The sequence below is a fragment of the Rhamphochromis sp. 'chilingali' genome, assembly GCF_963969265.1.
Source record: "Rhamphochromis sp. 'chilingali' genome assembly, chromosome: 1".
In the NCBI taxonomy this organism is placed as follows: Eukaryota; Metazoa; Chordata; class Actinopteri; order Cichliformes; family Cichlidae; genus Rhamphochromis; species Rhamphochromis sp. 'chilingali'.
This window is the reverse complement of record NC_137929.1, coordinates 42,247,085-42,319,173: the sequence shown is the minus strand read 5'-3', so window position 1 is coordinate 42,319,173 and position 72,089 is coordinate 42,247,085. Positions and strand designations below refer to the sequence as shown.

Sequence of the window (72,089 nt, the reverse complement as noted above, 5' to 3'; positions counted from 1 at the left end):
GTACCAATACACAGATTGATAAAACATAAAAACACAAATTTCCACTGTGTGACAAGTACACTATTAGTGTCATGGTTGCAGTGTTGGGAAGGTTACTTTTAAAATGTATTCCATTACAGAATACAGAATACATGCCCCAAAATGTATTCTGTAACGTATTCCGTTACGTTACTCAATGACAGTAACGTATTCTGAATACTTTGGAATACTTAATATATTGTGGCGAGTTCAGACAAGGAGGAGACGGAGGTATCGTTTGGTCTTGCTTCCCGTGAGCTAGCCAGGGAGCACAGCCGTTTATTACATTTGCAGAAGAACACACTGCCGCTAGCTAACTGCTCAGCGCGGCAACCACAACACACATAGGGCGCCCTCTGACCCCGGAAGGACACACCGTCGCAGCGAGAGGGCGTCACCCGTCACCATGGTAACATACACAAAACATAACTGTACAAACAGAACCCCGAACAGCCCTGACCCGCTACAATATTATCATGCTTTTTATAACAACGTGAATGTACTATTGCTGTGTGATTTATTACTATTACTGAAGGTCCGCGACTCCGAACTGTAGTAAAGGGACCTCTGACTAATACGGCGGGGTCCCTGTCGGCTCGTAGCCGAAAAATAGCTTTACTTTGTTGTGTGGGTCAACTTTTCTTGCGAGAGACAGAGAGAGGCGTTGAAAGACTGCTCCAACGGAACTTAATGTTTTCGGAGGAAAACACGAACACAGCGTACAGTCGAGTCTTAATAGCGTACTTACAACTGGGCTCATCAGGCTCTCTTCTTGGCTGCAGTGGTTATTATTATATTTAGATGCTTCCAGCTCCCGTTTTTGCTCGATGACTGCTCCTACCTTTCCACTCCCCTTTTTCTCCCTCCTCGCGCTCACAGACACATAATGTGTATGGCAGTCCATTCTCCCTGCAACACGGACTACACTGCCCATGAGGCTACATTCTTTAGAGCTATGCTTGTAGCATTCTGCCTGTTAGCTTAGCACAACAACAACAACAACGAAAAGGCGCTCTCTCACCCAGGAAACACACAGTCGCAGAGAGAGAGAGAGAGCGTCGCCCTGTAACCATGGCAACCGTAACGCTGCCGCCTGGAACAAAAGAACGTAGCTGTCAAACAAAACCCAAACAGTCCTGACCCGCGACAATATGAAACAGGAAAGTACCCCAGTGTAATCCATTTATTTCAACAAAGTAACTGTATTCTGAATACCACCTTTTTAAACGGTAACTGTAACGGAATACAGTTACTCATATTTTGTATTTTAAATACGTAACGGCGGTACATGTATTCCGTTACTCCCCAACACTGCATGGTTGGCTGTGTGGCAGGCAAGCAGAAGTGGTGGACCCAAAATTGCAGGACTCTTGGAGATGGGAATAAACTGAAAACGCAGCTTTATTGCTGGAAGAATGATTCACGAAATACAACTTACAAAAACAAAACTCTAAACCGAGGTGCTGGAGGACAGGACATTACAAACACACAGCAAGTTGAGGGTACGAAGCGACACTGACACAGAGAAACACAGGGCTTAAATACACAGATGGCAGTAATCAAGGGATGAGAGACAGGAGGGGAACACACCTGGCAGAAATCACAGCTGACGAGACAGGGGAAACGTAAACTGAGCACACTCACATACGACACAGACCTTCACAATAAAACAGGAAACTCAGACACATGGAACCAGACAAGACATTGAACTAAACAGACAGATTCACAAACAGACGGGGTGACACCATAGACAGACAGATACAGACGCAGACTCTGAGGCAGACCGAATATAACACGTAGAACTCAAACAATAATAATAATCATGATAATAAATTGGAAAATGATAATAATAAACTTAAAGCGCTGGGTCACCGACCCAGGACCATGACAGTACCCCCCCCTCAAGGGCTGGCCCCCGACAGCCCCAAAAGACAAACAGACCACCAAGCCAGGGTGGGCGGCGGGAGGCACAGGACGGAAGGCCCAGAACAGAACAAAAGAAGAGCCCCCCCAGAAAACCAAAAAAAATGTCCAAAGACCACACAGGGGATCAGAGTCCAAAACGTAGGTCAGGAGGTCGGCCTGGGGACTGATAGGTCAGAAGGCCAGCACAGTTCATTTCGGGAGGCCGACCGTGCGAAAGGCAGCAGCAGCGGGGCAGGTTCGGAGGCCGGCCGTGCGGACAGCAACGGCGGTGACGGGCAAACAGTTCTGGGGGCCGACCGTGCGGACGGCAACGGCGGAGGCGTAGAAACAGTTCTCGGGGCCGACCGTGCGCATGGCAGCGGTGGCAACAGAGCAAGTCTGGGGGCCGACCGTGCGCATGGCAGCGGTGGCAACAGAGCAAGTCCGGGGGCCGACCGTGCGCATGGCAACGGTGGCGAAAGAGCAAGTCCGGGGGCCGACCGTGCGCATGGCAGCGGTGGCAACAGAGCAAATCCGGGGGCCGGCCACGCGGAGGGCAGTGGCGGCGTTCAGGAGGTCGTCCACAGCGGCGACAATGCCCAACTAGAGGCCAGGAAAGCGGCCGGCAGAGACGAGGTGGAACAGGACGAGCTGGAACTGATGATGGTGTGACAACCGCAGGACCAGACGAGGCAGGACCAGACGAGGCAGGACCAGACGCTGAAGCCGGACCTGGCGTGGAAGAAGCCACTGCGGCTGGACCAGGCGAGGCTGAAACCGGAGCTGGACCAGGCGAGGGTGAAACCGGAGCTGGACCAGGTGAGGGTGAAGCAGAAGCTGGACCAGGCGAGGGTGAAGCAGAAGCTGGACCAGGCGACAGCGTGGGTGAAGCAGAAGCTGGACCAAGCGACGGCGTGGGTGGTGAAGCTGAAGCTGGACCAGGTGACGGCGTGGGTGAAGCTGAAGCTGGACCAGGCGACGGCGTGGGTGAAGACACAGAGGCTGCAGCTGGCGAGGATGAAGACACAGAGGCTTCAGCTGGTGAGGATGTAGACACAGAGGCTGCAGCTGGCGGCGGCGTGGAAGCCGGAGACGGAGGCGCTGCAGCAGGCGGCAGCGTGGACGAAACTGTGGATCCAGCTGCTGCTGCAAGTGTGGATGAGGCTGCTGGTGGAGCAGCTGGTGGCTGGACGGGCTCCTCAGGCCCCCCAGCTGACGAGGAAGGTTGCTGGACGGGCTCCTCGGGCCCCCAGCTGGCGAAGCAGGAGGCTGGACGGGCTCCTCGGGCCCTCCAGCTGGCGAAGCAGGAGGCTGGACGGGCTCCTCGGGCCCTCCAGCGAAAACAGTCTCAGGACCAGTGGGCACAGGGGCCTCTGGAACACACAGGACAAAACCAGCAGGCGCAGGGACCTCTGGCAGGGACAGAACAGAACCAGCAGGCACACGGGCCTCTGGCAGGGACAGATCGGAACCAGCAGGTACACGGGCCTCTGGCAGGCACAGAACGGAACCAGCAGGCACACGGGCCTCTGGCAGGCACAGAACGGAACCAGCAGGCGCACGGGCCTCTGGCAAGCACAGAGCGGAACCAGCAGGCACACGGGCCTCTGGCAGGCACAGAACGGAACCAGCAGGCGCACGGGCCTCTGGCAAGCACAGAGCGGAACCAGCAGGCGCACGGGCCTCTGGCAGGCACAGAACGGAACCAGCAGGCGCACGGGCCTCTGGCAGGCACAGAACACGGGCCTCTGGCAGGCACAGAACGGAACCAGCAGGCGCACGGGCCTCTGGCAGGCACAGAACACGGGCCTCTGGCAGGCACAGAACGGAACCAGCAGGCGCACGGGCCTCTGGCAAGCACAGAGCGGAACCAGCAGGCACACGGGCCTCTGGCAGGCACAGAACGGAACCAGCAGGCGCACGGGCCTCTGGCAAGCACAGAGCGGAACCAGCAGGCGCACGGGCCTCTGGCAGGCACAGAACGGAACCAGCAGGCGCACGGGCCTCTGGCAGGCACAGAACACGGGCCTCTGGCAGGCACAGAACGGAACCAGCAGGCGCACGGGCCTCTGGCAGGCACAGAACACGGGCCTCTGGCAGGCACAGAACGGAACCAGCAGGCGCACGGGCCTCTGGCAGGGACAGATCGGAACCAGCAGGCGCACAGGCCTCTGGCAGAGACAGATCAGAACCAGTAGGCGCACGGGCCTCTGGCAGTAACAGAACAGGACCAGCAGGCCCACGGGCCTCTGGCAGGAGCAAAACAGAACCAGCAGGCACGCGGGCCTCTGGCAGGGACGAAACAGGTTGCGCTGGCTTCTTTATGTCCAGGGGTCCAGAGTTAACTGAATGCTGATATTTAACCTCTGGGGAGGCCCCGGAGAGAGTAAAAGTCTCAAATTTAGCCAGGTCTTGAGGAGCAACGAAAGTCTGTGTGGGGGCATCCTCCTCCTGAAAACGAGTGGGTGGAGATGGTGGCTGAATAGACGGTGGAGCTGGCGGCTGAGGTGCAGGCCGTGCTAAAGGCTGAGGCGCTGGAAATACAAGAGAGTGCACTGAGGTTGACTGAGCTGCGAGTGACTGGAGAACAGGAGGAGACTGAGCTGCAGAGGACTGAACTGGGGACCGCTGGGCAGCTAAGTGAGCTTCTGGCTGGGCAGCTAAGCAAACTGAGGGCTGCTGGACTGCGAATTGTGATGACTGCTGGGCAGCTGACTGCACTACCTCAGTGGAGTTTTTAAAAGACTCGGGAAATGCTGGCTCTTCAGCCTCTAGCGGTCCAGAGTCTGCTGAGGGAGGACACGCAGACTCTGGGGAGGCCCTGGAGATTGTGTCAATATCTACAACATTACCACTTGAAGTCTTTAAATGAGTGTCAGTAGCCCAAGAAACGAAACATTCGGGCGCACACTGAACAGTCTCTTGAGGTGGCAGTTCAGAGAATAAAACAGTCTTAATGTTCTCAGAGCTGAGGTTAATTGTCTCCGGGGTGGAAGCCGCAGCTTTAGCTGATACGGGGTTAACAGGGTCAGATGGAGCAGAAGAAACATAATCCTTTTTATTGACATTCCCAGAAGGAGTGCGGGAAAAACTGTCGTGGTTACTCACAGCTGCTGATTGCTCTGGGAAGGGGCTGGAGTGCGGCTGTAGCGAGGACTGGTAATGGCGCCGGTGCCGTTTCCTCCTGGAAGTGGGAGTGGAAACTGCAGAGGAGAATGGCGATGGCGGAGAGGCCGACTCCTCATCCTGCGCCCACATGGCCGCAAGGAAAGAGGCTGGCGAGCGACAGTCGGAGCAGACCGGAGTCGGTAGTTCGCTCGGTGGCAGCGGCAAGGGGTTGATATCCTGCCGCGGCGATCGCTGTGGTGTCGCAGAAGGCTCCGTGTTCGGCCGCTGCTGTGTTGCAGGGAGCTTACGCTGCTTCGCAGCGCGCTCTGTCAGTTCCTGCTGTTGCTGCGGAGGCCTCGGAGTGGAGTACTGCGAACGAGCAAAGGCCGCTAGCTCCTGAGCCTGAAGAACCTCCTGGGCTTCGTGCATCTCGTCAATTAAGCTCATGAATCCCTTGAGTTGGCAGAGATGTGGATTCCCCTCGAGGATTGTTCCAATAGCGTTTAATCCGATCGCCATCGCCTTAGTATCCTTTGTGTGGGAAATCCGCTCCATTAGGGCCATGACGTGGGCGAGATCGCGCTCCCGGGATGAGTCCGCTGGGTCCATGTACTGGTCGCGTCGTTCTGTCATGGTTGGCTGTGTGGACAGACCACTGTACAGTATGCATATAGTATGTTGTGATAGAAGTAGCTATACCTAGTGATACCAGGAAAAAGGATCATGGGAAGCTTGAGAAGTACCAAGGACTGAGAGTGAAGCTAGAGAAGATTTGAAGGGTAAAGACAACAGTGGTCCTCATGGTAACTCAGTTCTTGATGGACCAGCATTGGGGTCGTAGTGAATAGTGATGATGCTGAACTGGGTAAGAGGAAGAAAATGAATGAAGGCTTGGAGTGATTTGGGGTTTTTGTTTATCCCATCATAAAGACCACATAGCTTGAAAATGTGAAAAAGCAGTTAAAATCCATAGGCTACATAAATGGCAGTATTTTGATTCACTATGTCCAACAGATCCTTGAATAGAGATGACTGGTTCTGGATGTCCGGACACTCCATGAATTTCTTCAACTGGCCACAAGATTTTGTCCCTTACTATTACTCCAGCATGTGTGGAGCCATGAGCAATGGAGAGCACTTCATGTGGCAGGACCTGCACTGTGGGGAACACGTCAACTTCATCTGCCAATCAGGTCGGGCTGAGATGACGCTAATGCATGTGTGCACTGTTGTTCCTCAGAAAGTTTTGTGCTTCTGAGGACTGATTACTCTACCTTCTGTTCATTTAGGTGCTGGGGACAATGTGCAAAGAGTGGATTTCTACAGCACCAAGAATGTCACAACTGTAAAGTAAAGTTCCCTGGGTGGGACGCCAGGTGGGCATATATATATATATAAGGGGTGCAACGATACTCGTATCAATATCGAACCGTTCGATACAGTGCTTTTGGTTCAGTACTCATATGTATCGAACAATACAAAATGTTTTATTTATTTTATCAACTTTTCTTCTGACGATGCTGTCTGTGTTGAGCGCTCAGTGGATCTGTGTTCAACTACTCCACTGAGCGCAGCGCAAGCTAGCAAGACAGAAGCTAAGCTCGTTGCAACATGGCAACTGCCTCAACGCTCCCCGAAATTGAACCTCCCCCACCCTCATTCAGATCTGGCGTTTGGAAATATCTTGGTTTTCATGTGACGTATGACCCTGATGGTAAGCGCGTCATGGACAAAAGTAAAACAGTATGTCGGATGTGCCACGCAATGCTCAATTACATTGGTGGGAACTAGTGCGTTAGCGCAGTTAGCTTGTTAACGTGTTGACGCCTCCAGGCCCACACATGGGGAGATCCGCGGTAACGGAGATTTGCTGCATTATGGCGTTAATGTCATTTTAACGAGATTAACACTGACAGCAGTAGTGGCAACACAACGAATATGACTGCACATTTACTCCGACATCATCCTAGTGCAAAGACAAGTGGAAACAGACAAAAACAACAAGCACGCATGCTACAAACTTTACCCGAGTCATTTAGACAGCCGTTAGCACATGATTCTCCTTATGGGGACCTGACATGTTTAATATGCTGCTGAGAATATAGCCCAGAAGAAGCGGATAGTATAGCTTTTATTTTGGAAAGAGACATTTCTCTGTAATAAACTCTCTTTTCCAAAGATGAGTGATTTCTCGATCAGATAGATTTATTTTCTTATTACTTTGTTGTTTCAGCAACATTAAATTTAAAAACTGTACTTTTGAGTTAAAATATATATTTATAATTTTAATAAATGCCAAATTACAAAGGCATGACACCAAAGTATCGAACTGAATCGTTGCACCCCTAATGTGTGTGTGTGTATGTATGTATGTATATATGTATGTGTGTGTATATATATATATATATATATATATATATATATATATATATATATATATATAGCATCAAATGGAGCGTCATAGTCTACAACTAAATTGCAATATCTGAATTGCTTGTCACTATATATTGTTTTGCAGCATCCTATATAGTATATACTATACCATACTATAATGATCATAGCATATGTACCCATGTTTCCTGTTTGCTAGCTTAATAGAAACAGTAATTAATATTCATGAACCTCATTCAATTAAAAGATGTAACTCTGAAGATGGTTCTGGATTATATGAAAAACGTTAGCAATTAAATGTAGATTACAATAAAAAAAACAAACACAGAACTAAACTCAAAATTCACCAAGTGAATTGAATTTGCATTAAAAAAAAACTATACAAGTAGGGCCCTGTGGTGCTTTTAGGCTCCTACATTCACTTGTAGGTTTGTGTGGCTTGTAGTGAAGCAGCTTATTTAGAGTAATAGTTGCATCTTGGTTAATATATGCTACCAGTCTATGCCTCTCTCTTTCTTTTGCTCTCTTTCAAGTCATTTGGGTTTATTTGTTGTTTGCTTGCTTTATCTGTTGATTTACTTACAATTTATGACACGTTCAACTTTTGGGTTTTAATAAATTTGCCTCTCATACAAGTTATGTCATTTTACCAAATGAACAAACACAAACACTACAGGGAGTGCAGAATTATTAGGCAAATGAGTATTTTGTCCACTTCATCGTCTTCATGCATGTTGTCTTACTCCAAGCTGTATAGGCTCGAAAGCCTACTACCAATTAAGCATATTAGGTGATGTGCATCTCTGTAATGAGAAGGGGTGTGGTCTAATGACATCAACACCCTATATCAGGTGTGCATAATTATTAGGCAACGTCCTTTCCTTTGGCAAAATGGGTCAAAAGAAGGACTTGACAGGCTCAGAAAAGTCAAAAATAGTGAGATATCTTGCAGAGGGATGCAGCAGTCTCAAAATTGCAAAGCTTCTGAAGCGTGATCATCGAACAATCAAGCGTTTCATTCAAAATAGTCAACAGGGTCGCAAGTAGCGTGTGGAAAAACCAAGGCGTAAAATAACTGCCCATGACCTGAGAAAAGTCAAGCGTGCAGCTGCCAAGATGCCACTTGCCACCAGTTTGGCCATATTTCAGAGCTGCAACTTCACTGGAGTGCCCAAAAGCACAAGGTGTGCAATACTCAGAGACATGGCCAAGGTAAGAAAGGCTGAAAGACGACCACCACTGAACAAGACACACAAGCTGAAACGTCAAGACTGGGCCAAGAAATATCTCAAGACTGGTTTTTCCAAGGTTTTATGGACTGATGAAATGAGAGTGAGTCTTGATGGGCCAGATGGATGGGCCCGTGGCTGGATTGGTAATGGGCAGAGAGCTCCAGTCCGACTCAGACGCCAGCAAGGTGGAGGTGGAGTACTGGTTTGGGCTGGTATCATCAAAGATGAGCTTGTGGGGCCTTTTCGGGTTGAGGATGGAGTCAAGCTCAACTCCCAGTCCTACTGCCAGTTCCTGGAAGACACCTTCTTCAAGCAGTGGTACAGGAAGAAGTCTGCATCCTTCAAGAAAAACATGATTTTCATGCAGGACAATGCTCCATCACACGCGTCCAAGTACTCCACAGCGTGGCTGGCAAGAAAGGGTATAAAAGAAGAAAAACTAATGACATGGCCTCCTTGTTCACCTGATCTGAACCCCATTGAGAACCTGTGGTCCATCATCAAATGTGAGATTTACAAGGAGGGAAAACAGTACACCTCTCTGAACAGTGTCTGGGAGGCTGTGGTTGCTGCTGCACGCAATGTTGATGGTGAACAGATCAAAACACTGACAGAATCCATGGATGGCAGGCTTTTGAGTGTCCTTGCAAAGAAAGGTGGCTATATTGGTCGCTGATTTGTTTTTGTTTTGTTTGTGAATGTCAGAAATGTATATTTGTGAATGTGGAGATGTTATATTGGTTTCACTGGTAAAAATAAATAATTGAAATGGGTATATATTTGTTTTTTGTTAAGTTGCCTAATAATTATGCACAGTAATAGTCACCTGCACACACAGATATCCCCCTAAAATAGCTAAAACTAAAAACTACTTCCAAAAACATTCAGCTTTGATATTAATGAGTTTTTTGGGTTCATTGAGCACATGGTTGTTGTTCAATAATAAAATTATTCCTCAAAAATACAACTTGCCTAATAATTCTGCACTCCCTGTACATTTCTTTCCTCTATAATGCCACTTTTGATTTAGCTACATGACAAAACTCTTTCAGTATGTAAAAGTTTCATCTTATTTGTTATTTTTAGTTAATTATAATGATCCTGATAGTGACAAGTCTAAACTTTGTTCTTTTTCACTCATTTTTTAGTTTCTAACATTGCAATACAGCAGCTACCCATATTAAATTTTCAGGGTCGAAAAAGACTCATACACCCAAGTTTTGTCTTTATTTAAATTTTGATCTAGAATAATAAGAATAATGTCTGAAAATGTATAATAATAAATAACAATCAAACATAATCTGTGAGATTAAAATGTGTTTTATGGCTGGCTTTAAAGATTAAAGGGACAGAACCAATATTGTGAATTTCAATTTAGTTTTATTTATAGTGTCAAATCACAACAACGGTCAGCTCAAGGTGCTTTATATTGTAAGGCAGACCCTACAATAATACATACAGAGAAAAACCCAACAATCATATGACCCCTATGAGCAAACACTTTGGCGACAGTGGGAAGGTAAAACAGGAAGAAACCTTCGGCAGAACCAGGTTAAGAGCGGGATGGAAGATGTGGAAGAGAGACAGAGATAAATAACAGGTATGATTCAATGCAGAGAGGTTTATTAACACATAGTGAGTGAGAAAGGTGACTGGAAAGGAAAAACTCAATGCATCATGGGAATCCCCCATTGCAGCATAAGTAAGGGAGGATTCAGGGTCACCTGATCCAGCCCTAACTATATGCTTTAGCAGAAAGGAAATGTGGTGTGGGAAAGAGTAAAATAGGAGGATGATCTCAGAGTACAGAAAGGAGTGGAGATGTGCAGAATATTAGAGAGATTATGGAGACTTGAAAATACGAAGCAGAATCTTAAAATCATTGCCGTATTTTAGCTGCTGAAGGAAGGGGGTCCTATGAAAGCTGTTCTAATAAAAACACAACAGCTGCATTTTGAATCTGCTGAAATCTGTGTGGTAAGGCAGGAAGATTAGAATTACTTGATTGATATGAGATCAAACCAGAGCCTGTACTAGTATAGCATTACTGTTAGCTGTGAGGGAAGGGCATAGCCTATAGCCAGCTTTGTGCTTCAGTGTCACTGGCCATATAGTTTCAGCAGTAAACATGCAGCACTGTTATGTCTGTGCGGACATGTAGAGTAACAGGAACTCTGATGGTTTCTATGTAATTTCACAAGTATTCGTCTGGAAAGACATAAAAGTAAAGAATGGAAAAGAAATAAAAGTAAAAACTGCAAAAATGTTCAAGCTGTTCTATTTTTAACTGACACAATTATTATTTACAAGATTATATCAAGGAGAAAAAAGCAGCTGATGCTGATTAAATGGTACACTGTACCATGTACACAGTGCTCCTTGTTATTGTTTCCTGCTCCATAATTGTAACATCACAAGTTAAACACCAGGGGGCGCCATTGGGGGTGTTTAAGGCTAGACTATCATAGGTAGCGCTCACTTTAGTTAAGTGGGCTGAAACAGTAAAACTTGCCTCTCTGCCAGCGTCAAGAAGTTTAACTGCACGTTTGAACTCTGAGATATCTTAATATGAGAAAAAGAAGCACAATTTCAACAGTGCGCCTCGTTTTTTCTACATGGTAAAGAAATGCTGCCGTAGTAAAAGAGAAATCTGTCAGCATGACTCTAACTTTAAGAAATTAATGTGTAAAATTACAGAAAACGTTCTGGTCATTACTGATAATGTCCTTAAATTATAAAACAGAAACTTCCCATTTTATTTTATTACTATTGTATTTTCTTTTTTAAAAAATGATTATGTTACACGTTGTAAAAAAACCTCAAACTTTAACCATAAAAACAATAGAAGAAATTGCAGTTAGAAGTCCAAAATGTTTGCCCTCATTCACATTGTCCAAAGCTGTCCAGTGGGCCAGATTGGAGTCATTGTGGGTCTGACTCTGGCCCCTGTGCCTTATATTTGACACCCTTGGTTTAAGACCAATAGTGAGGCCACTCCTTAATGCAACCCCTGACGGTTAAATTTAACATCAATAAATGAACCATAGTGTAAATCAAATTTGCTTATAATGGCTCTAGAATTGAGTAAAGAGTGGTTGTGATTCATGTAACATCAAGCACCGACTCAAAACCATCTTCAATCTGACTTTAATTTAGCTGCTCCGTGATTTAAATTTTACATCAATAATTCAGTTATCATTGAAAATTCACCAGGATCAGGATGTGAGAGATATATCTGGCCTTTCAGCTGATCACTGAAGCCTCATCAATGGTCAGTGAAAGGGTGGCTGTCAAGAAATTATTTTAAAGGTACCCATATGGAAAAGATATATATAAATCTTATAAAGTTTGTATCTGTCTTATGTGAAACTTGTATGAAAAGCATATAAGAGTGAAAACAGATATAAGATCCCTTGAGAAATTATATAATGAAACTTGTATGTTTTGGATACTTACTAAAACAATGTATGAAAGTAATGAGAAAGTGGCCACTTTCATGAGTAATCACATATAAGTTTTTACTATTTCTTTTCCGTATGGGTAGAGATAAGGCTGAGGTATGGAAATTACTGGGGAAAAAAACCCTGTTGTCTGATGAGCTGATTAATAAAAATTTGACATTTTTGTCAAAGTCTGGAGGAGGCCAGGAGAGAAGTACGATTATACAAACTCTGGTTTGCGCTTTATATACTACACTTTTCCAACTAAATATACAGAAATGAGTTGTGGCCAAAGATATTTAGACAGTACCAGGATCTATTGCACATTGCCCATTTTGTGCACATTAATAGCGGTGCAATTGTTTTAAATAAACTATAATTCCCAACAAACAGGAACAGTTCCTGCTGAAGATTAAAGCGTATACCTGTATACACTGGTTGCTTTGTGCACCACCTGCCATGTCCATTTTTGCTTGTTGTTACAGTGCTGGTAATTGCTGCAGTTTTCTCCTGAACGAGTAATAAAAACAAAAACAAATGCACGGTTATTACGTGTACCATAAAAGCACTATTCAGTTAATTATCTTAAAACAATACAAATCTTTACATCATCAAGGCTGGAGATCAAACATTAAGCGATCTCCTGCTGTGGTGCTGAGAAGAGCGCCAATAAACAGTCAGACTGTGTGCACACATTAATATGACAGGCTGGTTGCAGAAAGAAACGTTTTCTTCGCAGACTCATATATAATCTGACACAATCACCACTGTTCAAAGCATGCACATTGAAAAAGCATGACTATTGTGCTTCTACTGAAGCACTGTAGTGTGATGAGATTGCTTAAAGTTTTAAGTTTTGACATGTGTTAAATAACACAAATGTAAAAAAACGTTTATTGTTAGTAAAGAAGAAACAGAAGAAGAAACAGGGACAGTTGACAGCAACGGCGGTGGTTCTCCTTTGTTTACATACCAATGCTCACTATCCGTTTACAGTGTCATGTAGCACAATTACATTTTAATTCGGTGGAAAATTAAAAACGGCTCATCAAATATGAACATTTGGTTGGATTGCCTTTGGTTTATAGTATTTTAGGGAAAATGGTGAGACCCCAGAGACAATGGAGATTAAATAGGGTGACCAACCGTCCTCTTTTTTTTGTGCACTTGTTGACTTGTAAAACCTATATGACAGTTTTTATTTTACCGTTCATTAACCACACAGAGAAGGCATAGTTTAAATATGTTAAAGTTTTCTTTAAGTAAACAGTATTATTAAAGTTCTTTATGACTGGCACAAGTGTCCTCTTTTTTTGGAAATCAAAATATGGCCACCCTAGGTTAAATAACCCAACTTTGCTTAAATTAAACCAAAGAAAATAAATAAAAATGTGGCGACCATGGCAGTGATGCAGTAGTTTGTGGTGACTTTAGCAGACAGACGAGCAGAGACGCCGACACCTGAAGAAATCACTTGGATGAGCGACGTTTCTCACACTGAAAATGCTACGAATCAACTTTGTGGACTTTCCTTAATTGGATAATTGAGCGCTCACAAGACCTGCTGCAAGAGCCGATGTCTCCCCTGCACCAGCAAAGCTTTCTTTGCTTATGTACTAAAGGAGATATTGAAAATGTTTCCACACTGCATGATGTTTAGCAAGAGGAAACTTATCTGTTACGAGGATGAATCCCAGAGGGCTTGATTACTCGCCAGTGCTCTGTCTCCACACAAAGCGCAGATGGTAACTGATCTCAGAGCAGTGGAACCTGAGCCAGCCAGCAGCAGCTTGTCTGATTTATCAACAATACACAACCACAAACATTTGTCGGTCTCTCAGCTTGCCAACCCACATCCCCATGAAATTAACGGGTGCTACATATTTCAGTGGGGTTCAAGTCAAGCAGAGTCCAGCGTGCTTCTGCAGAGAACAGCCACTGAAGCCACAAGATAGCAGTAATTTAAAGGATGGATGCAAACAAGGGAAAATCTTTAGAATGGAACAGTGTTAGGGATTAAAACCTTGGTAAGACTTGTACCTTTTGCCTTAGACAAACACAACCGTGTTGCAGGGACACGATACTTTCTTGTGTATGATGTATAAAACAGTGCAGTTTATTTCTCATCAAACAAATTCAAACCTGCATAGATCATTAGTATTAAAGTGAAGTGGACACCAAACTCAAAAACTGCCAGTCTATTTCAGTTTTTGGGCTCCAGGTTTGCATTCATGTTGCACATATATAAACATTATGCTTCCTTGCTGGTCTCAGACGAGCTGGGGAGGTCTGACAACTCAAAGATTCAAAATTCACACCATCAATAATAATTATCAACAGTCTGGTGTTTGACATGGAAAATGCTATTTTGTTGCAGTATTGTGGACGATCATGGCAGAAAAATTGTCAGTACAGATGAACCCTATTCCACTCTTAATATGTCTGTGGCTCCTTAAGCTCCATAAAAAGTCACAGTTTGGTATATTTCTTGGCTAATAATATGCTATACATTACAGCTTACATGAAAAGCACACTTCAAATAACCCTCCTCAATCTCAGACAGACAGGATCTTGAGATATAAAAAGAAAGAAAACCACTGATCTATAGCACCACTAGTGGTCAAAAGCATATACAACGGCCTTTAAACTCCTCTCCTTTAGCTGAACACAACTTCCCCCTATAAACATTAAGAAATACTCCATCTTATACATAAAGTTGTTTTTTTAACAAATAAAGATCAAATACAGAACAACAAATCTTTTTAATTAAATATTAAAAATGAACAATAAGGAGCTACTTGGCACTGCTCTAAGGCAGCGGTCCCCAACCTTTTTTGCACCACGGACCGGTTTATGCCCGACAATATTTTCACGGACCGGCCTTTAAGGTGTCGCGGATAAATACAACAAAATAAAACTAGTACCGGTACCGAAAAAAAGAAGATTTATTCATAACACACCTGAAAAGACCCAGGAAAACTGAGTTAACGATAAAAATGATAACAAAATAACGCTGAAAACCGATAAAAACCCTGAAAACCATACATTTCACACCTGAGCCTCAACTCTCGCAGCCCGGTACCAAACGACTCACGTGTCCGAGGCCCGGGGGTTGGGGACCGCTGCTCTAAGGCAAACAGTAGTAACTTACAAAGCAGTCATAACTCAAAGCAATTTAAAGACTAAAAACTAAAAAACACTTGTTGGACAAAGTTGCAAATTTCACACACCTACTGTCTCTGCTACAATAGAAGCATCAATGCAAAAAAACCCCCAAACAAACAAACAAACAAAAAAAACAAACCTTAAAAATAGCAGATAAGATAAATACAAATTTTGGGAAAACATTATTTTGACAAATTTCCTTTAAAAGCCATAAAAAGTGCTATTGGTCACATTCTCCAAATAAGAGATTGCTGCAATGACTGAACTCATTTTGAATCAGAGTCCGATATAAAAACACAACAACTTAATTATTTGGTTAAAAATATTAGATGGATTTTTTTTCCTGAAAAATCTAAAAAAAAAACCCAAAAACCAAGAAACATCAATTCTATTAAAAATTCTCTCAGGAAAGGTCAGTGAGGAGAAAGTGATGGAGAGTAGAGTCATCCACACCATCCTCTGCATGTTCCTGCAGTCTTTTGTTTCAGACAGTCCTTCAGTCCTGGTCTTGTTTTGGTTTAATTGACAGGCACCCCGAACATCCACCGAGTCCCTTCTCCTTTGTGTTGTAGTCAAAGCGAGGCAGAACAAGAACGCTGCCATCTGGATCGCCCTTACAGGCGCCACTGGTGGCTTCAGCCAGCGCTCTCTCCTCTTCCACAGACATGATGCTTTTCACCAAGCATGTGATGGCAGCGTCGATGTTGGTGTTGTCCTGGGGAGAGAAAGAGAGAGAGATAGGATGAAGCTGAAGGGTTGAAGAAGGTCGATGGAGGTAGAAATAGAGAAATGTCTTAACAGTAAAATCCACCATATTGTCCATTTAAGTATTTAAGGGTTGTCTTTAGGTGCTTAATCACTCAGGAAAAACTTGGACGAATGACTAAAACTCGTCTTGTTTGGATTTAAAAGAGCTCTGGGTAATGACCCAAAGAAAGAGATAATGGACACAAGCAGCAGGAACAAGCTTTCTCTGAAGGGTGGCTGGGCTCAGCTTATTGATAGAGTTAGGAACTTGGTCATTTCATTTTGGTCAAAGGGAGCCAGCTAAGTGAGCCACTTCCTGTATGTCCCGGGGTAGACTTAGGACACACTGGTGTCCTAGGTCTACCCCAGGACCGGCTTGGGAATGTCTCAGTGCTTTGTCTCTAAGAGCTGGAGGAGGTGGCTGAGGACAGGGAGGTTTGGGCATCTCTGCGCACATGTCTGCAGAGTCCAGAACAGCTGGAAAAGGGTGCATTTTCAATAGAATGGTGACCTACTGGGAACCACAGCTTCAACTTCATTTTGTCCTAAATTTGCTTTGCATGATTTACAGTTGCCTTGGTGCAGCAAAGATTATCTAACAAGGAAGAGACACATTAGCAGTCACAAAGAAAACACAGATATACTTCCTGCAGACCCGAACAACAACAACAACAAACAATGCAAAGATGTGCAATAGAGAACGTGTTCATTTAAGCCATCACCACGTGGCTTCTTTTTTTAAAACGCAGCTTTCTTGAGTTCGAGAGATACCGCTTACCCAGTACGTTCTCTGTTCACAACTTTCCCTCTAACAGTACAAAATCCTACAACTACCATAACAAACACTATTGTGGGTTAAATCAGTCTACACAAAATCATGTGATTGCTTTAACAAGTTGCCACACTGTTCCTCTTATGCCAACTCATTTTGTTATTATTTATTACCAATTTGCTTTTTTTGAGTTTGTATTGCAGCCCTTTAGCAGCAATTCCTATTTTCTTGTGCGTGTTGTGAACTGTAGGGGGATGAAATATTTCTGTATGCTCGTTCATTTAATGGCAATAAAGATCTTCTCGTTCTAATCATTTAACTCCTTTCTTTTTCAGACCACCGTCTCTTTAAGGCAACTTTTTTCTGATTGGGTGCCCACTGGAAACAAAGGGTTTGAACAGCAGGGGGTGGAGCTTATGTGTGCCTGTGATGACCGTATTAGGGATTTCAGCTATTGCTGATGTTGAGTAAAAGAGTAAACAAACATTAAAATGGAGCATTCACGGTTGTCTGAATCCTGAGCTTTTGGCACGTACACTGAAACTTCATTACCTGAAACTCTGATAATCTTTAATGGGAGCAGCTACAGCTGAACATCTATATTAATCATTTTTCCATCGTAAAGGTGAAATATTTCAAATATTAACGTCTTTAAATAACTGATCAAATATTCTTTTTGTCTACAACATCTACTAAAAAAGGAAACTCACTAAAGTCTACTAGAGCACTCCTCATTTCCTGAGGTGGTGTGTGTGTGTGTGTGTGTCTCAACTTGTTTCTGTTATGTAACGGGTAAAAAGAGGACATGAGGCTTTGAAGGTTCTGTAAGGTGAAGAATGAAAAGCTGTGCTTCCAGCCTTCCAACTTTAATTTAAATAAATTGGATCAACAGATGAGCCACAGTAAGCGCCGTGTTCTCACTATTTTTTCCTTTTAAGATTTAACTGAATTCCAAGTTTTTCTGTTGGTACTTTTAGCCGATACGAACTAATTGAATTCTGCAAGTTGGCAGCTACGAGAGCCAGCTGTGACTGAATCATGAAAACTTATATAACTGGATATTATGTGAACATGGCATTCACTATAACCTGATGTACCTAACTTCTTTTCTTCTAACAGCCTAGAAGAAGACATGCTTTATTTTTGTAAAGGGCCAGTATGTAAATGAGACGGTGCTGACAACACTGTTTTCAACCCTGTACCCTCTGGGTGTCATCACCCCAGGTCAGACTGTGGGCTTTTGAAGCTTTGGGGTTGAATTGTTTCTTTGGTTGATAGATAATTTTTTAATCCCAATTGTTCAATTGTTACAGCAGCACATGCGTATTAAGCTTAATAGTTTCTAGAGTATTTTAGTATTTTGTTTTTTCTTAATTAATTAAATATATTCCTCAGTTTTATTCATTCTGAATGTTTCCTGGATAACACAGCGAAGTTCTTCTAATTGTCGGTGGTTCTCCGTTTAGTTACAGTTCTCACTTCTTGTTTTATATTAATAGTTGTCTTGTCTCTAGAGTGTGTTTAGTTTTACTTCCCCTTCTGTCTCATTGTCTTAGATTACTGTCACCTGCCTCTTGTCACCCTTGCGAATACATAACAGTCTTCCTCTTAGTCTTTGTTTCAGCGTTTGTTAGCTTCCTCTATGCGCATTTTCCACTAAGTTTTGGATCGTGTTTTTTCTGGTGGAAATTCAACAATGCAAAATAAAGCTTTACCTAAAACCAACCTCCATTTGGGTTCCAAACACTCATTTGATTCATGACACCAGGGCTAAGAAAAAATGAAGCCATCGCAGGCGTGCTACATGCTGCAGTTCCTCTAGTGGCCACTTGAGGCTGACTCTAAAAGCGAGTCGGTCCCCATTGACTCCCATGGTAAAATGCACATGCGTGCAGCAGAAATAAACATTTTTACAGCCTTACATTACTAGCTGCCTACAACATTTTTTAAATTTCTCATTCAGTATTTATTGGTCAAAAAACAAAATTTTCCCCTGGATACAAACTTTGGTGACCGTTAAGTTACAAATGGGGACATACGCTGATCGTGACATGTGAAACAAATGCAAACAGAGAACGTGACATCAGATTTGCAGGCGAGTGATGAATATGGAAATCTGAAGAATTGGGATATAAGAAAACATTTTTTTCCTTTCTTTTTAAAAAAAACTTGATCATAATCATCAGAATGATAATGAGAATAATAACTGTATATGTGATGATAATCATACAAAGTTTTGTTAAGATTGGCACACCAGTTGTGGAAGCGATACACACAGACATATATACACATGCTAAACTATAAGCATTACAGTAAGACAGGGGGTGTGGCTTGTTTATTGTGACCAAATCTAACACCCATTATATGCTGACAGGAAGACAGAAACAGAAAATAATCTCATCTTGCCTTGGCAGAGGTTTCATACCAGTCGACAAATCCGTACTCTTTGGAGAAGTTCTCCAGTTTGGGCAGCTTGGGGCACAAACCATGACGCCGCTGGTCACATTTGTTGGCCAACAGAACAGCTGGAACTGGCCTCCCATTGCTGAGGGCAACCTAATGAATCCCAGAGGAAGATGGAAAAAGAAATGCAATGAAAATTTACGAAAATAATTCATGATGAAGCAACAAAGACCTGTCGAAGCTTCCAGTAGATGAGCCTCAATTTGAAGTGCTTCACTGTAATCTGCAGTTTGTGAAGGGATACAGCAGCATCAAGTGATGGCATCTGTCTGTTATGTTATGCCTATTTATTTATCTATATTGATATCAGAGAGGCATCAGGCTTGTAATACAGTGATAAAAAAAATAAATACTGATTTGGCTATCTATTACATAGTTGATAGGCAGAGGGCACTGAGAGTAAGATGACAATATAAAACGGATTGCTTGCAGGGATGGGCCTCTGTCTGCAGCCCCTGCTGAGCATTACAGTTTCAGCTCAATGTTTCAATGTTAAGCTGTAATGTATGCAAATGTGCTTTTCGTCAATCTTACAGCCCTCAAAGCATAATTTGTATTTGTTAAGAAGAAGCTCTAAGCCTCACCGAAGATCTTTGAACATAGTTAGCATCAAGCTGGAAAAACACTGTCGGTAATAAAGGAGACATTTCTCACAAGGAAACACACATATGCACACACTATATATAGCCTTGACTTGTGGTCTTTGTTTTATACTTGTTTTTCTTCTCCTTAATGTCTTTATTGAGGTCTCTTCTTTTTCAGTGAAAAAAAAAGAAATACACCTCCAAATATAACTCTTTAACTGCTGGATGTGTAAAAGAAAACAAAACAACTTCACTTTTGTGTAAAGTACTTCTACTGCTTTGAAGTGGCAAATGAAATCAGTCAGTCAGTCAGCTGTCTGTCATTTGATACTAAGCTGACAGTAAGCTGGTCATTTGAGGACTGCTTCCTCATGACCAAACTGGAAAATAGCCCAGATTAGCAAACGGGGATTCTGGGGATTAGAGGAAATCAAGAAAAAACTAAATAAAAAATGAACACACAAAAATGTACAAAAGTTTATTTCCCATTATTTTTAGATCTTGAATACATATATTATCAAAACATATATATCGTAACAAAATGATATGTGTAGAATACAACTGTCTTTATCCCACCTGCTGCGTTCTCCCTGACATTGCTGAGTCACAAACTAGGCTAGCTATCCTGAATACAGTACTTCCAAAATGAATTAAACAAGGAAAAGTGAGGTAAAAAAACAAAAACAAAAACAAAAAAACAAAACCTCCACCACCAACAACAGGAAAACAGAAAAGGGGATGCACAACTATTGAGAAACCACTTTTTTTTTTTTTTTTTGGCTAAATCAGGATGAAAACACAACATTTAACTTTAAGCAGTGGCTTTCCACCAACGCAAACAAGGCAGGCAATTGTTCAGTAAAATATAAAAATAGACATCAATTAAAGCCAAAGTAAAGTGACCACTCTTCTATCTCAGACAGTGCTCTGTCATAAAGCTTCTCCTGTCGCTTGTTTGCATCTATCGTTTAAATTGTTGACATCTTGTTGGCACAGTTGACCACAGTCTCTGGAAGCAGGCTCAACTCTGCTTGGCTTAGGTTCCACTGAAATATGAAATATGCAGTGCATCAGTTTTACAGGCATAGGTATCCTGCCAACAATGGCTAGAGGTTTTCAAGCTGCGAGACAAAGCACATGCATACTGTGGAGAAATGTTGGTCTTTCACTTTGACCTGATATGCTGCCTCTAACTCTGCTTTCACTGATCTGAGATCAGTTACAATCTGCAAAGTGAAATAGAACCAAGACTAGCAAGTAAACAAGCTTCTGTGATTTATCATCTTAAGTTAAAAGAAAAACATGAAAAAAAATTTTTTCTTATTTATTTTTCATATAATATAAGCTTCTAGTGAAAGCTATAAGGTGCCTTTTTTTAAGTAAGGTCTCTCCAGTGTGCACGATTGTGCGCATTCCAGTATCACATGTTTAATTATTAGAGAAAGAGGAAACAAAGCCTAGTGACTTGATCTGGGCTTGTCCGTTTAACCTGTTGAGCATGAGCCCCCAAACAAACCATTAGTTATGCTAGACTCTGGTTAATAAACTACATTAAGATTATGTACAACCTAAATTCCAAAAAGTAGGGATGCTGTGTAAAAAGATTTGCTTATTGTGAATCCGGTGGCAGCAACATGTCTCGAAAAAGTTGGGATGTGTGCAGCAAAAGACTAGAAAGGAAGAGCTGAAGGAATATTTTGCAGCTAATTAGGTTTGCTGCCAACAGGTTGGTCACATGATTGAGTAGAAAAAAGAGGCAGAGTTTTTCAGAAGTAAATATGAGCAGAGGTTCATGGGTTTTTCTTTGTTTTGCTGTTGTTTTTTATTAACATTTTAAAATGTTCCAACTTTTTCAGAAAGTCTGATTTACTTCAATCCTACAACAATATTAGATTTTTCACCCTGATTCATGCAAATTTATTTGCCTCAGCCCCAAGTTTGTAGATTTTTATTCAGAGCAAAGAAATACATTTCTTAAAACTTTTTAAACTGCACTCATTTCCTCCTTCACAAAATCCTTGTGGTGGGGCGTGGCTTGCTGTGCCATGCAGGGAGGGCGGACGCACCTGCGTGGCATCCGCAAACATGCCCGCTGACTACAACAAGTGCGAGTGGTGGTGTATTGTGGTGTGATGCATCTGCGGCTGCAGCCGCGGTCAATAAAGATGGCTCAAAACTATGACCTGTGGACTCAACGTGCCTTATTCCCACTAGGGCTGCCACGATTAGTCGATTAGTCACGATTACGACTAATTTAATAGTCGACACGTCGTTTGAAGCTTTGTAAGATCCCAAAAGATGCAGGGATAAGTAGTAGGATTTAAGAGTGTAATAACAGACTGAAACAGAAGATGGCAGCACTGCATGTCCAGGGATGCCCGCTGCCATTAAACCCCAAAGAAGAAGAAGCAGTGTCCGGTTTCATAGCTGTGTCCAAATTTAGCGGCCGCATCCTTCGGAGGCCGCATTTGTAGGCCAATTACGTTACAGCAACACGGCGAAGCATGCCCAAATTCGAAGACTCCCCCAAACACGGCCCAAAAATGCGTCCTTCATTTCTCCAGTTATGAAGGATGGGTCGGGTGTATGCTTCGTGGCCCAAACAATCCCAGAATTCATAGCGCGGCCCAGCCAATTCCAGTTTTCAACAATGGCGGCAGCTAGTTAGTTTTAATATATTTTTTTTTCTCTTTTTTTTTTTTTAAATGTTAAACTTTATTAAGAAACCGTATACAGAACATGTATACAATCAGAACAAAATTAACATATGCCAGGGGGTGTAATACAAAGAATTACATACATTCAAATAATTTGTAATTACTACAAATAGTAATAGTTTTCATAGCCTTTTTGTTAAGTGATCCACTAATCAATTTTATGTAACATAAAACATCATTATAGTAATGTTTAAAATTAGGTTTTTTGTTACTGTATTTGCATTTGTGAAAATAAAATTTAGCTAAGATAACTAACAAGTTTAGTTAGTTTTAATATTACTCTTATAGGGCTTTGGAGCGTGATGTCACGGGGGTGGGCGTGGAAAGGATTTTGGCCTGATGCGCCATTTTCCCGGTCCAAACAAAGCGCAAGCGACAAAGGAGCGAAAGCACACACAACAGCCATGGTTCGTACTTGCTGCGTGGTCAGCTGCAATGTTCGATCGCACAACCGGCAAGAGAATAAGCTTAAAAAGGGTTTGTCTTTTTATTCTTTCCCAACCTGGAAGCAACATGAGGCAGCTCATATAGCGGACCTTACCAAACGAAGGCATCTAGCCTGGATAGCAGCCGTGAGACGAGCTGGTATCCAGTTCGCTTCCATGTCCAGATATCACTTAACTTACCGGACAATTTCATTCCGGTAAGTTCTATATATGTTCATATCACTCTTTATAGCTTAATAATATGATCGTTGGTGGTCTCGGAGGTTATAGAAATTGCGAACAAACATCGAATGGAGTGACTTTGCAGACATACGTGCTATGTAACGATTTGCTAATTCTTTCTCACAACTTTTGGGAAGCCTGCCTATGAAATGGCTGTAATATCTTGCCCGATTATCAATGTGGTAGTTTGCATCAACTTTACAATTGTGGGCACATAATATGACAACGAGATTTTAGCAGTTCATTGATAAATGTATAACATCAACTGTGGTAGGGGGTGAACCATGGCCATTACACTCGATGCACTCCAGCGATTTGTAATTACAAAACTGGTTCGCAGTGTAAGCGCTTACTCCACAAACAAGATATGTGAAGATATCGGGGTAGGACAGTGGCGGTAAGTCGTCTGGGTCTTTATTCCACTGCCATATTTCATATGGGTCCACATTTGCGATGCACTCTGGACGTAATAGGTCTCTATACCATCCGTTTTCTTTTGAGCTGCTTTTAAGCATGTTTCTTGTCGTCGTTGTTCCAACACACTGTGTTTGTTTTGATTTATGGACCCGGAAAATGGCACCGCGCTCCCACAATACATTGCGACGTGACGTCAACTCCTAAGCCCTATTATTCTTTCTGCTTCACAAAATAAACTTTTAACATATTTTCAGGCGAGAATGTAGCTGTGCAAACTTCAAATATCTGCTCGGTTTATCAAGACACCACATATCTGCAAAAGCGCTCCGACGTTTTCAGAGACATCTGTTACCCACCAGCTCGACAGCTAGAGGGTTCAAGGGTCACTAGAGCCGGTGAGAACACCGGACTCCCAGCACATCATTTTCAACCCCCCCGCGGTGTTTCGCTACTCAGGTTGAACATGATATGCACTCAGATAATTTAAAAATGTTATTGTTTGGCTTTTTTCAGTGTTTTATTTGTTCCTCAGTAAATCGGTTTGGCTGAGATTAAAGTTATAGTTTTACACAGCTGAATAAACGTCAAACAGAGAACTGATTAAACAGAAGTGTGAGATGGGAGAGAATTTACTCCAGTGTCCTGTTATACTTTACATGGAAAGAACAGACGGCCGAGTTTATTAAACTCCACCGAGACAATCTGCAAATTTCGTTAAACTTTAATAAACTATCATCTTGTCTTTATTTTTAGTTAGCACATACTGTACCTTAAACACTTAAAGCTGTAAGCTAATGATAGTTATCTAAGAGCAGATGCTGCTGGTGCAATAAGCTGTAGTTTTACGTCCAATGGATGATGATCTGATTAGTCGACTAATCGCAAAAATAATCGGTGACTAGTCGACTATCAAAATAATCGTTTGTGGCAGCCCTAATTCCCACCACACTCCTCTTCTCAATTCTCCACCTCCTTCATCTCTGATTTTTTACCTTTGAGTCCAGGTCTCCTTTCCATTTAAGGATGGCCTGAAACGTGGACAGCCGGGTCATGTCGAAGACGACGAGCGCACCCACGGCCTCTCTGTAGTACACACGGGTCATGTTGCCATATCGTTCCTGCCCTTTTTAAAGAAAACAGAAGACAAACCCAGGCCAATGTTAATTTACAGAAGAGACTTTTTAAAAAAAAAATTTAAAGCAGAAAAATAGAAAAAAAAGGAGAGAAGAACGGGAGCAACGGTGAACAGACAACGCTGCTTCTGTAAGAAAGCACACAGCGCCAAAAAAGACAAAGCAGAGGGAGGTACATAAACAAATATACAATTTTGCTATGTGTTCGCAGCATATGATAGGATATGAGTGACTGTGTGTTTGACACAGACCATACTTGAAAAATGAGTTTGAGAGATCGCAATGTTACAGACCCGCACCTAGCAGAGAGGTAGAAAGTGAGTAAAACTAGAGGGGAGAATGTGACATGAGCCAGAGACCCTGCTTATCAATGCTTATCCCTAAAAGCCTTGGTCTCTAAGTTTTACGTAAAATTGAAAGGCAGTCTGCGCTGCCACGCAGCCCCGCCTACCTACCTCTGGGTAGTGCTCCTGCCTCCAAAGATCCTACATGTACGGTGATGTGTGATGAGATGTGACTATGGTGTCATTAAAAAGGGAGAAACAGATGACCGCACACCACACCCAGCAAAGCCACTTGAATGGTCCAACCCGTCCTATTTGTGTGAGTGATGTGTTGTCAGAGGAAGCGGGGGAAGGAGAGGACTAGGCCTGGAGGAGAGAGCCAGCAAAGCACCCCCCATTTCGAGGAGGCGAGGAACAGCAGATCCGGGACTCATGTTGACTGGAACCCCACACAGCAGCCCCCACTGCAAAGAGTAGTCCAGCTGGATTTCTCAAAGCCCAGCACGAGCACCTCACTCAACCAACAATGAAGACAAAAAAGCACAACAGACCAGCCAGAGTCTGACATACGCCACAGCACCAAGCCATCTAAAGTGATGATAGCTTGGGTGATCACATCAGTTTCTGAGGGTCACACCATTAATACCAAAACTGGTCACTTTTCATAATAATAACTAACATCTTTGTCAGTATCAAACATTTAGCCCTAGTTTCCCAGCACAATAAGACACTTTTTTTTTTGTATACAGGAACTGCATATGTTCTTCTCACTGCTGACAGACACACACACTTGTTAAAAAAATGTTGCAAATGAGAGAAGCATGTGTGTGAACATTTAAGTCTCTATCCTGGAAACTAACTTGCTCCACATGATCCCAATATACCGGTGAATCAGCAGTGGAGCATCTGACACACACAGACACACAACCCTGCGCATGCGCCCAAACACCGAGCACACAAACTGTCTCCTAAAAGCAGATGGTACCTTTCCCTTTTTTTCTGCACACCATCTGATCAGTACTAATAGTATGAGGTCAAAGGTCAACACCACCAATGACCAATGTTTTCAGAATTTAAAATAAGCAAGTCCGGCAATCTAAAAACCAGGAGACCGTGTTCACTCAAAGGTAAATGTACACATGATCATTATTTTTTGTATATAACAGTTTATGTAAATAGACCAGAACATGTGTAATATCCTTTTATTTTTTGTTGTTGTGCTCCTACGAGACTGACATCGCTCTTGCATCCTATGTGTATAATGCGACAGGCAGAGTCAACACCACGTGAGAGCTCCACCCAACAGGCAGCTCATACACCCCTCTGCATTTAATCAGCGTTATCATTAATATCTAAATCTCTTCCACAGCGTGTCTTTTCCCCGCCTTCCCCCTCACCCCCAGCAGATGGCCGCCGGTCCCTGAGTCTGGTTCTGCTGGACATTTCTTCTTGTTAAAAGGGAGTTTTTCTTTCCTTCTGTTGCCAAAATGCTAGATCATGGGGGTGTCATCTGATTGTTGGCTCCTATGGATTGGAACCAGCATGGAAAGCAAACATGACAACTAAAAACAAAACAAAGACAACAACAATAATAACATCTGTCTATCACACACAACGCCTACTATGTTAAAGTAATAAACACCAATGTTTTTTTGTGGGTGAGGAAAGTCGTGATGTCACCATATCAGAAACGAAAACACAAAAAGAAGACATTATAACTTATAAAAAAAATGACTATACAGAGAGAACATCTATGTAAAAGCACTCTGTGAAGGCTGACCTAAAAAGAACGTACACCAACTCACATTTTTTTATCTTGACATTTGTAACTATAAAACATTCAAATGGGAAAATGCAAAAACTTTGTGACTTGAAAACGCTCCTCGTGACCCTGAACAACCGGCTTCCCTATATTAAGAAAAGCCAGCACAGAACAGCTGTACGGTCACCACATCCACACCGTGAGGACAACATGCCGGCTGTTTGTGTGACCGCAGCAGCTTCATTGTCGTTTAGCAGCAAGTCGTGACCTGCCTCGCTGCTAAAGTCCGCCTAGAAAACAGCCTCAGCCGGACCTTTTCATTTAAATGATAACTCTTATCAGCTGGCACGTCACTCAGCACACACAGCGTGTGTGTCTTTGTGTGTCTGTGTGTGTGAGAGGGAGACAGCAGTGAGACCGGAAAGAAAGGAGTTCCCAAAAAATCTAATTACATGCAATTAAAGAGACACATGGGAGGGTTTTATAAGCTGAATACAGAGAGCTTGTTATGTGCCTCTGCAGGAATGATGGCTGACCACATTTTTTTTTCAAGGCCACTTCTCAAATTGTGCAACATAATTGTTAGATGCATCAGCAAAAAGCAGCTGAAGAGTGTGAAAATGCAGATTACTGCACGTTTGTTCTGGGGTTTACTGCTTACTTGCATTGAGCACAGTACAGATGCATTTGCTTAACTTTGAGCGAGTTTGTTTATATCTATAGTGGTACTTAACTTTTACAAAGTACTTTCTAACAGATGCCTGACGCTGTCACATGTTGGCTTACTCTTGCAGCATCGGCATACGCCACAGCTCCAGGAGCAGCATACCACTGACCACTCTGTGATCTCCGAGCTTCTGGGAATTTACTCAACTTGACTTTAAGATTCTGTTGCTTTTATGCTGCATTATGCTTCTGATGTCAGAGGAAAGTGTCTCTAAATTCACAGGGGAAGTAAACACAGTTATCTCCCCCTCAGCCATCTACAACATGACATGTTGCAGAACCAGAAGTGAAACATGTAATTCACCTAATAAATGTGTTTGAGGGACTCGTTGAAGATATCTGTACTTATTATGAATGGAAGACGTCTGCTTATAAAGAGTGCATCTTTGTACGGGAGTACGTTTTGACATTTGTGCCATTTTAAAAGAAAGTTTTCCACAAAGCAACACAGTGCATGTGTCTTACACAGGAGTGGAGTTTGACTGCGTGATAATCATGCAGGACAAAAAAAAATACACACTGCAAGTTTGGAAATATTCTAAGATTATTGATTAAGTAACAAAACCCTTCTTCTTCTTCTGTTGTCACAATAGATAATCTGCATCCTCATCTATTACAATGATCCTCCTTCATCACATCCATGAAACTCCTCTGTGGCCCTCCTGCTTTGTCCAGTATATCCAGTGTCCCTCTCCTGCACATGTCCAAACCATCTCGATCTTGTCTCTCTAACTGTGTCTCTGTCTTAAACACATTGTTTACAGTCTTGAACTTTCCTAAAGATGCTTTTTTCCCTAGAATTTACCCAGAACAGGTGCATGTATCCAGTGCAGTCCTATTAGACATCTTTAACCTGCCAAATTCCTCACATCCACACGATGTGAGGAAGCTGGCAGGTTAAAGAATCTGTGTACCAGACTCTTCTTGGGTGCGACGGCAGCAGCTAACGTCTTGTGTGTCCTGCCGTGTGCTGTGTTCAAGACACTCTACTGTAAGTAATCCTGACCCGACTGTCCCAAAATGACCCCCAAGCTTATGGATGAAGACGGCTGCACGTGACTATGACCCTCACACTGCTCTCTCTATCTCTATGTCATGTTTATTCAGTGGTGGATGACGTGACATGGTCAGTCCCTTTGCTTTCACTGCAGCAGTACGCCTTCAGATTCGTGGGCTCGTATTATTGGGTTACAAGTACTGATGCAGTTCTGAGTAAACATCAGTCTGCTGTTGCAGCTGGTGAAAGGGGAACTCGGCCAAGGTCATGTTTTCAGTGCTATTTGTCTGCATGCCTGTGGAGCAACAGGTTCTTCGGAGGATTTGTAAAGGAAGTCCTTATGAAATGCGGGTCCTGTATACGTTGCACATTACTGGTTACATCTTTCTATAGTCGCTGTAGGTCGAGCAACGCTATATTACAGATAATGCATGCAGCCCAACTCTCCTGGTTTATTACCTCCTTACTTGTTGTCCATACTTGCACTGGTCTCTATTTCTTGTTCTAACTGCACTTTGTGTGCACCACGGACCCTGAGCTTCATACTTTCGTCTCTCTGTGTACTTGTATGTGGCTGAGTTGACAGTAGAGTTCACTTGGCATTACTGAGATACAGCTTTGACCTTTGAGCCTCGATGGACGTTTGAAGCTTGCATAATTCTGAGGGACACAGAGTCCCCCCCCCCCCCCCCCCTTTTTTTTTTAAAACACAACGCCACAAGGTGGAGTTAACTTTTTATTGGTTTGCTGAGGTCATTAGGAGCCGATTTTCATGCAACTTTGTAGCAACATGGTGCATGCGCAAAGGAACAGCTCGATAAAATTTGGTGTGGATCTGACGTGTTTTGGAAAAATATCCAGATATTTACGTTGGGTTTGGTTGAGTGGAGAGTTGTCATCTGCATCTACTACTAAAGACCTTTTGTGATAGTGTTTCTTGAGTGGGTGAGTGAGTGAGCATTAACCTGTACAGCGGTGTGTCATTCCACCCACAAAACAATAACAGTATGGTTCACGTACCGGCGATGTCCCACAGCTGCAGCCTCACCACTGTTTTGTGGTCCCAGTTGAGCACTTTGAGTGCGAAGTCCACTCCGATGGTGGCCCGGTAATGCTGGGAGAACACCTGGTGGACGTAGCGCTTTATGATGGACGTTTTGCCAACTCCCAGGTCGCCGATCACCAAAACTTTGAGCAGGCGTTCGCGCTGCATGATTACTGAAGACCCCGGTTACGAATTCCGCGTGAACGAGACGTGCAAAAACTGCGAAGAGTGTCACGCTTTTAAATAGTGGATTCTCGCATAAAAACAAACACCATCGAGAACTCCCCGAGAGCAACTTTGAAGCGCAATAAGGTTTTTAAAACAGGTTTTCGCAAATAAATAAAACAGAACGCGCTATTAAAGTAGATCAGGCGCAAATGACAACAAGTGCGCATATCTTAATGTTCATGTTAAAAGTTATAAATGAAAGCGAGTGTGCCCGAGAGCCGCAGATGCACAAGGGGAGGCGGCACAGGAGTGATCTCATGTAACAGTCCACAGCTGATGACTGCTGACCTCGATGACGTCCCGGGACGCTGGTGCTCACATCTCCGTGCCCGCTCTGTGTCCCGGCCAAACACCCACGAGCTGTTTCACAATTTAAACAGTGAAATGGAAAAGAAGAAGATCACGCTTTACGTAAAACTCTGATGAGATAAGGACGAGAAAAAACGAGGCGCTGTTATCTGATGAGTCTGCGGTCTGTGCGCGCTTCTGCAGCAGTTTGCTCTACTGCCACGACTTCAGAGAACTGCGTTTCTGACAGCAGCTCACTGTCTTATAAAGTCACGCCCACATACTGTGTGTGTGTGTGTGTGTGTGTGCTTTTCAAACGCACAGCGCGCATATTAAACGCTGTGATGTGCAGAGGTTGGACACACAAACAGGAACAGTTCTGAGGCACTCTGACACCTTCTTCGGTCTAAGTTTAGTTTCCTCTGCTGTCATTGTACTCGCCCTATCTGTTGGTCTTTGCTCAGGGGAACTCAGTGGTTTTACATGAAGTGCTATTTACTTAAAATGACTCAGTAAACCAGCAGAAAATACAGCGAACAAGTTCACAGGGTGCAGGCAGTGTGTTAAAAGCTTGGTGGATGGGACAGTGCAAAAGTATGAGACGAGGAGTGAGCAGAGGAAACTTTCAGATCCAGGGCTGAGGGTTTTCATCAGCTTGACTTTGTTTTCTATGAGTAGGTTTGGCTTTAAGTCAGCAGAGTCCGGGGTTACAGGTGCATCGTTCTCCTGTGTTAGTGTCGCTTCAGGCTGAATTCTTTTTGTGCTTGCAGATCACTTAGATCCTTTTTTGCACGGAAACATGTTTGAAATAAATTATAAATCCTCCGAGCCAAACACAAACCAGTGCGTTACTTAACATGCTGTGCTCCCTCTGCTGACTGGAGTCTACCATGGGACAGCAGCTCTGGGTTTCTGGGGGCTGATTGGGTGACTGGGCTGATTTGTCACACAGATTTGGGAAACACTTGTAGTATTTTCTGTGTTTAGCAGGTAGTTAGTTTAAGGATCCCAGATAACTGGAGGCTCAGCCTGTCTCAGTTTATTCTGCTTGATCACCGGTCAGCTGTGCCTCGGGTGGAAGAGCCGATCATCTAACAAGCAGAAGGTCAGCGGATCCCTGATGACTGATGGTCACATTGAAGAATTCTTGGGAAAGATACTGAACCCCGAGTTTCCCCTGAAGCATCAATCAGAGTTTGAGTGTGTGTGTGAATGTTGGATAAAGCCATGGATTAAAAACACTGTATGAATGGGACTTGCAGTAGAAATCACTTTGCACCCAACTGAGTAGAAAGGCAGTGTGTGAGTAACTATCCAGTCAAGCTGCGTCTCTCTACAGTCAGCAGGTGAGCTGTTGTTTACATCTCCTAGCCACGAGGACTCCCGTCTTCACTATCCCACATCAGCTCTGTGACATTTCAGTCAGACCTCTATCACATTTTCCCTTTTGTTTTCTGTGCCCACATTTAAAAAGCACCTGACCCACGCAGCACAATCACTCTTTAAATCAGCTGCTGTGGCTCAGCAGGTCGCCTGCTAACTCGAAGCTCCATGGTTTGAGCCTCAACTCCTCTAGTCTACACGCCGAAGTATCGTTGGACAAAATACTGAATGTCCATTGGAGTGTAAGTGTGTGAGGGTTAGGTGAAAGTGCTTAAGCACAGATTTAAAAAAGTAATACAGAGAACATTTCATGTGAATGAGTTACATTGTGGATTCTCTGAGTGATATCTGACTTTATAACAGGTTTATTTTTATTGTTTGTTTATTATTTATTTATGTCCCCACAGCAGAAGCATGAGTAACACACACACACACACACACACACACACACACACACACACACACACACACACACACACACACACACACACACACCGAGAGAGAGGGCGTTCTATTTGTTATTGCTTAAAACTACAACTCCCAGGTGCTGGAGCTTCTCACAGGCTGTTCCGTGACTGCGCAGTGGCACATAGACAGCGCAGTGAGTGTGCAGCTTCCATCTGGTGGCAATATTCTTCAATAAACAAATAAATTATTAATAATAATAATGAAAATACTCACAGTATTGTTTGTTTTTCCTCATCCATAAGTCATATTTTCAGTTAGTTTCCTCACAATTACGATCTAACAACCAAACATTTTGACTTTTTGGTCAAAATGTTGTTAGAGAAACTAACTTCTGTAAGTTTTTTCAATATTCAGGGTTTTTTTTTTTTTTTGGTCTTTAAACTGTGCAAATAAAATTAGTCTTTGTGTGTTTTATTATCCGTTACTTTGATGACGTCAGCAGACTGTTACAGTACATAAATCCAGTTTTCCCTACATATAAGTAGGATGCTCTCTTACAGAGGCATAATGCAGCTTCTGGGCGTTAATATTATGATACATGGAGGTTTACTGTTATGTGCCCTCCCCTCTAAAAGCCGTGCCGCCTCCCGGTGTTGCGCCTCTGCGCGCTCCTTTACGGTAGTGGTACTGATGCGGGATGAGTCAGGCTATATGATGCTGCTGCCATTTCATCAGCAGCGAAAGCCTCCAAACCCCGAGCAAACACAGAAACGATACCGCGGGATTTCCCTCTCACAGCCTCGTAGACATCCTCTCAGCTCGGAGGCTCGAAACAGAGTACAGAGGCCTGCTCGCAGTTTATTCGCGGCTCCGAGCGAAAGCGCAAGATCCCTTTTTTCTGGTCGCACCTGCACTTGGATGCGTTTTTCTCCTTTCAGCACTCAATCGGGCCTGACATTAAGGAGGAAGTCAGCCCTGAGTCCTCAGGGGCCTGCCGCTCACCAGCCTCTGTGATCCAGCTTCCACACAAACATCGAGGTTTCGCCGCTTTTGGGTTGTTTTTGCGGCTCCCTGAGCATCGATCCCCCGGACTAGCCTGTATCATGGAGCCCTCAGCAGCCTGAACAGCGTGACAAGAGCGACCATTCTGTCCCGAAGCACTCCACTGCTGCTCCAAGTAGGCTGTTTTCCTCTACTGTTTTATCTCCGTGTCTTTGTGGTGTCGCGATAAAAGCGATGGCTGATTAAACCGAAATGACTATTTCCAGGCCTTTAGATTGCTTTGCATGGATGTGATTGAAATTCATAATAGCAAGAAAAGTCGCCTTTGGAAGAAACATCGTTGTCTGTTGTTTGATAAACAACATCAAATCGATGATAAGTCGTGATTTTGCGCACAAACTCACCTCAAACACGGATAAATTTACGCAAATAAATAAATGAAGCAATGGGATCAATAACAACCCCCACCCCCCTACGCATGTAATCATGTCAGTCTGAACCGCAGCCATCTGTAAATGCTGGATATGTGAAACCCTGCGTGTCGTGTCGAACCCACGAGCTGCCCATCCCGGCGCGAGAGCCCATCATGCTGCTATTCAGCAGGGATTCAGCCTCTAATGTTTGCATACCTCCCGAGCTACGCAACCTGACTCCACAGAGACGCGCATGGGGTGATGGGAGGCCGCGTGCTCGCCTGATGGCCTGGTCGGGAACAGCTGTATTGTGAGGATCTGTAGGAGGCAGGGCTGCTGTACAGAGAGCAGCATAGCTTATGTTATCAAATCCCTTAAGTCACATATTTCAGGAGACGTTTTGCCTCTTAAAAGAGAAAACACAGAGCTGAATGGACTAAATAAACATAGTTCAGGATTGAATTACTATTTCAGTTTACATTTTTCTGCAAACCCTTAATGATCTGATATATTTAATGTCGTATACCATGTGCAGAATATGCATGAGTAAATATATACCTGTTCAACTGGCACATTAACAAGAATATCTAACCAGCAGCAGCTCAGTGCATTCAAGCATGTAGACGTGGTCAAGACAACCGGCCGAAGGTCAGACTGAGCATCAGAAAGAGAAAGAAAGGGGATTTAAGCGACTTTGAACATGGTGGTGTTGCTCGTGCCTGATGTTTGAGTATTTCAGAAACTGCTGGGATTTTCCCACACAGCCATCTTTAGGGTTTACAGAGCAGCGGCAGTTGTCTGCGTGAAAATGCCTTGTTGGTCAGAGGAGAATGATCAGAATGCTCAAATAACCACACGTTGCGAGCAGAAAAGCTTCTCTGAATGGTCTACAGCAGCAGAAGACCACATTGGATGTCACTCCTTGCAGCTAAGAGCAGAAAACTTAGGCTGAAATTCACACAGTCACACAAACAACAGACGACAGGGACAATAGAAGATTGAAAAGATGTTCTCTGCTTTGTGTCTTCATTTTTATGCTTTGACATTCAAATAATAAGGTCAGAATTTGGTGCAGACAACATGAAAGTATGGATCCATCACAGCTTGGATCACCAGTTTTGGATGATGGTGATGTAATGGTGTGCTGGATGTTTTCTTGACACCCTTTGGTCCTGTCATGGTCCTGGGCCATGTTGGCCCAGTGTTCTTAGTTTTCTTGTATGTTTGTATTTTGTTCCTTATTTAGGCCATGTTTTCTGAGTTGCCCTGTTGTGTTGTTCCCTAAGTGTTTTCCCTTCATGGCTTTTACCCCCTGTGTGCCCCTCTGTGTATCTGTGAGCCCTCGTCTCTCCTTATGTTTTATTCCATGTTTCCCCTGCCCATTATGTCCAAGTTCTCCCCGTGCTCTCTCTCCCCCCCCTGTGTGCCCTGTGTATTTATGAGCCCTCGTCTCCCTTTGTGGTTGTTTCATGTTTCCCCAGCCCGTTATGGCTGTGTTTTCCCCGTGCTCTCTCTCCTCCTGTCTGAACCTCTGTGCACTTCCTGTTTACTTTGTGACTCTCACGCCTGTACATGTCATGTTCAGTTCACCCCGCCCTGTCTCGTTATGATTATCAGTGTCACCTGTGTTCCCCGTGTGTTCCCACTTTCCTCGTTAACCCTCTGTGTATTTCTGTCTGCGTCTCCCTCTGTTCGGCGTGACGTCGGCCCTCATGCTGTGTGGATCTCCCTGTGTGTCTCTCTGTGAGTTTTCCAAGTTCCCAGTTTAGATTAGTTTGTATGTTTTTTCCCTGCCAGCAAATAAAGCTGAGTTTTGAGTTCACCTCCCTGAGTCTGTGAGTCCTGCACTTTGGGTCCAACTCCTGCCTGCCGCACAGCAATTCATGACAGGTCCCTTTAGTAGTCAGATTGTTACATTAATATATTTATTATATTATTTTAAGACATGCTTTAACATGTCACCACCTGTTTAGAGTGGTATTTGTTATTGTGTAGCAATCAGAATCGAATTTGGATCGAAGAATTATTTTGTATGAGAAGTGGCATGGAGCAAAGAGCAGATAATTACATTTGAAAGGTAGAGGAGTCAAAATAAAGTCACACGAACTATTGGAAACATTGGGCACATTTCAAAACTCTATCTATAACTGAAGAACTTAAATGTAGTTAGTTACCTGTGACTGGTTTAATTATAGCTGCAAGAAAAATCAGTCCAATCAAAGCAGTTGGTTATATTTGTAATTATATCCCCCCCCCTCTGAAAAAAGCAGGCTTTGATTAAATCAACAGTTGATGCCATCAAGTGACTAAAGAAGCGTAAGAGGATTCCTCCTTATACCCTGTGGTGTTAATCATATCACACAGGCATGTGAGCAAATTACCAGTCGAAGGTAGCGACAATAGCTAACAATATCAACAGTATTGATATTGTTAGCTTATGTTTCTATTTGTTTATTCCTGCTCTGTCCACTCTGCTGTTTCTCATCTAATCTTATCTTATGTGCTCATTGCCTCTCACTCAGTGCTGCAGAAATGAGCCCTAAAGCCCAGAAACATGTTTCTGGGCCTGCAATCTTAAAACAGATGTTTACAATCCTCTTGAGTTTGTTCATATTAACTGTGGAAAGTGAAAAATACCAGGTTATAATATAAAAAGTCTACAAATGAACAATTAAAAAAAACACCACTGGACGTCCATTTACATCATATGTGGCCACAGAAGTAAAAGTAAAAGTCATCTTACTTCCTGCGCTTGGATTAAGGCTTCAAAAATTATAGCTGTGTGAGTTTGTGAAGATAATCCTGCAGAATGAGACTTGTAAATATCGCAACCTTTTATTAATTTTAGTGATTATTTCTTGTGATTATCCCCAAAAATCCCATTGACTTTTCATCAAGGGAGCCCGGGTATTTCTAAGTATCCAGGCTGGTCTGCAAAAACCCTCCAAAACTCATTATTTTGTCACCCTGTGGGAGCTTGGACATTGCAGCTCAAAGAACAGGAAGTGAAGGGTCAGATGGTAGCATTTGGTTTGCAAAGAAACAACCACGCTTAAACCAAGAAGAACAGTAAGATGTGCACTTAAACAAACAATCTAATGTTGTTTGTTGATTCCTCTCTTCCCTCGCCTCCTCCCTCCCTCCCTCTCTCTCTCCCTCCCTCTGTCTCTCTCTCATGTTTGTGCACCAACAGCTCGTACCACAGCAAGTAGACCAACACTTACAAGCGCACCGGGGAGAGCTGCAGACCAAGCTAAGTCATGGAGGCAATATGGCTCTATCAGTTCCGGCTGATCGTCATCGGGGACTCCACGGTGGGAAAGTCATGTCTGATCCGGCGGTTCACGGAGGGTCGCTTCGCCCAAGTGTCCGACCCGACCGTCGGGGTGGACTTCTTCTCCCGCCTGGTGGAGATCGAGCCGGGCAAGAGGATCAAGCTGCAGATCTGGGACACCGCTGGTCAGGAGCGCTTCAGGTAAGTGTGTGTCTGGAGCTTTACAACGAGTCTGCGTTTAATGTGGTGTTATTTCCTTTACATCTTTATGGAAATATTATTTAAATTTACTGGAGGTGACGCATGGTAATTTAAGAATATTTGTTTAGCAGGAGAGGATGCGTTTATATGCAGCAGAAATAGTGACATGTGTGCAGGGTGTGTCAGGAGCTATCAGTGTTGTGGTTTGTGTCGTTTTGGGTAATTAAGAACCATGTAAGCGCTCAGAACTAGACAAACACAGCCTGGACGTCTCAGAACGTGAACCAGCAATAATTTGCACAAAGAAAGCTGGCATTCAAATGAGCTCCAGGGTCATGTGCTCAGAGAAAACAACCAGAGCGTTTGTTTCTAAAAAGAAAACAGTTGCAGGTGTTGCTAAAACCTGATAGTCGTCATTTTGGTGCTCCAGGCGACTCTGAAGTGAAGTGAACTGCCTTTACAGAGAAAAAAAGCTCTCAGTTTTTTTTCAGATGGTGTGTTTACATGGTCATAGTCAGATTACACAAACCTATGGTGTGTAATATGGTGTAATAAAGGTGTAATAAAGGAGAAAGAACAAAGAGTAGTTTAGTAGTTAACACAGGTCCCACAGTGCTGCAAACTACTTCCAGAGGTGCAATCACATACAGAAATGCAAATAGTGGCTGTTGTTGTCGTGTCCCAGTATCCCCTCCTTAGTTCCCAATCCCTGTTGTGGTCATTTTTTTCCAGAAAAACACATTTGTCGATTTCTTTTTTACATTCCCGCACGTCCAATAGTTTCGACAATCCCCTTCCAGGAAATTGCTGACAACAGCGAGGCTGCTGTTGTTATTCTTTCACTGATAAGTTCAAAAACTGTGATGAGAAAATACCCAGAAATGCACAGGAGGAATCAACAGGACTGAACAGGTCAATCACAGTAGTTGCAGACTGCATAACTGTACTTTGCTGCGTATTTTCAGAGAGCATGCCAGTGTAGGGGTTTGCAGTTATGACCTAGATTTAACACCAAAGTATTAAACCTCTCTCAGACTGATTGAGATAGGGAAATTATTTTTAACTAATGAAAGAGTTAAACACACATTTTATTTAATGGGAGTCTTTGAAATGCCAAGTATGTCATGTAAAATGTACATGTAAAAATATGTAACTGACTAGGAAGCCAGCGTTTAATATGCATCCTGCGATTAAAGCTGAGATTTTCATGCTGAATGTCCCGACACAAGCCCAAAGTGAACCAGGGAGCTTTTGGTTATTAAGTCAATTTGTAAACAAGTATGCACTTATTTATTTTATTTAAGGAATCAAGCGATCAGCAAGTCTGTTGTAGCTGAAATGCGATGACCAATTTAAATTTTTATTTCAATCATTTCAATTTACTCATTTTATTAAAATCTTTATATTTTTAAGTGTTTTTATTTCTCATGCACACTCTGAAGTTTTCTAGTGTTCATTTGAACTGTCACATCATCTTTCAAATGTCTGTGTGCCAAGCTAATTGATCAAAATGCTGATTTAATATGTTAGATTAAAGATGTTTCTCCATCAGAACAGAACCTAGAGTACATGAAGGGTAAAAAAGGGTAACGCATAGCTATAATAATGTATGCCTCATAGCGGGAAAGCACTTTCACACATGCACGCACACACACAGCACAGCTCATCATCCTAACAGAAGAGGACCGGTCTCACCTGTCACCATGATGAAAATCTCTATAGCAACCGCAGCAAGTCCCTCCGAGAACGAAGGATGTCTCAGACCTTTTTCAGCCCGAACACCACGAGGCCTTTTCCTAGAAATAAATCTGTGATACAGTGACTTTTCTTAGAAGCACTTCACACAGATAAGTAGCACTTCACTTCTCAGATGATTTCCTTTGAATTTATGTATCATGAAATCATTTTTTAGTTTCGTATGCTAGCAATCAGATTTTCTCTAATATAATATAATATAATATAATATAATATAATATAATATAATATAATATAATATAATATAATATAATATAATAAAAAACAGTAAGCCATTCTCTGACAGGTTTATGAAAGTGTGTTTGGTGAGAAAAAAGAACAGCATTTGAGAATATGGACAATTTTGACTTTGTGTTATTGGTTTTTGGATGAGAGCTGTGATGTCCGTGACACAACCTAGTTGATTATCTTTCAACTTAGGATATTGAAAAACTTTAAAGTCGTGGAGGAGCTGGCAGCAGTGCACTCAGTGAAAGAGACAACAACAGGAAGTGATTTGTTAATGGGGCTAAGTCCAGGCTTAGATAGGCTTGGGCTGCAATAGGATAACTGGCAGGTGTTATGATCAATATGTCTATAAATCTGGGAAAAATGTCCAACAATTTGAGTTGGGTGCAAGATAAAGTGATTAACAACTGAATACGGCACTGAATAAAAGATAGTTTGTTACACTTTTGATGGGGGAGGAGACTGAACATGGTGACATAGGCTGCCACACAGCTGTCAGGTGGCTCAGCCTGAGCAAAGAGTGTGGAAACTGAGAGCAGAATTTCAAGAGTTTGTTGAGAAGAAGAAAGTCAAAGACATCCTAGAGCTCAAATGCAGAATGGAAAGACTAAAGACCTAAAAACCATATTTGCATTTGAAATGCTCATGACGAGGTTGTAGCTTCTTCAAAGCTAGTTGGAGAACAGCATTTTTATTCACATGCCAACAGTGAAGATGCTTCATGTTCTCCTTGAAGAAGTTTTATAAATTGAGATATAGATCCTCTCTCAGTGATGTTTTCCCACAAGGATCCAACTCAGATATTGAACCTGACTTTAATGCACTTGTTGAAGCCTGTCAATTGGTAGACCCACAAAACCCCTATACAGGAAGTTGATTTCGGCGCTCTGATAAAGAAAAGTCTTGATCCCGGATCCTGTGAGTCTTTCCCAGTAGATAATGCAGGGTTCTTCAGCTGATGTGGATGAAGGGACTCGTCCAGCCTGACTGCCTTGAACAAGCAGGTGTCTTCCCTGCTTGTCCTGGTATGAAAAAACTCAAGTAGCCTTGCAGGTCAAATTTATCAGGAATTTCCTTTGAGTCTTGGCAAAGGATAAGCACACAAAAAAGAGAATAATCAGATTACATGAATTCTACTTATTGAAGTAACTCACTCTAAGCTAATGTTCATGTTGTTCCTATCTTTGGAACAGAGGTTGGTGGTGAGATGGACACTTCCAGCACTGAAGATGTGCTTAGTGCTCTGTTAATGGTAATAATCAGGAATGCAGGATTCCTTGATAAGTCCCACATCTTCACAGAGGAAACCTTGAAAGTCTTGAGAATCTGCAATCCACTTGGAAAATGATTAAAGTCCAAATCCTTCACAGAATTATAATCCAACATGGCAAAGATGATGATGAGCAGAAATAAAGCCAAATCCAAGTCCGATCTGTAAGTCCAGTCCACCATAGCGCTTCTGCTGGAATTTCCAACGGTGAACTTCTGGAACTGCTCATCTCGCAGGGCGCCAGAGACGGACCCAGAACGCCTCCTGGCATCCCAGTTTATTCTTTGTCAAGTGCCCACTCACTCCACTTCTCTCTATAATAACTAGTCAACCAATCAGGTGTTTACATAAGATTCACTGATCTTCAGCCCCACCTTATCACTCACTCTTTATCTCTCTCTTTAAGTATGGAAAATGTCATTACATTGGAACAAGTCACCCACATGAGCCCACATGCATACTGTACTTACTAAAGGTGTATTAATCAGCTGGTAATATTAATTTTATAGCACTGTGTATCTGCCAACATTTATAAAATCAGTAGGTACAAAGAGGCTTGAGGCTGAAAACTATGAACAGAGGAGATGGACAGATGAACTGTTTCCTTTGTTTTTCCCCTATAATTGTTGGTAATAACAGAAATAGAGGACATTATCAGCCTAATAATTTATCTACATGCAGCAAACAAGAATTTAATCATAAATTTATTCATTTGTCACTTGTTTGTCTGGTTATCAGTGGCACAGACTGCACCCAGATAATCCTTCAGTTATTACACTATGGTTGACTAAAGTAGCTGTTTTAGGAAAATATTTAAAAGCCACTATTTTGGGAACTTGTGACGCAGCAGTCCTTGCTTGTTTTAATCCACCACACAGTCCTCTGTTCACTTCTTCTCCACCAGCGATGCAGATCTCTTAGTCATTGTTGTTTCATCTGCGTGGTTCTTGCTTCTAAAAATACATATAAACTATGTGTGTGTCCGATCAAATGAATCACTCTCCGGCTCAGGTTTTTCTGCTATCCACTCCTCCTCTCTTACTGTCTCCTCTCTGTCAGCAACTCCTCCCTTCTTCCTCTTTCAAGACACGTCTCTCTTTCCGTCTCCAGCTTAAGCCTCTAATTGTCCTTCCAGTTATATTTATATTCGCATGCAGTCTGTGAGGAAGAGAGAGAGACGTCATGAGGCAGTCGATGTGTCCCTGCGTGCATGCAGGTTGTCGCATCTCGTCAAAATCTAGCAGCACTTTTCCTCCCTGTCAGATTGCGTAGAGGAGTTACAGTTATATAAACCACAAATCCAGTTTCCACTTGGTATTAAAATGATACCCTAATGACACCTCCATCTTCCTCTGCGTTCACACCTCCTTTCGTTAGGTTTATCTGTTTTATTACTAATATGGCTTATTTTTCTATTCATCCTGAACATATAATGGGTATGTTTATTTTTAAAATCAAGAGAAAAATGTATAAAGTGCAGGGTGTTTGTGATGTACAAGCTGCGTGTCTGGCTAACCAGCTTAACTGCTGCATCAAAGACTTAATGTTTTTTGAGGTAGACGAAAAATCGCTGCAGGAATAATTTGTAATTAATGTATTTCACACAGTAGTTCTGGATTTTTAGCAGTTCACTACAAATGTTTATACAATCCAAACTAAGGACAGTGTTACCCAAGATGAGTTATCCAATATGTCCTGTCTGTTATTAGTTTTTTTCTGTTGAAACTTTTTAATAAAAATAGTTTAACAATATATTAATACTTTAGTTGCTTACACAGACCCAGAGATTCCCCGACCGGCTGTGAGTAGTTGTTGGAGGTTGTTTTGCAGGTACAGTAGTGCAAAATTGGTATGTAGTGCTGCACCGAAATCCTCCTTGCAGCTGCTTTGGTCACCACCTGATTGCTGTGGTTGCCTGTAGTTTGCATGGAAGACTCTACTCACCATGCAGGGGAAACTGTGAAAAGTGTGCTGCAGTAAATTTGAAGGAAAAACTTTTATTTGAATGATGAATTTCTAAGTTTCACTACAGCTTGGGGAGTAAATGACGAGCGTCTGCAAACAAATTGGTACCTTCGAGCAAAACTACAGGCAACCATGTTAGCTAACAGGCGAGCCAGGATACAGCAGTCTTCTGTACCTACAAAGCTGTTTTAAAATAAATCTGCTGAAAACATTAAAATGTAATTTAGTGTTAAATAAATCCACGGAGCTAAAAGGTGCTTAAATAACTAACTTGCTACAGTTTCTAAATTTAGCCTCATTTATTAAAATTACAATCAGTGTTTAAAACAATTTGCTGAAACAGTGATGTTACACCCTCGGTCACAACTGGTGTTGAAGTGATTTCTGTACACAACAATGATCCTGACTCACAGTCTATTAAAAAATTACATATATTTTTTGCACTAAGAAAGTTAAATGCTGTTGAAACCAGATTTGATGTCTCCTCTCCATCATCAAGGCTTTGTGAATGTAATAAATGTAGTTATTAAGACTATTTCTCATTTTACTCTTAACTCATCTGCATCACACATGTGATCAAAATGGTTAGCAAGAGAAAACTTATCTGTTAAAGTGATTATAAATGGCTTGTTTGCATGCTAATGCTAGCTCTGTTTCCATGCAAAGCAGATTGTAACTGCTCTAAGAACTCCTGTCACTTTCCTGTCGAAGACCAGAGGTTTATCCACAATATGCAACTGTAAGCTGCTACTGACTACAATAGCTTGACTGCAAGCAGAGTTAATCCTGCTTCCAGAGATGATTACCAGCTTCGACCACAAGATCGCAGTGATTTTAGGATTGGATACAGTTGAATACAAGACTTATGAGAAAACACAGAGATGAAAATAGATTTTTACATTTTTATTTATTTGTAAATTTCGCTGGACAAGCAGAACTTGCTTTGCTTGACCAACAGAACTCGATTTATTTTCTTTGTGAACTTCATACATGTTCTTTGCAAACAGAAAGTATATCCACTGGCCACTGCTTTATCTGTTTAACTTCCTATAATCAAATTCTTGTGCGTTTATTATAGTTGGTGAAATAACTGCATGTAGTATTAATGTTAAATGCTTCCCTCTATTTTATGTCCTTTCCAGGTCTATTACCAGGGCTTACTACCGTAACTCTGTGGGTGGGCTTCTCCTCTTTGACATCACCAATCGCCGATCTTTCCAGAATGTCCATGACTGGCTGGAGGAGGCTCGTAGTCATGTCCAGCCACATAGCATCGTATTTCTATTGGTGGGCCACAAGTGTGATCTGGAGGCACAGCGGCAGGTGTGTACACTGTAAAGTAGATTAAAACTGGATCAAAACAAGCACTTTCGCCTGTTGTGAAAGGTTACGCACTATGCAATACAACAAAGTCACAGTTTTGAAAATAACTTTTTTGTTCACATTTATTTATTTGTTTTTGTTTGCACTTATTTTGTTCAGAGGCACAGTTTATTGTCTTGGGTCAGTAGGCAGACAGAAATAAAAATATATCCCCTCTGAAAATTAGACAGCATAACACCACATCTACATTAATATCCCACCATCGTGAGAGCAGGAATAAAATGAAATGAACGAGGAAATTATGCAACATTTCCCATATTAGCCACTTACCCCTATCTTGATCTGCCCACTTTCATAACTTTGTGTTAGAGGGCTCGTTTACCAGCTTTTCAGTTGCCATCATAAATTGGTCAATAATGCTTCAGCTTTATTTTGTAACAGGACTGAACAGTCATTATCTGTGAGTGTGGAATCAGGCCTATCAGCAGAATAACACACTTCAGAGTAACTGGAGACTCTGTGACCTTTGGAATGAAATAGATGTTACATGTAAAATTAAAAATTTAAACTGTTCTGTGCAATATGCAATATCAGTGCGCTCAAGTTCAAGGAGTGTTTTAGCCTCTTATTGGTTTGGGATTTTTAGTTGTGCTGGGTTAGCTTAGGGCATGTCACAATATGATGCATAATAATGTCTTGATGTGGAAATATGCAGCTGAAGTAGTCACTCAAATTTGACTTTGTGTGCGAATGGCAGTCCAATCCAATAAAAACCTACAGCTTGTCTTCTTAGTCCTTGCACTTCCTGATAAGACCATTTGTTGTTGAATTGCTGTCGTGGCACTCAAATGTGTTTTACAGCCACTACAGGAGATAGCGTCATTAACTCACTTAGCTCATTTGATCTTGTAGGTGACCCGCCAAGAAGCAGAGAAACTGGCTGGGGCGTATGGGATGCGCTATGTTGAGACGTCAGCCCGTGACGCCATCAATGTGGAACACGCCTTCACTGAGCTGACCAGAGACATCTTCGCCCTGGTTCGGTCTGGTGACATCACCATCCAGGAGGGCTGGGAGGGTGTGAAGAGTGGGTTTGTGCCCAATGTGGTTCACTCATCCGAGGAAGTGACCAAGAGTGACCGCCGCTGTCTCTGTTGATCTGGGAAGACTGAAGATAGGGGAGTGAAGTGGATCAGAGAGGGGTAGCTGACGGACTGAGGTGTCAGCCCTCTGACTGAAAACTGGTGGTAACCCTCGTTGTTCTTTCTTAGAAAAGACACAGAAAGGGATGTTTGGCATATTTTAACAAAAAGGCTGGTAGATCATGGAGAAGAACACCTTGAATGTGGGTGTAAGACTAAAAATGGTTGCGCCCATTAAAGATGCTCATTTGAGGGCTCCCTTTTCTTTTGTTTTGGGCTTCTTTCCTGAATAAACCTCCCTTGCAAAAGCCTTAGAAAGATGATCCATTTCATGTTTCTTCCTCCGTTTAAGTCTTCGGTCACCTCTCTGCTCCCTAGCCTTCTCCTCTCAATATGCAATTACACGATCGCACTGAAAGCTATCACTCCTACGTTAGTGTCCAACATCTTTTTCAGCATTTTCAGTGTAGTGTACTTAGATTCAACCTCATTGATTATTTGATTAGCATCTACAGTACTGTGCCAAAATCTTGAGTCAGCCTAATGTTTTAAATATTGTGTTTGGAAAATAGGAAATAGTTGCAATAATGTCCTAAAATGTGCAAATACACAATCCCAAGACTATCCCACTCTGCTTCAGTTATGTTAAGATCCGTGCTCTGGGGAGGCCAGTCCATGACTGATATTGCTCCACTGTGTACTTTTCTATCCGGGTATATTTGTACTGCATAGGAAGTGCTTTTGGGATCATTGTCATGCTGAAAATGCAGATGCTTTCCAGATGATATTGAGTGGTGGATCATAGCATCTATTTTGACAAAGTCTCCAACACCACTGGCTGGAATGCGCCCCAAACCATGGCAGAGCCTCCATCATGTTTTACTGATGGCTCTTGGCACTCACTGTTGTACTTCTCTACTGATGTCCTTTGCACATGTGAGAATTTGAACCAAAAATGTGAAATTTGGATTCAATGGTCAATAGTTCAGTGGCTTAACAACAACCCCCCCACCCCTGAAAGACCTTCAGAAAGGCTGGACAACTATTGCTCGAGACCACATAAAAAAATGACAAGAAAATCTGGCTCCATGAAAGCAAAACATAGAGAAATGAGAGGCTACTCAAGATTTCTGCACATTACTCTATCTCCACTTTCAACCATCAAAGCTCAATGGAGACGTCCTGGAGGTCCTAAATATATAAAACGTGATTTTGTTGCTATTTTATTTGACTTTGAAGCAGTTTAGGCCTCCTGTAAGCTCAGTGACATTGACTATATGGTTACATCCACTATCATTTTGCTAAACACCATACTGCACATCCAGTTTCTAATGGACTCCTCAAGCAAGAAAAGTCAACGTGTACAGCTGTGTAACCCAGGTGGATTCTTGTAAAAATTTTGTGCTGGTTTACCTTTCAATGAGACACTTTTTAAGGTGGATTAACAGGAGCAAAATGGAGCCAAACAGCACCTTAGTAACCAAGTTCGTCTTAAATGTGGTACCATTTGGGGCATTTGAAGAAGGAAAACAAGCGACCTAGGCAAAAGAAACAGATACATTGGAAAGAGATGCATTGAAGGGAAATGGACTCCACAAAAGAACCACATTACCCACAATGCAAGACGAGACAGACAGAACTGAAGCTTCTAATACAGGGGATACTATTTTTTTTTCTGAGCAAGTAGTATACAATTTTTTTAATGTGTGTGGGTAAGTGTATCATATCTAACTTTTGTTTTTAATTTAACACAAAGCTTCAAGTGGATGTCACTGCCATGATTACTTGAGTTATACTATTTATAAGATGGCCATGAGGGTAGATTTAAAACAAAGGGGAACATTTGAGATCTCAAATGACTATATTTCAAACAGTCTGAATTTGAATGTGGATATATAATCATTCAAATGTTGTTAAAATATGTTTATGTGTGACCTAGAGGTTTAAGAACGTGAAGTTTTAGCCACATTTAGCCCAATTTTACTATAATTTTAATCTTGATGCAAAATTCAGTATTTGTGGGTTACTTGAATGATTAAATCACAGCTGTCTGCTTTATGTTATATTTATTTTTGAGGGATACCTTTAGTAAATTTCTTTAAAAGGCTTAAATAATAAATAATTACATCATCATTAAGACCAGAGGTACAGCTACTTTGCCATGAATGGAAATACTGACCTAACTATAATAACAAATTTTTATTTCTGCACATTTTTGTACAACTTAAGCGAGAAATAAGATGTTAACGTTTTGCACAGAGACTAGCTTTCACCCTATTTTGACTGCTAAGCTAAGCTAACAGCTGCTAGCCTCATCGGTCCTTTGACTGAACATATTCTGCAAAAAAACCGATTGCTTTTAAAGTAATTTTACTCTTAAATTAATATTATTATTTTACACTATTAGTTTTTTTTTTTAAATACCAGACAACAAACAAAACAGTGAGTAGAGAAAATCAGCAGGTAACCTTTTTGCCATTTATATGACATGTTCTGCAGAAATCAGCACTGGACTAAATATAATACTCTGCTTACCCTGACCTACATACCCACACCAGTCACTTTGTTAGGTACACTTGTTCAGATACCCGTTAATGAAAATATTTAACCAGCCAATTGTGTTGCAAAAATGCAATGCATTTTAGGTGTGTAGACACGGTCAAGACAACCTGCTAAAGTATAAACTGAGTGTGTTAATAAAATAAAGATATCTGATCCCAACATAGGGTTGGAGTTACATGTTAGACTGCCTTTAGTGTGCACTATGAGAATGGGAGAGAAAGTTAATTTGACTTTGAACATGGCATAGTTGTTGCTGCCATGTAGACCATCTGATTATTTCTGTTGCTCTACTGAGTTTATAGAGATTGATGAGTGTGGCGGGGCGTGGCCTGCGGTGCCGTGCAGAGGAGGCGGACGCACCGCCACAATGAGAAAAAGAGAAAATATCCAGTGAGCTTGAGTGAAAATGCCTTGTTGAAGTCAGAGCTCAGAGGAAAATGGACAGACTGCTTCGAGCTCACAGGAATTCAACAGTAAACCACCCGGTACAACCAAAGGATGCAGAAGACCATCTCTAAATGATCAGTGTGGAGTACAGCAGCAGAAGACCACACTGGCTGCCATTTTTGTAGACTAAGAACAGTAAGATAAGGTTACAATCCACACAGGCAAAGTTAGATGATAGAAAATTCGAAAACTGCTACCTGGTCTGATGAGTCTTTATATCTTTTGTGAGATCCGTATGGTAGGGTCCCAATTTGCCATAAATGACAGGAAAGCATGGATCCACCCTGCCTTGTTTTAACGGTTCAGACTGGTCGTCGTGTAATGGTGTGGGGGATATTTTCTTAGAGTTGTACAATGAGATACAGAGCATCTCCTACTCAGTGCAAACATGCTGGGGGGGGGGGGGGGGGGGGGGGACACAGTTCTGCAGCGCTATATACATATGGATAGTATTAACAGAGGGAAGTAGTAGTAGGGGGGATGGAACACCACGGCCCACCTGAATACTGTTACTGACCACGACCATCTCTTTATGTCCCATCTTCTGATGGCTGCTTCCAACAGGATAACACACCATGTCACAAAGATCAGATCATCTCAAACTGGTTTCTTGAACATTTCAATGAGTTCACTGCACTCAAATGGCCTCCATAGTCTCCAGATTTCAGCCCAACAGAGCTCCTTTGGGATGTGGTGGAACGGGAGATTCTCATTATGGATTTGCAGACGACAAATCTGCAGCAACTGTGTGATGCTGTCATGTTAATATGAACCAAAATCTCTGAGTACTGTTTCCAGCACCTTGTTGAATCTATGCCACGAAGAATTAAAACTAGGAAGGTGTACCCAATAAAGTGGCTGGTGAGTGTATATGAGTGTAATTAAAGCCATTTTAAACACGGAGAAGGAACATATAGACGGTTATAGGGTTCTTAGCAATTAAATGTACCTTAAAATACTCATCTAAAGAACCTGGATTGTTTGGTGTACATGTAGATATCTATATATCATTTTGAAAAATTTCCATTTTTTTCCCCTCTCTGTCTCTTCTGTGTAACTAGGATGCTGCTGTAGATGTAGGAAACTTATGGTTTGATTAAATGTTTTACTCTGGTTGTCTGTAACCAGATATACATTCCTGCTATGATCACAGCACTGATTATTCTTTTTCTTTTGTTTTTTAAATGAATGAGCATTACAGTCCTCTGTCGGCCAGTGAGGATAAGTATATGTCTTCATTTTCTCACATTGTATGCCTTCTTTTTAAGTGTTTCCAAAGAGTTTTGTGTCTGTCATTTTATTTTTACATGAATGTATCGTTAGGGGGGATTTTACACTGAGTTGTCCTATTAGAGTAATAATTTCAAGTCAAAGCAAAACACTCCTCTGAAAGCTTTGAAAAGTGATGTACATGTTTTGAGAGTTTATGAGAAACTATTCTAATTATAATAACCCATTTCCACAGCTATACACACTGCATTATTCCTCATTGAAGTGAGTGAAAAGCTGTCGCCAGACGGAAAAGATCGATCTTCAGAAAAGTCCTTACAGGAATAATAAAAAACGCCTGAGCGCTCTCTCCCTGATGTCCTCCTGTTTTTGAAATGTTTCATCTCACAACCGCTTTAAGAAGTGTTTCCTTCCTCTGCCTTGCTGAATCATTAGGGACTGGAATTGAGAACCGGCTCTTGTAGAAAACTGGTTCCCAGTAGTCCAAGTCTGCCTTTCTATCGTTCCCACATATTGGTTCTTGCACTCTTGCCATGATCAGCTGATTCCAGTTCGCAGATCTTTTCTCTTCTACTAAGAGAAAGATCTTAGAGATGTGTGTCCTCATTAGGGATTTGTGTTGGTATGTGGGGTCTACTTTTATGTTATTACATCATCATTAAGACCTTTACTCTTTACAGAGTAAAGGCCCTTTCACATCGGACACGCATGCACTGCGCCAAAATTAGCGTGGCACTGGCCGCTATGCTTTGCTTGTATGTATTTTTTTGTGGAGGCTCTGCGTGTACTAGATACGCCCGCTACTTGTCATTTCAAAACATGTATCGCTCTGCCTTTGTATCCTCTACGAGAGTTTGTGTTGTATTATGCTCAAAGTTCCCAAGAGGATTTCATTGAGTCGACAGTTTAGAAGGTTTTCGTGGGTTTTAGTCTCCTGTGTGTGCTGCTCCTCCTCATGGGTGCCGAAAGCTTCGTCAGCAGATGCTTTCTAGCTTTTAGACCGGCATGACTGGAGAGACAGAGTACAGGTTTTCATCTACTTCCACATGAAGAAGAGCATAAAGTCTGCAGGTTACAGCTCCAGCACAGTTTGTCTTATACTCTCACGATGATCTTCATGAAGATGAAACATGTCAATTAAATCAATTATATATAATACAAATGTTGCTGGGCTTTACTGAATAATGTCTGATAGCCTGGGAGCCAAAAAGAGCCCAAGCTTTGTGAAAATTTCCAAAGAAAGAAAGAAAAAAGAGAGAGAGCATACATTTTGGACTTTTAGCTGTATTTTCCTCAGTTTTGCAGTTCTTATTGAAGAAAAAACACTATTCTGTTATATAACAAAAAACATCCAGTTTTCTCACTATATACTATTGAATTTTATTACGGTTTTCTGTAGATTCACAGCACAAGTTATTTTGCAAAATAAAATAAATCTTATATTTTGTAATTATAGGACAAAGTCTGGATAAGAGCTGCCTGCACTTTTTCTACAATTAAGCCAAAAGAGTGGCTCTGACTTTTACTACAGCAGCGTTATAACTGTGGAACAACTGTGATGCACTTTTGAAGCTGTGCACATTTTTCTTAACAAGCTTCATGCTGTTCACAATCAGTTTTTAAATAGGTGGTTTATTATATTTAATGTACAGCTGAACTTCTTCCCAGTAAACTTATTAGACATAGTTTTAGCTGTCTGGACCGCTTAAGATTAAATTTGGCCTGACTTTGATACGCCTGGTGACAAAACACACCCTCTTCTTACCAACTCGGACCATCCTGTTTCCAGTCTTTATGGGGGAACCCTTTAAGATCATCTTCACTGTCCAGTTTAATCAATATGTCTTCAAAAATACAACCAAACCCTCCTGGGTGGACAAATTTTTCTCACTTCCTATGCTGGACAAAACCTTTTACAATAAAATTCATTTTTTTCATTCTTAACTTGCAGAAAGCGTGAAATCTACTGTAATTTCTTTTTCATGCTCCACATTTGTGGTCTTTTAACATGTGAGACTTTCTAAATGTTGAAGGTTATTGTAGGCTTACAGCTGAAAAGAGCATCGACGCTCTTTACCTCTAAAACTGTTTCTTTTCAATAGAAGGACAAAAAAGTGTAATAATGACCAAAAAGGCACGTTCAATTTTAGTTATTACTCCCAAAGAGAAGTCATTTTCCGGTAAAACATACACTAGTGTGTGAAATAAGCAGTAACACAGGCTTTATGTTAGTAGCCTCTTCTTTCCTAGAAGTCCACAAGGCTCTTGTGGTCTGGAAGTGTTTTTTAATGTTTCAGTGCTAGTTTGACCTGCAGCCTGTGAGTGAAGTAATTTACTTTCCTTTTCCGGCTCCGACACACACTCCACAGAAAGTCACATGAACTTGCTGATCTCGAAAGATACACTCTGTCAACTGGTCCTTTCCCCCCTTACAGAAAAACCTCCTTGGCCTTGAAAGGCTCTGAATCTTGACTCGGCAGGAAACAAAAAGAAACATTCAAGGGTGCCGACAAAGTCACCTCAGGACCTGTGAAGTGATCAAGGGAAAGTATTTTGTGAGATGTCTTTCATATGATGGAAAGTAGGTTCATGCTGACAGCAAAGCAATCTCCTTTAGGTCTCTTATCCAAGAGGAAACACTGCACCGTTTTCTGCCAGGATCCTTGGCTTTGGTTTCACTGAGGCTGCTTTCACACTGAATATAAAGCACTGATGTCACCACGGCTGTAGCCTTACAGGGGCTGAAAGCTTTTTATCTCCACTGTCATTTTGTTGCAACCTTGTTGTTTTCAACCTTGTATTGCAAGGACAGAACATGTGTTGTACACAGACAATATATAGATGCATAAAAGAGGTGAAAAGTGAAGCCAGTGCAGGAGGGCAATAGCAAAGAAAAGCAACAAGAAATTCATTGCTACGCATGATACACAAATCTGAATTTTTTAACAGGGTTTATTTTACAGGGTTTGAACAGTTACACCTAAAAGTCAGATCTTTCTACAATGTTTTCTTTTATTACTACAAGGATGTGGATGGTAACTGATTTCTGTCAGCAACATATAATCGATGGCGATGACGTCGATACAAATCAGTGAAAAACTGGTTTAACCCCTTCAGTGTATCTGTGCACTTATGAAACTACAGTCTTAAAAACAAAACACACCATCTTTTAATTCTAAAAAATAATATATCAGGACATTAAAAAACATTGAGGTCTTAAGATTAACACGGCATATCATCGTTTATGTCACAAAACCTAATCAGTGTGATATACTACATAAACCCTTTGATACAGTAGTAAAACCACCTTTGGTAGCAGTAACTTGAAGTATGACTTTGTCTGTGTCTCACATCATTGTGGGACTTTTAACCCACTCTTCTTTGCACTGCTGCTTCAGTCCATTGAGGTTTGCAGGCATTCATCTGTTTGCTGCTGTGCTCGGGATCATTGCCGTGTTGCATCACTCAGTTAGACGGATGGCCTCACATTTGACTCTCGAACACTTTGTACACAAAAGTTCACGGTTGACTCACATGTAGCTGTGCTTTAGAGCCAGACATCTCCACCTGGGGCTCATCTGTCCACTAGCAGGTGTGCTGCTTCTTTTCAGAGAGAAGACCCTTCCAAACAAGCCATTCTCTGTCAGTCTTTTTCTAATTGTGCTGTCATGAAATTTAGAGACTGAAATGTAGGGCTGGTGTTTTCTGCAGTTTCTCTGAGCATTGCACGGTCTAACTTTGAGGTGAAACTGCACGGATGTCCACTCCTGAATGATTGTGGCAACTCTTTAATGTTTTGCATTTGTGAATAACCTTTCTCACTGCAGAATGATGAACTTCAAACAGTTTGGAATTGGCCTTAAAAGCTTTACCAGACTGATGGGCAGCAACATTTGCTTTTTTTAAAGATTATTGACGCGTTTCATTGTCAGGAATAATGCTCCAGACCAGCAACCTGCTGAGACATCTGCATTTATAAAGTGTATTTAATTTAGCAGCACCTACCTCTCAACGCCTATAGAGGGAGCGAAGAGTTCTTAGTTGTTAAATACTTTAATAGACTATTTGTGATTACACCATGTAACGTGTCATCTGTTTTCATTCATCTGAGGTAAATAATTTTGGAACTTGGAAAGCCTTACCTGCCTTGTCTTGTGGATGAGGCTGAAAGACTATGCACTGGTATACAGCAGTGTAAGCTACTGGTTTATCTACAGACAGATTCGTCCACCATCTACTGCTCTCAGTCCTGTACTTCGAGAAGTGTAAACAATTTATGTGAGAGCTTATTTATTCCAACAGTGACGTGAAATATTTTTGTTGTAAGCAGACTGCATGTTATCAGCTCTGTTTCCTTTCCATTAAATCTTGTGCTTCAGCGCAGATGCTACATTATTTTGGGGGAGGGGCTACTTATGCTGGTATATCAATGCAGGAAGTTTACACACACTAAAAATCCATAAAACTCAATTTTCAACTAGTTTTTGTTCGAGTTCTTTCTTATAGGTTTATCGCATATTCAACATGAGCCCCATTTAAAAAGATCTCTACTATCTGAGCAGCTATTGTCTACCTGAAGCTTCTTTTAACAGAAGCAGCTCACTATAATAAACGCAGACACTCATTTGTTTCCCTGCATCACTTCCTGCTGGCCTCCGTACATGTTTCACTGCACTTATTTACACACTTTCTTTCTCTGCTGAAAAAATACACACAGCACCAGGTCAAGGTCTCATCTCTTTGCCCAAGTGTTCTCCTTTTACTTCATTCATCGTTTAATGAATACAGTGAGAGACAAATAAATACAGACAGAACAGTGGTAAAAAGGAGGAGGAGGAGATGGGTGAGTGTGGAAGGTCAGAGGACGGAGGAGGAGCAGTGGTGGGTGTGAAGCAGGACTACAGTCCAAACTAACTTTATTGTGTTGTTCGTCTCCTGTGGAGATGATGGTTTTCTTAGAGCTTTATTCTACTCACAGCGTGGTTTTAGAAACTTAAAGTCCTGCATGTAGATGTTGCTGAAGGAGGAACAAAAAAGAATAACTAAAAAACAGGAGAGTCCGGTCAGTAAGGAGGGAAAATGCAAAGAGAAGATGACGTGAGAGAGCCCTCGCTCACAATCTGCCAAAAACAATCAAATAAAATGACAGGAACATACTCAAATCTTTAAAAAGAATACAAAAATTGCCTCGTTGCTTTTGTTAGTTTTTACTTGAAAAAATACTTTAAAAAGTAACAAATCAACAGAAAACAGTACTGGTGGAAGTTGGAGGCTGGCTGCATAGAGGGCACAGAAATCAACTCAAAGCCGCAGCTCGAGGAAAGATTTCCAACACGCCCTCTACGCGCCGAGCTCCGGGGTGAACATACACGTGAGTCTGGGGGACAGGGTTTGTTTTTTTTTTAAGTTTTTTTCTTTTTAGTACTGACTAAGGAGAGATATTCAGCAGAAGGTGGTGTGGACGCCGTCCCGTCGATATTAAGACTTGTCTGCTGATTTGAGGAGGTTTTCTTTGCTCCTTCTCTTCACGTCCCAGTTGTAGACTCGCGCCATATCTGGAGGGAGCAGCGAGTTAAGGAGCAACAGAGGGCTCGTCTGGATTGATGTTTTGATCTGGAGTCGTGAAATAGTTAACCAACATTACAAAACATTGTCACCCTTACCTGCTGTGTCAGGTCGACTGTAAACTGAGGAGATGAGAGGTACATCTTGCCCTCATTCGACTTCATGTAATTATTACCGCTTGGTTGGTTGCTCATTTTGAACAATATTATTTTGTAATATTTATCGCAGGCGTCCTCTATAACGGCGTTTAACTTCCACTCTATGAACTGTGGCTGATTGCCTTTGGCGAAGTCTGCAGAGATGCAGATCTAAACGTCTGTCGGCCGTGCACTTTACAGTGCAACATCAGGAACGTCCAGACGCACAGACTCACTATGATTGTGTCTCAGAGGCTGTGACTCTGGGACTGGCCCAGCACCAAACAGGGTTTTCCATCACTACAAGTAGCAGTAAACAGTCGTGTTGTACACTTCTGTTAGACCTCGAATAACTGGATACATTTTTTGGTCTGACTCACACAGCTGGAGCTTCCAGTCACACTCATGAGCTGATGATCTTCCTTCAAGTGTACTGAAGGTCATAACCAGAGACCCAGCTCTCATTATCCTCTCATTAAAGTTTGATAGAGAAATCAGTGAACCCAGTGAAGTGATGCTGGTGACCAGCAGGGACTTCCAGGGAGCGATTCATATGGGTTTACTCCCTTAAAGGATCATCTTGAAGGTTATTTTCAGTTTTTAATGGGCAAAACTGCAGTTTATCATCTATCATGGTCCACTTCATGCTGTGTTTCTTATCAACCAATATTTATTTTCCTTTTTTAAATCATTGGTTTATCACTCAAACAAGTTACTCAATGAATCGTCTGGTCTAAAAAACACCGGAGAGCAGTGCCTCATGCCTGAGCAGCCTAAGCTGTTTATTAAATTATCTTTGCAGCTCTGGTGTAACAAACAAATAAACCTCTGGGTTGATTTGTTTGTTACACTCCGTCTTAAGTCTGGACATTATTTTTTAAGTGAAAGCTGACAGAGGCAACTTACTTTCACTTTATGGTAAATGCACCTCAAGAATCGATGCTTTTTCTTCTAAACAGTGAATCATTTATACTCATTAAGTCATTTCCAAATAACAACTGAAATCCTGTGTGTAATAAGCTGCACTGAAACAACACCAGCAGTACAGTGTGAGGTCATGCCCTCCACTCACACAAATGGAAAACCAGTAGTTTGGCCACTAGATGTCGCTGTTTTTCACTGAAAAGTGAACCATATTTGCTTCAGAGAGCTTTGTCAGTGCCATCAGTGGTGTAACCTCCGCCTGGGCGGGCTACACTGCGGAAGGATACTGACTTCAGTGGTGGTGAACTGGTCTCGCAGGAAGTCCAGATCCTCCTCGAGCGTCTCCAGGTTGCGAGACGCCGTGGAGAGGTTCTTCTCTAGCAGAGCCTGAGCTTCATCGATGTCGTACTCTAACATGACGTTTGCCTGTGAGGAGAAAACGTCAGGGTGGGAAGAAAACGCTAAGCTTCATCTAATTAACTCTTCTATGAATAAGGTCCACAAGACAGCCCTTTTTGATTCATTACTTTTTGGCTTTATCCTTGAAATAAAATGCTCACTGAGAATACTTACCCCTAACCATAGGCAGACTTTGTCAGTGGGTGGCACTGACGCCTTGCAGTAAACATTGTCAGCCAACAGGAAGTGTGTCTCCATTGGCTCTGTGGTTTCCTGAAGGAAAGCAAACCTGGTTAAAGGTGCTTCACTATCAATTTCTCTGCCACACACTTTAACTTTGGCCAACCTTCAAGCATCACCACCGCTTTGAACTCGACAATCTCACAGTTAAATGAAGAAGTCTCTGTGGTTTAGTCAGACAAACACTAAAAGATTTAGTTATTTCTGTGTTAAGTGGCCTGATTGATAATGTGATAAAATATTAAGTTATTGGCTCATTATTTAACCAAGTGTAATAAAATATGTGCAGATTGGTCCTTTAAAAAAAAAAAACAGTATTATTTTTTTAACAAGATACATTTTTATACACTGAATTACATAATTTTTGAACTGATGAAGTCATGTTTTAAACAGCTAAGATTTTGGCTTTGAAATTTACATAATCAATACCACGTTGGATCATTTGTAAACAGTAGAGCTGATGTGTGATGTAAGGATGTAAAGTGCAGTATGATTGCTTCAATCTTTAGTTTAACAATAATTAAAGTAACTTAGCCGTGTAATATTTCCAGCAGCTGCACAACATTGTCACACAGTAAAGCTAAAAATACTTTCTACATGGGACTTTTTGACTTGGATCAAGCGTTTTCACCAGCTGCTTAAAGCTCTGCTTTTCCACAAAGTTACAACATCAGTCATTTCCAGCCACTGCTTCCTCTGCCTTTTTCATATGGAGAGCAGTTAGCAACACTTGGTTGAGCCATTTGTTTATATATAGTATCTCCTTCTTTGTAACATGTCTGTACTCAATAGTATGATTTTGCATGAAGTGATGAAACATGTTTGTGGTTTCCACCTTCAGCAGCGACAGTTTTCTTGCGTACTCTGCACAGTATTGTGCTTTGTTTGAGGTTTCCACAGTTTCGTTGTACACATACAATAAAGGGCTATTCTATTTTATTCTATTGTTGAAGTAGATCTTTTTAAAATTTATATATGCTGACACTCAGTTCTCGTTTTCACTAGGGGACTTAAAAGCATTGCGTTGCTATAGCAACGATATCCTAGGATAATATTTTTGTATTGCATAAAAATCTACACTGTTGTTATCATGGACGATATGATGCGTCTCTGTAGATGATGGCATTTCTTCTGTCACGGCTTGAATTGTGTGTTGGTATTAAACGTACAGCCCTTAAATGGATACAGTCACATCTGCAACACGGGAGTTTCCTCTGTGTCCACACTTAGTTGTCGGGTACCTCAGGGTTCTGTGCTGGGGCCCACTATCTTCTTTCATTTCCACATCTCTATTCATTGCTTTGCAGATAACCTACAGCTATGTAGGTCATCGCCTATACAAACCAGCAGCTACGCTTCTATTCAGGCACTGGTGAACTGTCTCAGCTATACAATCATGGTTGGAGATAAACTTCATTAATCTGAACAAAAGCGAAACAGAAATTATTTTAATTGGACAGTCCAACCTGTAAGATGGGTATGACAGTGCCATTGGTCTCTTAACCTCTAACCTGTAAGGAACCTTGGTGTGATATTTGACATTTCTATTACCTCTCGTCTAGACTGTTGTAACTCTTATATGTTAGCTCTGATCAAACAAGCTGTACAAAATGCAGCAGCTCACTTTGATCGATCACATTACACCTGTACTAGCCGCCTTAAACCGGCTTCCAGTCGATTTCAGTATCCAGTTGCTTTAAGAGTCTCAGTGGATACAGAACTTTTAGCTGCCCATCGTTTTTAAAAACCCATTTGTTCTCACTTGCTTTTGAGTCTAGTTGAGCAGAGTACTCCGTCTTTAATCATGCAAACGCAGTCTAATTTACTTGTTTTAGATTTTTTCTGTGTATACTTATTGTTGATTTTGCGACTGTTGTATACAGTGTACATTTTATATAAATTGTACAGCACTTTGGTCAACTGAGGTTGTTTAAAATGTGCTACAGAAATAACCTTTGACCTGACAGGCATCCCTATAAATGAATTCAAACCATTATTTGTTTGATTCACTTAACATCAAGTCAAATTACAACAGGCTCAACACATAATTACACTGGTGTCACACAATGGTAACATTTTAAAGTTGTTCACAACAACCGTACGCACCTTCTTCTTCTGCATGTGTCGTAGGATTTCTAGCGTTTGTCTGATTTGAGGGATCTGGTTTTTCAACCTGCGAGCAAAGAGATGTGATTTGGATGTTATTATGAAGCATGCGTGGAGTGTGTCCTTATTCTTCTAAATTCTGCTGATGCTCTCCTTTAAATAGCTCACTACATGTCTTTAATCCGTCGTTAAGTCTGACGTCACTAGCCGTGTCTGGGCCTAAACTCCGCTGCAGGTCCATATATCAAACGATCACTATGGTATTACTGAGAGTTGAAAAACTGTCTAAAGTCTTTCATCTTTAATAAAATGATCAGCGTTCTGCTCTACCAGGTGTAACAATTGAGTTTAACATCCAGGCATCCATGAAAACGGAATTTATGACATTTAACGGAGTTAGAAGTTAGCAGGGAGTTAGCTCGCTAGCTTCTATCTAAATACAATATAGCATGTCCTGACTGCGGGGTTTTGGAAACACATTAAAACGTACAGCTCTGCTATCACTTCCAACATAAATGAAGACAGAAAACTAAACAGCAGTGACGTTTGTAGGGTTACTGAAGTTGGGCTAGCTGGTATATAATGATGTGCTACGTGACCGCTAGCGACACAGCTATGTTAGCATAATATAAACAAGCTAACTTTTTTTCCACTCGATAAAAGTTAACGTGAGTGTTCTCGGTGGTCAGGAACAAATGTAATCGCATGGCAGGATGCTGTAAAAGGACCAAACTTCAGCCAGGAGAACAACTGAGATAATCCATCCACAATACGAGGTTAGTCATTCATATACTGCTGCATGGGCTGGGCTGTAGTTACATCCTAAGGTTTTAAAAACTGAGCTTAAATAAATGATTAGCGGTAATAAAAGCCGAGGGAGGTCAACAGTGATCACTGACTGTTTTAGGAGCTTTTTGAGATCAAATAGAAGAAAACACAAAACATTAAACATGTTAACAACACAAAAGCCATATTAAACGCAGACTACTTTAGGCCCGGAAGTAGGATTCGTCACGTCATTACTTAACGACCGGATATCTGTCCAAATCTTTGATTATCACTCAGAAATTATGTCCACCAGCTGATGATGTCCCATATTAGCACCAAACTCTAATGACCTCTGTCAAACTCTGTATAAGCCAATAACAACAAGGTTAAGTGTTCCTTCACTGGTGTCACCTGAGTTTCTTCTGAGACAGGTTGAGCTCCATGTATTTATATTTCTGGTACTGTTCGTCCAGCCTCCTCAGCACCGCGTCCGCCGTCTCATTGCCGGGTTGCTTCATAAAAGAGTCGACATCCTCCTGAAAATCCAGGCAAGAGAGAAAGAAAGCATTAAGCAAGATTAACTAACAATGAACTAAACTATAACAATAAACCAGAAAGCAAATAGTTGAGCTGGTTTAGGCATCAGATTGGGATGCCTCATTAGCGAGGTGATTTGGGCACCAGCACACGCTGGAGAGATTATGTACTACCTCAATTCCAAAACAGTTGGGATGAGGGCAACAATAGTGGTACTAGAAAGTAGGGCTGGGCCATATTATACCGTTCACGGTAATACCGGTATAATGTTAGGCAACGATAGGAAAATGAAATATCGCGATAGAATGGGAGTAAAACGCGCATGCGCGGTGCCTTTGTTTTCATACGCACATGGCCGATTGTTGAGTGAAACAGATGAACCAGAATTGGTTTGTAAAAATGGTGCAACTTCCGTGATGTGGAACTGGTTTGGTGTTTGTCCGTCAGATACACAACAAAGCACATTTTTTTTGCAGAACATGCAAGCGGCCGTTGTTATTGTCGTATTTGTCGGACTAAGATGCTCTTAAATCTGGGAGTAATCTGGGTCCTAAACTCCGTGTGCTTCAGGTCAAACAACACTGCAGCATCACTTAGAGTTAAAAACTGTCTAAATTCTTTCATCTTTAATAAAACGATCAGCATTGCTGCTTTACCAGGTGTAACTATAAAGTTTAAATTCCAGGCATCCATGAAAACAAAAGTTATTACATTTAACGGAGTTAGAAGTTAGCAGGAAGCTAGCGGAAGTTAGCTCGCTAGTTTCGCTAGTTACCTAAGCATGATCTTGCATGTTCTGACTGAGAGATTTCTGAAAAAAATCAAACGTACAGCTCTGCTATCACTTCCAACATAAATGAAGACAGGAAACTAAACAGCAGTGATGTTTGTAGGGTTACTGAAGTTGGGCTAGCTGGTATATAATGATGTGCTACGTGATCGCTAGCGACACAGCTATATTAGCATAACATAAACAGTGAAGCTGGAGGACGAACACTAACACTTTTCCACTTATAAAAGTTAACGTGAAGGTTCTTCATGGTTAGAGACAAATGCAATCGCATGGCAGGATGTTGTAAACGGACCAAACTTCAGTCAGGAGAACAACTGAGATAATCCATCCACAATACGAGGTTAGTCATTAATATACTGCAGCAACATGGGAATAGAGCAGCTGCCAGAGAATTCAACATTAATGAATCAATGGTACAGAAATGGAGGAAGCAAGAAGAATGAGTTTAATAAAGTTTGATTTATCTGACTGCTTTGTTTCGCTTAATGTGCCTTATAATCCCGTGCACCTTATGGTCCGAAAAATGCATACTGCACACTGCAGTTTAATGTTGCAAAGCACCTCTTTTTAACTTCAGTGGATATTATACATGGTTATGCTCAGGATATGTCAGCCCATTTCTACTGGAAATGCCTTTTGGTTAAACTTTCAGCAAGGAATTTGCATTTGCACTGTTAAATTTTTATAAAGCTTTAATGTACATAAAAACCAGCTTCTTGTTTATGTGAAAATAAATGGAAGGTTGTCTTTTTGCACTAGTAATGTTGTGGAGTTGTATTTTGTCTCGCATCAATTATATCGTCGGTTATATCGTTATCGCAAATTTTCAAATATATATCGTGATAAATATTTTTGGCCATATCGCCCTGCTCTACTAGAAAGAAAGTTTTCCAACTAATTAGGTTTACTGGCAACACGTCAGTCACAAGATTGGGTATAAAAGAAGCATTTTGGAGAGGCAGATTTCCTCAGGGTTAAATACAGGCAGAGGCTCAACAGTCTACAAATTGCAGAATCATTTCAGAATAAATTTTTCGAACGGCATCTTCGTGCCACGTTTTCAGTCAGTTAATGTTAAGAAACTTATGACGTCAACTCTTCTGTAACAAAAAACATTGTACGTTAAGGAATAGCTGGTGATTTGGACGTCAATGAGGACAAATAAAAGGCAACTCTACAGAAAGAACAACATTATAACTTTAGAAATTACTTTATTACACTGTCAAGATGTTTAATAATCGGGCCCCATGTATCTTAAAGATCTCATAGTACCATATCTTTCAAATTAAAGGCCTCTTAGACTCTTACTGGTCAGAAACACTTCATTTCTTGACGAGGCTTTTATTGTCAAAGATCTGTTGGGACTTGCAACAGCTCAAACTGTTTCTACCATAAAAATCTGAAACAAACACATTTTAAAATCACATTTATAATATCTGTGAATCTGATGTTCAGCTTTTGATTAGAAATGTACATGTGCTCCTTACAGGTGAGTGAGGGATAGAGGGAGCAGAAACAGAGAGATTACACATCCAGGAAGCAAAGCTGGACGTGGTGGCTGACAGGTGGCGATGGAGACTACATTAATCTGCACTGTGCTCTGACATGCACATGCATGTAGGTATATGTGTGACTCAACCTGTAAGCGACAGACCAACTCTAGTTTTAATTGTATGTATTTGCTCAGCAAAGGCCAAAGGACATACATGAGTGAAGATTAGCAGTGAAATAAGTGATGAATTACTGAAAACGAATCACCTAAGGTGCTTCTAAGTAAATAAAGATCAATATTTTCTAGTTTCGGTGGAGCTTTGAACTGCTGACCTCATGAAACAAACACGTTGAAGACACGGCAGTGGGGCCTGTGATATAATGCCCATCCTAAAGGAGAAAAATAACCTGCAGATCACGTGACGCTTAACTTTCTGCTGTATTTGCAACTGTCAGGAGACAGGACACCTGAGAGCAGTAGCTCATACATGTTCGGACGTATTCACTATACACCTTAAATCTAAATGTGCTTATCTTACTGCCTGATTATGCACGGATGAGGCTAATGTCACCAAAGCAGCCTCCAGTTAGACTGATGTGTGGCTGGATGAACGGACCTAAAGCCTAAAGAGGAAACGAGGCATAGTGACAATAATGCAGTGATGTCCATAGATGGAAACGAGCTGCCGCCCAGCCTGCACACACAGCAGGATTATCTGTTAGCTTAGCTGTTAGCCAGCATGCTGCACCCGCACACCGGAAGCTACAGCTACAATTGTGTCTTCAGCGGAGTAATAACAAGTCAAACCAGCGACACAGCGAGAAATGTCCGGGTTTACCCACCACAAAAACCGCTTCTGGGATACCGAGGTGCTTTCTCTTTGTCGCCCCTACGGCATTGCTGTTGTCTATGATCGCTGCCATCTTGGAGAGAGGATACTCCTTCCTTCCTGACGTACGAGCATGCGTACAACCGTCTTAAGCGGGGAAACAAGACTGTTCTAGTGGTCGCAGGCTGCAACTGGAGTAACACAAAAGGCTCACCGAGTATTTTTGAATCAAGAACCTTTTATTCTCACACATAATAATGATACATTATTGATGATTTATAATAGTGTTAGTAACATGGCTACAGCATTCAAGACACATATAAATTCAACCAACTAAACAAAACATAATTACAGTACTGTGAAAAAAGTGTAGTCATCCCTCATTTCTCTATATATTACTTCCAAGGAAACAGACTTTCTTCTAATTTTTAAAGTGCTCTTGAGCAACAGTTTTCAAGGCTTTCTGAGTTATTCTCTGGAAATTGGCTGCTTTTTCATTTATTTTCAATCCAGCCCTTCAACCAGACCATTTCCAGTGGAATGCTTTTGATTTTTTTATTTGATAAGCCACATAACACTGGTATGAATTATTCAAGCAAAAATGCATCTATATATAGAGTTTTGCACGTTTTAATTAAATGATTCTATCTTCCATTTCTCACACAAAATATAAAAAAGAAGGGATGGCCAAAGACTTTTGCGCAGTAATGCACATCTCAGAACACTCATGAAATAAAACCACGGAAAAGGGAAGAGTAGGTTAACTCAAGCGATCATGCAATGTAAATTCATTATGCAATAAAACCAAGAATTAAAAAGAAATGCTTTTTTCACTAACATAGACAAAAATATTTGAAGCTTCAGTTAATATGCAGGTTTGATGTGAAATGCGTCCTGGTAAAACACACGGATGAAATTTATCAATCACTTCAAAACATCTCAGATAAATTGGTTTGAATTTAACTTTGTGAGAGACAAAGAACAATTCATTATGGGCAAGGAAGGTCAAGGAAGATATATTTCCATATTGTTTTTCATGATGCAAACCACAGGGAAATATAACTTCCTTACCTTGAAAATCACTTCACTTGACCTCAATTCAAAGCAAATGTTAAATTTCATATTTGTCTGTAATATTTCTCTGAAGGCACCAACAGAGCTCGTCTTCTTTGGAAAATCATCAGAGAAATAAGTCATCAAACGAGAGAGATTATGAACCACAACAGAAAGCAAGCAGTCACACAGATATCATGTGAAAAGTAAAGATTAAATGAATCACATCAGTTTTACAGGCCGTAAGCCGCCTTTATCCAGCTATTGAAACAAACAGTGTGAACTATGGAGTACACGCCTCTTGTTTTTTGATATCTTTCTTTTCTGGACGTTTCCACCAGCTCATTTTTAGGTCGTCAGCCGTACTTCCCAACTCATTTTTGATCTGCACAACAGAAAAGAGAATTTACTGATTACACCACAAATTATAGTCTGTTATAGTTACATTTTAAATGAAATTTTACATGAAAGAGACACAGAAAAATGCAAATAAAGCATTTTTTCTGGGAATATTAATCATCTAAGACTGTCTTAAAAACATCTGGAAGGTTTTTTCCTTAAAAAACAGTAAAGACACTTTACTAAGATTTCTTAACATAAGTTACCGAATTCATGACAGACTCCATCACAGCTGGGTCTTTCATGTCCACGGAGGAGTCGACAGCAGCCAGATTCACTTTCACCAAGAGCTTCCTCCAACTTCCTACTTTCTCACTGGGTGTCACACCTTCGGAGAGGGCATCTGGCCTCAAACATGGGGACATCCAATCACACTGTTAACATCTAATCAGCCCATGCTCTCTCACACTTTATCCTCCTCTCTCTAGCTGTCTGACTTTTCCACATCCATAATTTAAAACAAACTTTAAACTTCAAAATCACTTCGTTACATTTTCTTTTCTGTGTTAATCCTAACGTAGAAAATTCCATCACATTCGAACCTTAATTTACTTTACTTTCCGACAGAGCTGGTAATATTATGGAGTCCTCTTTAATTTTAGTTAATATCTGTAAACATTCCCATCATCATTTCCATCATCATCATGAACACCAAAACACGGCCACTTCGAGTTCTAACAGCGATGATCATAAATGTGGATGCCTCAGACTCAAAACTAGCAACCAGTCATTTTAAAATAACAATAAAGTGTGTGCATTTTGTTTTGCACTTGTTCTATATATTTGGTTGCACTACTATAGTATATTGTAATATAACTGCAGCTACTTTTAACGACTCAAAGAGTTTCCACCGAAGACAGATATGCATGTAATTGATTTGTCACAGATTTAAAGTTAGATGCCGTTCTTGGCTATTTAACACAAACTATTTAACCTTCTGTTTGTACCTGTTTTAACTCATTTGCCCTTTACATTTTAAGTCTGTATCATTTGATGTAAAAATAAGTTTTCTTTACAGTATTTGACATCTTGTGAATGACCAAGAATATATCTCACCTGAACAGATGACACTAGCGTCCTCAGAATGGTCACAGTCGTGGTTGCCAAATCCACTGTTGGGACAGTCAGTCAGAAAGTCTTCACTGCCTGAACAGGTCACTTCATCAAGCCAAATCTGCCCACTTCCTGCACCAAAGTAAGCCTTCCGAGGAGCTTCCAGTGCCGGTCCACAGTTTAACTGTCTGCAAACCACCTCAGCAGCATTTAAGTCCCAGCCATCATCACAGACTGTTCCCCAGCTGTTATTGTGATAGATTTCTACTCTGCCAGAGCATCGAGACGATCCAGACCCGGCTAATCTGATGTCTGAAAACAAAACACAGAGACCACAGATTGTTGAGAGAACATACAGGACACATAACTGAATTATAGAAAAGGAAAATCACATTCTAAAAGCGAACGTTTCTAACAGTATGAAGTTTTTAACAGTACAACAGTCTACCCATAATTTTGATGGCATTTTGTTTAATGTGCATATTTTGTATAGCTAACACGCCTTTATTGTTAAAGTGGTAAAACAATCTCCAGACAATCCTTATTGCATGTATCATAAATTCTGTCAAGTACAAACTGAGGATTCAGATGTGATTTAATGTTAAATCACGCCTTTCAGAACACTCAAGGACACTGTACACAGTAGAAAAATAAAAGCAACATAAAAACAAACAGTTTACACAATCATAAAAGCATAAGACATAAAACAAATTTAAAATAGCAGAGTGGAGAGGTTATGTGGGATAAGCCATTTTGAACAAGTGAGTTCTGAGTTGGGACTTAAAGAGAGAGAAGGAAGTGATATTTCTTAAATCAGGAGGTAGGGAATTCCAGAGTCGAGGAGCAGAGCAGCTGAAAGCCCTGCTCCCCATGGTGGCAAGACAGGGGGAGGGGACAAAGAGAGAAAGGGAAGAAGAAGATCTGAGACACCGAGATGGGCTGGTGATCTGAACCAGATGAGAGAGATATGGAGGAGAGAGATGATGAATAGCCTTAAATGTGTACAAGAGTATTTTGAAATTGATACGATATTCGACCGGGAGCCAATGAAGCTGCTGCAAGACAGGAGTGATGTGGTGGATAGAAGGGGTCCTGGAGATGATACAGGCCGCAGAGTTCTGGACGCGTTGAAGCTTGTGGATGGACTTTTGAGTAAGACCAAAAAGAAGTGAATTACAGTAATCGATCCGGGACGTAACAAGGCTGTGGACAAGAATGGCAGTGGCATGTGGGGTGAGAAAAGGACGGAGACGATTAATGTTGCACAATTAAAAATATGCAGACCGAGTGACATTATTAATGTGTGAATTGAAAGATAGAGTACTGTGGAGGATGACACCCAAACTTTTCACAGAGGAAGAAACGAAGACCGGCGAGTTATTGATAGTAACAGAGAAACTGTTGGTTTCTGGATAATGTTGACTTAGTGCCTACCATGAGGAGCTCGGATTTGTTACTGTTGAGTTTGAGAAAATTAGAAGAGAACCATGAATTTAGTTTGGCTAAGCAGAGGGTGAGGGAGGATGGGGGAAGAGCAGAATCAGGTTTAGTGGACAGATAAAGCTGGGTGTCATCGGCATAACAGTGAAACTGGATATTGTATTTATGGAAAATGTGTCCAAGCGGAAGAAGGTAGATAATGAAAAGAAGGGGCCCCAGGACAGATCCCTGGGGCACGCCTGGTCAGAGGAAAGGGCTGAGAAGTAAAGGATTTGAGTTGAATAAACTGAGTGCGATCAGACAGGTATGATTTACCTGTCTGGCAATACTTATCAGCTAGCATTCCTCCAAAAATGTAAAACTACAAGGAAATGTTTGTCCTCTTACACTATGGTTGACACGCTTCCTTCCTTTTGTTAACGCTGGATTAAGTTAATAAACAGACAACAACAGAAAACAATGGCCCCCTTTTATCAACATTTTTAATGACAAAACTTCAAATTATGTGAGGTTGTTGTAGTAAAGTGGGAGGATTTCAACCTGCCCTTTTTCTCTGGGCTTGGAGTGGACACCAGGACTACAAACATGGATTTATCTGCCCTCACAGTCTCAAACACAAACCATTTAACTTCTGTTTTATCTTTTTGAACTCATTTGGCCTTTGCATTTGAAGACTGTATCAGTAGTTGTAAAAAGAAGTTTTATTTACAGTATCTGACATCTTGTTGATGACCAAAAATATCCTGATTATGTTCACAGTGTTGTGCGGCATATAACTCTTGCATGAGACACAAAAACATAATGACCTAAAATATCTTCAGCATCTAAAAGTTTCTCACCTGTACAGATGACACCAGCATCCTGATCGTGTGCACAGGTGTTTGTTCCCCATCCACTGTTTTGACACTCAGTTAGAGAACTTTCACTTCCTGAACAGCCCACATTATCAAGCCAAATCTGTCCACTTCCTGCACCAAAGTAAGCCATCTGAGGAGCTCCTAGTGCCGGTCCACAGTTTAACTGTCTGCAAACCACCTCAGCATCATTTAAGTCCCAGCCATCACCGCAGATTGTTCCCCAGATGTTATTGTGATAGATTTCTACTCTGCCAGAGCACTGAGTCAATCCAGACCCGGCTAATCTGATGTCTGAAAACAAAACACAGAGACCACAGATTGTTGAGAGAACATACAGGACACATAACTGAATTATAGAAAAGGAAAATCACACTCTAAAGAGATTAATCCTTTGATGCATTACATGGTGCAAGGTTTTTCTCGACTATCGACCTGGCAAGTGGCTATCATCAAGTGGCAGTTCACGAAAGGAACAGGCAAAAGACTGCTTTTACAACCCCATTTGGGTTGTGTGAATATACCAGATTGCCCTTTGGCGTGTGTAGTGGTCCAGCCACTTTCCAAAGACTCATGCAGGCCACTATGAGTGACTTAATCCTTCAGATTATGCTTGTGTACCTTGATGACATATTAGTCTACTCATCAACTTTTGAAGACCATTTGGCACGTCTTCAGACAGTGTTGCAGAGACTCAGGGAAACTGGGCTGAAGGTTAAGGTGGAGAAATGTCGTTTTCTCCAATCTAGTGTACGCTTTTTGGGTCACCAGATCTCAGCTGAAGGGATCGGTACGGACCCAGACAAGATAGCTGCAGTGAGGCAGTGGCCAGTACCCACCACAGTTAAAGAGCTGAGATCCTTCCTGGGATTTTGCAGTTATTACAGGAGATTTCTCCATGGATTTTCGCAGCTGGCAGGTCCTTTGCACGATCTGATTAATGCATGGGCCAAGGAGGACAGTCCAGCTAAATATAAAAACTTGCTTGAAAGTGTGTGGACGCCATCTTGTCAAGAGTCATTTGAACAGCTGAAAGAGAAGCTCACAAGTGCCCCCTTACTTGCTTATGCTGATTTCTCACTGCCATTTGTTGTTGAGACAGATGCCAGCAGTTTAGGACTGGGAGCAGTTCTTTATCAGGTGCAGGGTGGCAGGAAACGTCTTATAGCATACGCCAGCCGAAGGTTGAGAAATGCAGAGAGAAATGACAGAAGTTATAGCAGTATGAAATTAGAGCTCCTCGCCCTTAAATGGGCTGTGTCTGAGAAGTTTAGGGGGTATCTCTTAGGCTCCAAATTCACAGTTGTGACAGATAACAACCCCCTCTGCCACCTGAACTCAGCAAAGCTGGGAGCCATCGAACAGCGCTGGGTTGCCCAGTTAGCGCCATTTGACTTTGAGGTGCAGTATCGTCCTGGTCGGTGTAACACAGCAGTCGATACCCTCTCTAGACAGCCATTAGCAGGGGAGCCCCAGCCTGCAGGAGATGAGGAGGAGTTTGATGGATGCATATGCATCTGTAACCTAGTCATCAGAGGGACAACGCTAGGCCTGGACTTAGTAAGTGCAGGTGTAAAATGTTGTCAGGTGAGGCAGGCCCGGGTCACAGCAATTGAGCAAGACACCCATTTTACTGATTCCCAAGGGAATACACCCACTCTGTCAGGATATTCTAAGGAAGAGTTGCGACAGTTTCAGAGCTCTGACCCTACTATGGGTTTATATCAGACACAAAATGACGCTAGAGGTCCTTGAGTTCCAGATGCTGATAAAGTTGGGGAAATAACCTGCAGTAGCAGTGGGTTACCAGTGCACAAAGCTGTTACTGGATAAGAACTGTCTGTAACAATTTTATTTCTTTATTTTTACAACCTTTTTTATTTTCTTCTGAGCGCTTACTTTATCATTCAGATTAAAAGAACCCCAAAGATAATCTGTGTTCTGGGCTGGTTAATTTAGCCAGGCTACATATATATTTGGTTGCACTACTATAGTATATTGTAATATAACTGCAGCTACTTTTAACGACTCAAAGAGTTTCCACCGAAGACAGATATGCATGTAATTGATTTGTCACAGATTTAAAGTTAGATGCCGTTCTTGGCTATTTAACACAAACTATTTAACCTTCTGTTTGTACCTGTTTTAACTCATTTGCCCTTTACATTTTAAGTCTGTATCATTTGATGTAAAAATAAGTTTTCTTTACAGTATTTGACATCTTGTGAATGACCAAGAATATATCTCACCTGAACAGATGACACTAGCATCCTCAGAATGGTCACAGTCGTGGTTGCCAAATCCACTGTTGGGACAGTCAGTCAGAAAGTCTTCACTGCCTGAACAGGTCACTTCATCAAGCCAAATCTGCCCACTTCCTGCACCAAAGTAAGCCTTCCGAGGAGCTTCCAGTGCCGGTCCACAGTTTAACTGTCTGCAAACCACCTCAGCAGCATTTAAGTCCCAGCCATCATCACAGACTGTTCCCCAGCTGTTATTGTGATAGATTTCTACTCTGCCAGAGCATCGAGACGATCCAGACCCGGCTAATCTGATGTCTGAAAACAAAACACAGAGACCACAGATTGTTGAGAGAACATACAGGACACATAACTGAATTATAGAAAAGGAAAATCACATTCTAAAAGCGAACGTTTCTAACAGTATGAAGTTTTTAACAGTACAACAGTCTACCCATAATTTTGATGGCATTTTGTTTAATGTGCATATTTTGTATAGCTAACACGCCTTTATTGTTAAAGTGGTAAAACAATCTCCAGACAATCCTTATTGCATGTATCATAAATTCTGTCAAGTACAAACTGAGGATTCAGATGTGATTTAATGTTAAATCACGCGTTTTTATGAATAGAAACATCGAAACATTTACACTCATTGAGATATTAGCTTTTTCTTTAAAAAAACATGTTACAAACAGCTGTAACACAGGATTACAACTTTACATTTATTTTATTTTAAAAATATTTTAACACAGTTGAGATTTACTGCTACTATAAGACCACTTCATCAATTCATACATAAAATTACTTAATTAGAACCACTGGGAATTATTTGTCCTCTGTAACTATGTTTATATCATACAAATGATAAAATGTTAAGACTTAAAATTTCACAATGACAACTCTTAAATAATCAGGACACCCTAATTTCCTCTTGTCAACATTTAATTCTGTTAACAAACCACAACCACACAATTAGAAAAAAAAAGAAAGAAAACATTTGCTTCTCAGCATCCTTGATGACAAAACTAAATTTGTATGCATTTTCTAACAATTTGTTATACAAATGAAAGTGTCCTGTGTTGAAGATTTTTTTAAGGAGCCATAGATCACAAAGCAAAACTAAATAATAATGCAACACCTAAAGTTCGGTACAGGTGACACTCCCAAAACTAGTGTTTTGGAAACGGTGCTGCTACAGGACCTGCTTAGCTACAAACGTCACCCATCACTATCAGGTAACTTTACATGATTTTTCTGTAATGTTTGGTAATTTAAACATGTCCCTACTATAACATCTATGAAAAGGAGAAGATTTACAGTAATTGTGGCTGGTGATGACTGATAAAAACTATAGTCTGACAGATTATTAATACTTGTTGCTAATCCAATTCCAGCAAAGATCCTGTGTAAAATGTAAATGAAAATGCAATTTAACAATGCCTGTAATCTTAGGTCCTTCAGGCAGCGCTTCATTAAAAGCAGGGATCATTCGTTCATGGAAAACACTTCATGAGCTCAGAAATATTTGAACTTTGACATCTTTCTCTGTGAACAGAGTTCTCCATCCACAAATGCGAGTTAAAGCTGTATGAATCAGAGACGAATCCACACTTCAATTCAATTTAATGCAATGTGAGGGCCAAATCACACCACTCATGCGTTTTCTACATTCTATTGTAAATACAATTTGGGTATGTTAGATTTACAGATTATTTATTTGTTTTATCATAAAATTAAAAGTAATTTTATTGATATTTTTTATTTAAAAGTAACATTTTAAAAATAGCCCTAAAAACTAAGTCAGACAGAAAAAGAGTTTACCGTAATTCTGAAAACCAAAAACTTCTAAATCTGAATTACGTATGACAGATGATTCAAAGTGGACTTAAAACACTACATGTATAAAGGCTAATTTACGCCATTGAGCCCTGCCCTCAAAAACTGACATGGATGCAATTCTGTCTGTGAACCTGGATTTAAGACATAACAGTTTTTCTGTCAAAAAACAAGGATGTAGTGTACTTTCACTCTCTTATTTTCCCCTGAGTTATTGGTTCTGCTATTAGCTATCATAAACAAATGTAGACCTATTGACCACAGCCGACCAACGAATATGGTGACGTTACATTCTGCACTGACAGAAGATGGTGCCGAACATGTTCTAAAAACTTCAAGTTTAAGGACTTATTTCTTAAATCCATTTACGCAGACAGTGTTACAAGGCTCCATGATGTAAATTAGCTTATAAGTGTTTCATGTGTACTTTAATTGCATGCTTAAATGCAAACCCGGAGAGAACTAAGAAAACGTGTGTGTGTGTGTGAGAGAGAGATTAACACAAAAGGAGGAGGGAAAAGTTTTCTTCTTTTCCAAGTACAGAAATTTAAATAAGCAATGCGTGGCACAAATGAGGACAGTGCTATCTATTACCTTTATAATAGCTTTTTTATATATAGCTTATATATAAAAGTGTCTCGAGCCAACTGTTGTTGGGATTTAGCACTATATGAATAAAATAGAATTGAGTCGAACTGAATCTACTTATTGTGTAGCTCAGAGGAAAC

General features: G+C 41.4%; 3 protein-coding genes across 3 annotated transcripts; 1 reads left to right on the top strand and 2 right to left on the bottom strand.

Moving 5' to 3' along the window:
* Positions 1–14,214: 14,214 nt before the first annotated feature.
* On the bottom strand, positions 14,215–30,298 carry LOC308393095 (ras-related protein Rab-38). Its single transcript, XM_080876595.1, has 4 exons — positions 29,550–30,298; positions 24,620–24,750; positions 19,185–19,334; positions 14,215–15,974 (listed from the first exon to the last, which is right to left on the bottom strand). Exons 1-4 carry the CDS (start codon positions 29,740–29,742, stop codon positions 15,756–15,758), a joined length of 693 nt encoding a protein of 230 aa, XP_080732721.1. The 5' UTR covers positions 29,743–30,298; the 3' UTR covers positions 14,215–15,755.
* Positions 30,299–32,596: 2,298 nt separating this feature from the next.
* On the top strand, positions 32,597–47,845 carry rab39bb (RAB39B, member RAS oncogene family b). Its single transcript, XM_080876608.1, has 4 exons — positions 32,597–33,058; positions 36,490–36,771; positions 43,132–43,312; positions 44,225–47,845. Exons 2-4 carry the CDS (start codon positions 36,557–36,559, stop codon positions 44,468–44,470), a joined length of 642 nt encoding a protein of 213 aa, XP_080732734.1. The 5' UTR covers positions 32,597–33,058; positions 36,490–36,556; the 3' UTR covers positions 44,471–47,845.
* Positions 47,846–53,417: 5,572 nt separating this feature from the next.
* Positions 53,418–62,631, bottom strand: vbp1 (von Hippel-Lindau binding protein 1). The gene is made up of 6 exons (XM_080876620.1): positions 62,497–62,631; positions 59,244–59,368; positions 58,065–58,131; positions 55,893–55,991; positions 55,607–55,745; positions 53,418–54,248 (listed from the first exon to the last, which is right to left on the bottom strand). Exons 1-6 carry the CDS (start codon positions 62,575–62,577, stop codon positions 54,172–54,174), a joined length of 588 nt encoding a protein of 195 aa, XP_080732746.1. The 5' UTR covers positions 62,578–62,631; the 3' UTR covers positions 53,418–54,171.
* Positions 62,632–72,089: the final 9,458 nt, after the last annotated feature.

What these genes read in the sequence shown, in the direction of transcription:
- rab39bb (XM_080876608.1), top strand. Translation starts at nt 36,557, where the DNA reads ATGGAGGCAATATGGCTCTATCAGTTCCGGCTGATCGTCATCGGGGAC. An exon ending in GCTGGTCAGGAGCGCTTCAG is followed by an intron (nt 36,772 to 43,131) that starts GTAAGTGTGTGT and finishes TGTCCTTTCCAG; the next exon opens with GTCTATTACCAGGGCTTACT. An exon ending in ATCTGGAGGCACAGCGGCAG is followed by an intron (nt 43,313 to 44,224) that starts GTGTGTACACTG and finishes TTGATCTTGTAG; the next exon opens with GTGACCCGCCAAGAAGCAGA.
- LOC308393095 (XM_080876595.1), bottom strand. Translation starts at nt 29,742, where the DNA reads ATGCAGCGCGAACGCCTGCTCAAAGTTTTGGTGATCGGCGACCTGGGA. An exon ending in GCAGCTGTGGGACATCGCCG is followed by an intron (nt 24,751 to 29,549) that starts GTACGTGAACCA and finishes TTCTTTAAAAAG; the next exon opens with GGCAGGAACGATATGGCAAC. An exon ending in AAGGAGACCTGGACTCAAAG is followed by an intron (nt 19,335 to 24,619) that starts GTAAAAAATCAG and finishes GGGATTCATTAG; the next exon opens with GTTGCCCTCAGCAATGGGAG.
- vbp1 (XM_080876620.1), bottom strand. Translation starts at nt 62,577, where the DNA reads ATGGCAGCGATCATAGACAACAGCAATGCCGTAGGGGCGACAAAGAGA. An exon ending in AAGTCTGCCTATGGTTAGGG is followed by an intron (nt 55,746 to 55,892) that starts GTAAGTATTCTC and finishes TTCTCCTCACAG; the next exon opens with GCAAACGTCATGTTAGAGTA. An exon ending in GTTCACCACCACTGAAGTCA is followed by an intron (nt 54,249 to 55,606) that starts GTATCCTTCCGC and finishes TGCTCCCTCCAG; the next exon opens with ATATGGCGCGAGTCTACAAC.